The sequence below is a fragment of the Hyla sarda genome, chromosome 4, assembly GCF_029499605.1.
Source record: "Hyla sarda isolate aHylSar1 chromosome 4, aHylSar1.hap1, whole genome shotgun sequence".
Classification (NCBI taxonomy): Eukaryota; Metazoa; Chordata; class Amphibia; order Anura; family Hylidae; genus Hyla; species Hyla sarda.
Genome location: NC_079192.1, coordinates 57,531,558 through 57,603,646, shown reverse-complemented (window position 1 = coordinate 57,603,646; position 72,089 = coordinate 57,531,558). Strand labels below are relative to the sequence as shown.

At 44.0% G+C, this 72,089-nt stretch overlaps 1 protein-coding gene across 1 annotated transcript; it reads left to right on the top strand.

Moving 5' to 3' along the window:
• Positions 1–20,294: 20,294 nt before the first annotated feature.
• ATP6V1B2 (ATPase H+ transporting V1 subunit B2) lies at positions 20,295–58,736 on the top strand. Its single transcript, XM_056571115.1, has 14 exons — positions 20,295–20,523; positions 37,151–37,206; positions 37,830–37,928; positions 39,504–39,597; positions 39,695–39,772; positions 39,881–40,020; positions 40,488–40,589; positions 42,284–42,381; positions 43,239–43,362; positions 48,898–49,048; positions 49,129–49,211; positions 49,291–49,395; positions 54,392–54,521; positions 58,526–58,736. The coding sequence occupies exons 1-14, from the start codon at positions 20,394–20,396 to the stop codon at positions 58,666–58,668; spliced, it is 1,533 nt and encodes a 510-aa protein (XP_056427090.1). The 5' UTR covers positions 20,295–20,393; the 3' UTR covers positions 58,669–58,736.
• Positions 58,737–72,089: the final 13,353 nt, after the last annotated feature.

The following is a 72,089-nucleotide window of genomic DNA, read 5'->3' as shown; positions in this document are numbered from 1 at the left end:
TCTCTTGCATACGACGAACCAGAGGGCGACGGTTGTGCTGATCACACCTTGGTGGCCGACACAACCATGGTTCCCTCTTCTTTTGGGGATGATCGTGGATTATCCCCGGCTGTTACCCCAAGTTCCTCACCTTCTCACCAACCCGGCTGGGGGTCTCCATCCTCTGGTGATGGAGGGCAACCTGCCTCTCCTAGCGTGGTTGGTTTCGGGGTCTCGGACACGGATCAAGACCTTTCAAGATCAGCTAGGGATCTCCTCGCCCTGGCCTGGGCCCCCGGGACTAGATCGGCATATCGATCAGCCTGGAGACTCTGGGTTCGTTGGTGTGATCAACGGCAGGTTGATCCCGTACATGCACCTGTGTCTGTAGTAGTAAACTTCCTGGCAGATTGTTTTGAGTCTGGCAAATCCTATAGCTCCATTAATGTATACCGATCGGCAATTGCGGCTTACCACTGCCCTGTGGACTCTTTGCCGATTGGCAAACACCCACTAGTTTGTAGACTTTTACGCGGTATTAAACTTAAACGTCCCCCTCGGCCTAGGTATCAATCGACCTGGGATGTCTCCAGGTTGCTCGATATGTTTGCCTCATGGGTGGACAATGACGACCTTTCCCTGAAACTGTTGTCTTATAAACTGACGGTCCTTCTTTGTTTGGTATCCATCAAACGTGTCTCGGACGTGAAAGCTTTGGATATCTCTAGGCGACAATTTTCGCCTCAGGGAGTAAAATTCTCGGTGGTCCGTTGGACCAAGACGGGTATTCACTCGGTTTTTTACCCATTTTTTCCCGCGCATCCACGGCTTTGCGTGGTTCGTTGTTTACAGGCGTACGAATCACAGACGGCGGATCTGCGCTCTCCGGATTTCTCTCAGCTCCTGGTCATATATGTCAGACCACATCATCCAGTTACCTCCGCTACTCTAGCACGCTGGGTGCGTTCTGCCATGGAGATGGCAGGTATAGATGTATCTCTGTTTGGAGCTCACTCTTCCAGGGGTGCTATGGCTACGAAAATCGTCACATCAGGGGGCTCTCTCTGACATATTGATGTGGCCGATTGGTCTTCGGAGACCACCTTTCGCCATTTCTACTTCAGGCCGGAGGACCATGTGTCTATGTCGGTCTTATAATACTCTGGTTGTTATTGTTCTTACTGTCATCGCTGGTTGTTAGCTTTGAACTTGCATAAGATATGAGCCTCCTGTCTGATATATAAATCGAGATTTTCCTAGCTTGTGACGGAAAATATTAGTTATATGAAGACAGGAGGCGAGTATCTTCCCTCCCTACCCACCCTATTACGATTCTTTGTTCTCTTTGCAGGATATTGAAAGCAGAGGCGGTTTTCCTGAGTTCGGATGACCTGTTTGGTTCCTGCTGTTTGGTTCCTCTATAGTCCCCGTTGGGACGAAGCTGAACATCCCTTTGCTCCGGGTTTCTGCTGCTCCGGGCTGAAAGACCGAAGGTTGCTGTTCGTCGAGGATGCCTGTCTGGAGTTCTGCCTTCTGTGCGATTCTGGTTCGCATTAAGAAAGAGGAGGATCTATATGTGGGCAGTCCTTATATAGTGGCTACAGACGAGGAGTGGCTTCTGTGGTCCTAGGACTGCTGGGAGTTGAAGTTTTTTCTGTTTTTGAATTGATTACTGAATAGTTCTGCTATGGGCATTATTAACCCCTTAAGGACCAAGGACGTACCGGTACGTCCTTGGTCCTGCTCTTCTGATATAACGCGGGGTTACACAGTAACCCCGCGTCATATCATGGCGGGCCCGGCGTCATAGTGAAGCCGGGACCCGCCTCTAATAGCGCGCAGCGCCGATCGCGGCGCTGCGCGCTATTAACCCTTTAGCCGCGCGCTCAAAGCTGAGCCGCGCGGCTAAAAGTGAAAGTGAAAGTTCCCGGCTAGCTCAGTCGGGCTGTTCGGGATAGCCGCGGCTAATCGCGGCATCCCGAACAGCTGACAGGACAGCGGGAGGGCCCCTACCTGCCTCCTCGCTGTCCGATCGCCGAATGACTGCTCAGTGCCTGAGATCCAGGCATGAGCAGTCATCCGGCAGAATCGTTGATCACTGGTTTCTTATGAGAAACCAGTGATCAACATAGAAGATCAGTGTGTGCAGTGTTATAGGTCCCTTTGGGACCTATAACACTGCAAAAAAAAAGTGAAAAAAAAAAGTGAATAAAGATCATTTAACTCCTCCCCTATTAAAAGTTTGAATCACCCCCCTTTTCCAATAAAAAAAAAAACACAGTGTAAATAAAAATAAAAATAAACATATGTGGTATCACCGCGTGCGGAAATGTCCGAATTATAAAAATATATCATTAATTAAACCGCTCGGTCAATGGCGTGCGCGCAAAAAAATTCCAAAGTCCAAAATAGTGCATTTTTGGTCACTTTTTATATCATTTAAAAATGAATAAAAAGTGATCAATAAGTCCTATCAATGCAAAAATGGTACCGTTAAAAACTTCAGATCACGGCGCAAAAAATGAGCCCTCATACCGCCCCATACACGGAAAAATAAAAAAGTTATAGGGGTCAGAAGATGACAATTTTAAACGTATTAATTTTCCTGCATGTAGTTATGATTTTTTCCAGAAGTCCGACAAAATCAAACCTATATAAGTAGGGTATCATTTTAATCGTATGGACCTACAGAATACATATCAGGTGTCATTTTTACCGAAAAATGTACTACGTAGAAACGGAAGCCCCCAAAAGTTATAAAACAGCGTTTTTTTTTTCAATTTTGTCGCACAACGATTTTTTTTCCCGCTTCACCATAGATTTTTGGGCAAAATGACTGACGTCATTACAAAGTAGAATTGGTGGCGCAAAAAATAAGCCATCATATGGATTTTTAGGTGTAAATTTGAAAGAGTTATGATTTTTTAAAGGCAAGGAGCAAAAAACGAAAATGCAAAAACGGAAAAACCTCCGGTCCTTAAGGGGTTAAAGAAAGAATAATGCATAAGATACTCGCCTCCTGTCTTCATATAACTAATATTTTCCATCACAAGCTAGGAAAATCTCGATTTACATTGCGTTGTTTAAGTGTTCCCTTTATTTTTTTGAGCAGTGTATTTATATTTACCATCTGTATGCTTGATCTATTCTCGCCTGATCTCAAATCTTGCCTCTCGTTTTGACCCCTTATGATTTTGACCCCGTTTAGATCTAATAATGTAAAAACTAGTGTCAGGTGATCTGCTGACTGCTGGATCTCATGGCAGTTACTCTCAGTTGATCCCCCTGGATATCTCTGAAGCATTTGACAATATAGATCACCAACTCCTCCGGTATGCTCTGCCCAATTGGCCTTAAAAGGGTACTCTGCTGCCCCAGCGTTCGGAACATTTTGTTACGAATGCTTGTACCGGGCGGCGGGGGTTGTGGCGACACATCCCCTCCCTTAGACTTGCAATGAGGGGGCATGGCGTGATGTCACAACCCCCGCCGCACGCTCCAAGTGTTCTAAACGAATGCAGGGTGCTGCACAGAGATCACGGGGGTCCCAGCTGAAGGACCCCCATGAGCAGACATCTTATCCTTTGGATAGGGGCAGAGTACCCCTTTAAAGGGTTACTGTCATAAAAATAAACATTGTACTCATACAAACGTCAGGGTGTCAGTGCTGAGACCCCCAACGATCTCTAGATGATAAAGCTGAGACAAACGCGTGGCTGTATACTTCCCTACCCGGCTGGGTGTCTAATCTGTGTAATTTAAGGAGACCGGCTTTATTCAAAATGCCCTGTTATTTTAGAAAAACTTTTGACACCCCAAAAGTTTTGATCAGTCGGGGAATCAGTGCTTAGACACCCACAGATCAAGAGAAATAGCGGGGGCTTATAGGGGCACTCCACTGGAAAACATATTTTTTTTATCAACTGGTGCCAGAAAATTTAACAGATTTGTAAATTACTTCTATTAAAAAATCTTGATCCTTTCAGTACTTCAAAGATGCGGTATGATCCACAGATATTTCTTTTCTTTTTCAATTTCCTTTCTGCCTTACCACAGCGCTCTCTGCTGACACCTCTGTCCATTTTAGGAGCAAATCCCCATAGAAAATCTATTCTGCTCTGGACAGTTCCTAAAATGGACAGAGGTGCCAGCAGAGAGCACTGTGGTCAGGCTGAAAGGAAATTAAAAAAGAAAAAAAACTTCCTGTGGATCATAACAGCAGCTGATAAGTACTGGAAGGATTAAGAATTTTTATAGAAGTGATTTACAAATCTGTTTAACTTTCTGGCACCAGTTGATTTAATTTTTTTTTTTAATTGGAGAACCCCTTTAAGCGCTTCACTCCCTGGCTCACAGTGATCTCCATATGTGAGCCAGGGAGTGATACGCCAATATCACCTGTACCTCAAAAAACACCCCAAAAGCCCCTTGTTTCTTATTGTGAAAACAGCCAACATCTAACCAATAGGATTGCCAGAAAAATTAAATAAACAGTGGCACACCAGGTGTCAGCAAAAAAAAAAAAATGTGATTTATTCCAAAGACGTGTAGGCAACGTTTCAGCTGGCTCACCCAGCCATTTTCAAGCCAATAGGATTGCCACCTTTCTTGCAAAAAAATACCGGCCATGCTAATTTGCATAATTAAATATATACGTGTGACAGGATACACCTATGTGGGGAAAATTTTGTCCTATTCTGACCCCTATAACTTTATTATTTCTCCTTATACGGGCCTGTATGAGGGCTCTTTTTTTTGTGCCCCGTTCTGCAGTTTTTAACAGTACTATTTTTGCTTTGACCTTTTTGATCTTTTTTTTTTTTATTTATTAAATTCGGGAGTCGCAGTTAGTTACTAACTCAAACTCCCAGCATGCCCTGATACAGCCTGTGGCTCAGCAGCTGCCCCAAACTCCCAGCAAGTTGAACTATATACAAGTATATAGGGGGAAATTTCTCAAAACCTATGCAGAGGAAGAGTGGTGCAGTTGCCCATAGCAACCAATCAACTTTTGAAGAGACCTGTGAAAATGAAAGTAGTGATCTGATTGGTTGTCATGGGCAACTGCACCACTCTTCCTCTACACAAGTTTTGATAAATCTCCCCCATAGTATAGGTCAGTGTTTCCCAACCAGGGGTGCCTCCAGCTGTTGCAAAACTACAACTAACAGCATGCCCGGACAGCCGTTGGCTGACCCGGCATGCTGGAAGTTGTAGTTATGCAACAGCTGGAGGCGCTCTAGTTGGGAAAGCCTGGCATAGTATGAACTTTCCAGAGCAGCATATGTTTGCTATGGGGATTTTCTCCTGCTCTGGACAGTTCCTAAAATGGACAGCAGAGGTCAGCAGAGAGCACTGTGGTTGTGACAGAAGAGAAATCCAAAAAGAAAAGCCTTTCCTCTGTAGTACACAGCCCCTAAAAAGTGCTGGAAGGATTACGATTTTTTTTTAATAGAAGTAATTTACAAATCTGTTTAACTTACTGGCACCAGTTGATTTAAAAAATAAAGATTTTCACAGGAGTACCCCTTCAAGCTTTCCTTCAACCCTGATCAGTCTCGCTGTCCCAGCCCCTGAAAAACATGCTGCCACCACCATGTTTTACTGTAGGGATGGTATTGGGCAGGTGTAGGGCCAGATTAACCTCTTAAGGACCCAGCCATTTTACACCTTAGGACCCGGCCATTTTTTGAACATCTGACCACTGTCACTTTAAACATTAATAACTCTGGAATGCTTTTAGTTATCATTCTGATTCCAAGATTGTTTTTTCGTGACATATTCTACTTTAACATAGTGGTAAAAAAAAATTGTAACTTGCATCCTTTCTTGGTGAAAAATGTGAAAATTTTATGAAAAATTTGAAAATTTTGCATTTTTTTAACTTTGAAGCTCTCTGTTTGTAAGGAAAATGGATATTCAAAATATTTTAATTTTTTTTTTCACATATACAATATGTCTACTTTATGTTTGCATCATAAAATTGACAAGTTTTTACTTTTGGAAGACACCAGAGGGCTTCAAAGTTCAGCAGCAATTTTCCAATTTTTCACAAAATTTCCAAACTCACTATTTTTCAGGGACCAGTTCAGGTTTGAAGTGGATTTAAAGGGTCTTCATCTTAGAAATACCCCATAAATGACCCCATTATAAAAACTGCACCCCCTAAAGTATTCATAATGACATTCAGTCAGCATTTTAACCTTTTACGTATGTCACAGGAATAGCAGGAAAGTGAAGGAGAAAATTCACAATCTTCCTTTTTTACACTCGCATGTTCTTGTAGACCCAATTTTTTAATTTTTACGAGGGGTAAAAGGAGAAAATGTATACTTATATTTGTATCCCAATTTCTCTCGAGTAAGCACATACCTCATATGTCTATGTAAAGTGTTCGGTGGGCGCAATAGAGGGCTCAGAACCGAAGGCGTGACAAGGGGATTTTGGAGAGTACGTTTTTCTGAAATGGTTTTTGGGGGGCATGTTGCATTTAGGAAGCCCCTATGGTGCCAGAAAAGCAAAAAAAAAAACACATGCCATACCATTTTGGAAACAAGACCCCTTGAGGAACGTAACAAGGAATTAAGTGAGCCTTAATACCCCACATGTGTTTCACAACTTTTGCATATGTAAAAAAATTAAATAAAATTTCACTAAAATGTGTGTTTCCCCCCAAATTTCACATTTTTGCAAGGGTTAATAGCAGAAAATACCCCCTAAATTTGTAACCCCATCTCTTCTGAGTATGGAGGTACCCCATAAGTTGACCTGAAGTGCACTACGGGCGAACTACAATGCTCAGAAGTGAAGGAGTCATATTTGGCTTTTTGAGAGCAAATTTTGCTCGGGGGCATGTCCCATATAGGAAGCCCCTATGGTGCCAGGACAGCAAAAAATACCCACATGGCATACCATTTTGGAAACTAGACCCCTTGAGGAACGTACAAAGGAATAAAGTGAGCCTTAATACCCCACACGGGTTTCACGACTTTGCATATGTAAAAAAAAAAAAAATTTCATTAAAATGGGTGTTTCCCCCAAATGTCAAATTTTTGCAAGGGTTAATAGCAAAAAATACCCCCCAAAATTTGAAACCCCATCTCTTCTGAGTATGGAGGTACCCCATAAGTTGACCTGAAGTGCACTACAGGCGAACTACAATGCTCAGAAGAGAAGGAGTCATATTTGGCTTTTTGAGAGCAAATTTTGCTCGGGGGGGCATGTCGCATTTAGGAAGCCCCTATGGTGCCAGGACAGCAAAATAACCCCCACATGGCATACCATTTTGGAAACTAGACCCCTTGAGGAATGTAACAAGGGGTACAGTGAGCATTTACCCCCATTGGTGTCTGTCAGATCTTTGGAACAGTGGTCTGTACAACATTTTTAATTTGCACAGCCCACTTTTCCAAAGATCTGTCAGACACCAGTGGGGTGTAAATTCTCACTACACCCCTCATTACATTCCGTGAGGGGTGTAGTTTCCGAAATGGCGTCACATGTGGGGTTTAGTTTTTTTTGCGTTTGTCAAAACCGCTGTAACAATCAGCCACCCCTGTGCAAATCACCTCAAATGTACATGTGCACTCTCCCTTCTGGGCCTTGTTGTGCGCCCCCAGAGCACTTTGCGCCCACATATGGGGTATCTTCGTACTCGGGAGAAATTGCGTTACAAATTTTGGGGGGCTTTTTTCCCTTTTACCTCTTGTCAAAATGAAAAGTATAGGGCAACACCAGCATGTTAGTGTAAAAAAAATATTTTTTTACACTAACATGCTGGTGTAGACCCCAACTTCACATTTTCATAAGGTGTGAAAGGAGAAAAAGCCCCCCAAAATTTGTTAGGCAATTTCTCCCGAGTACGGCGATACCCCATATGTGACCCTAAACTGTTGCCCTGAAATACGACAGGGCTCCAAAGTGAGAGCGCCATGCGCATTTGAGGCCTAAGTTAGGGATTTGCATAGGGGTGGACATAGGGGTATTGTACGCCAGTGATTCCCAAACAGGGTGCCTCCAGCTGTTGCAAAACTCCCAGCATACTTGGACAGTCAACGGCTGTCCAGCAATACTGGGAGTTGTTGTTTTGCAACAGCTGGAGGCTCCATTTTGGAAACAGTGGTGTACCAGACGTTTTTCATTTTTATTGGGGAGGGGAGGGGGGCTGTGTAGGGGTATGTGTATATGTAGTGTTTTTTACTTTTTATTTTATGTTAGTGTAGTGTAGTGTTTTTAGGGTACAGTCACACGGGTGGGGGATTACAGCGATTTTCCCGCTGCGAGTTTGAGCTGCCACGCAAAATTTGCTGCATCGCAAACTTGCAGCCAGATACTCACTGTAAGCCCCCTGCCCATGTGAATGTACCCTGTACATTCACAGGGGGGACCTCCAGCTGTTGCAAAACTACAACTCCCAGCATGCACAGTCTATCGGGTTGGGAAACACTGAGTAAGGAAACAGACAATGTTTCCCAACCAGTGTGCCTCCAGTTGTTGCAAAACCACAACTCTCAGCATTCTCAAGCATGCTGGGAGTAGTAGCTCGGCAACATCTTTAGAGCCAGATGTTGCCAAACTACAACTACCAGCATGCTTGGAGTTGTAGCTTTGCAACATCTGGAGGACTAGTTTGTAGACCACTAATACAGTGGTTCCCAATCTGTGCCCTTCCAGATGTTGCAAAACTACAACTCCCAGTATGCCAAAACTGTCCAGGCATGCTGGGAGTTGTAGTTATGCAACATCTGAAGGGCCAGATGTTACAGAACTACAACTCCCAGCATACCTGGACAGTAAGGGCATGCTGAGGATGTGTAGTTTTGCAACATCTGGAAGGGCACAGTGGTCCCAAACTGTGGACCTCCAGATGTTGCAAAACTGCAACTCCCAGCATGCCCAGACGCCAAGGGCTGTCTGGGCATGCTGTGAGTTGTAGTTTACAGGGTCCCATTACAGCAATGCATGTCGCTTTACGGCGACGTGCATTGCTGTAAAGGGCCCGACCGCGGCTGAAGATCTACTCACCTGTCGCCGCCGCCGCCATCTTCCTCGCCAGGATCCGGGTCTTCAGGGACGAGGTAAGTACCGGTGCCGGTCCCCAGCACTCCCCCGTCCCCCGCCGCTTCCTACGGTCTTCCTCCCGTCCTCTCCGGACTTTCAGGGGCCGGGCAGGACGGGAGGAAGTAACCGCCCCCCTCCTGCGATTGGTCGGTTAACTAACCGACAGATCGCAGGGGGATTGGAGGAGGTGGCAGGCTTGCCACCTCGCTCCTAGGCTCCAGCATGGTCCTGGCTGTCTGTGACAGCCGGGATCATGCGAAATTACTGGGCGGTCGGGTCCCAGAGACCCGATCAGCCCGGTATCGCCGCAGATCGCAAGGGCGATTTCCCTTGCGATTTGCGTCGATCGCCGACATGGGGGGCCTACATGGCCCCCCTCGGCGTTTGCCCTGGATGCCTGCTGAAGGATTTCAGCAGGCATACAGTTCCGATCTCTGCCCGGCGCGCGGCAGAGACCGGAAAACGCCAGGGCGTATGGATACGCCCTGGGTCCTTAAGGCCCAGGGTGTGAGGGCGTATCCATACGCCCTGGGTCCTTAAGAGGTTAAGGCTGTCTGGAAGACGGAGCACTTCATTATGATAGGGCCCCCCCCCCCCGACAGTTCCCCCACAATAGGTGCAGTATAGTTCCCCCACATTAGGTTGTAGTTCCCCCAGATTAGGTGCAGTAGAAGTCCCCGCACATTAAGTTGGCAGTACAAGTCCCTGCACATTAGGTTGGCAGTACAAGTCCCCGCACATTAGGTTTGCAGTACAGTTCCCCCACATTAGGTGTGCAGTACAGTTCCCCCACTTAAGGTGTGCAGTACAGTTCCCCCACATTAGGTGCAGTACAGTTCCCCCACATTAGGTTGGCAGAACAGTTTCCCCACATTAGGTTGGCAGTATAGTTCCCCACATTAGGTGCAGTATAGCTCCCCCTTATTAGGTGCAGTATAGTCCCCCACATTAGGTTGGCAGTATAGTTCCCCACATTTGGTTGGCAGTATAGTCCCCCACATTAGTTTGGCAGTATAGTCCCCCCCATTAAGTGCAGTATAGTCCCCCACATTAGGTGCAGTATAGTTCCCCACATTAGGTGCAGTATAGTTCCCCACATTAGGTGCAGTATAGTTCACCACATTAGGTGCAGTATAGTCCCCACATTAGTTGCAGTATAGTTCCCCCACATTAGGTGCAGTATAGCTCCCCCACATTAGGTGCAGTATAGTTCCCCACATTAGGTGCAGTATAGTTCCCCCACATTAGGTGCAGTATAGTTCCCCCACATTAGGTGCAATATAGTTCCCCCACATTAGGTGCAGTATAGTTTCTCCACATTAGGTGCAGTATAGTTCCCCCACATTAGGTGCAGTATAGTCCCCCACATTAGGTCCAGTACAGTTCCTCCATAGACATACAGCCTTCAGCCATATACAGTGTATGGCTGGCGGCTATATGCCTATTTACTGCCCCACTTGAGTGTTCTGACCACTGCTCCGGGGTCACGATCCTATGGCCTATGGGCCATAGCAGTAGGTCCCAGGACCGGAGGTGGGGTGGTCGGAACACTGAAGATGACGTGCCGCTGGTCACTTACCATGAGCGCGCGTCCTCCTTACTGCTCCGCTCTGTTACTATGGGCACGAGCACGGGACGTCAGTGACGTCCCTGCGTGCGCTACCTCCCGGCGGCCACTGCATTTTTAAAGTTAACGCGGGGCCGCAGAGAGGTAACCTGGGCATCCTTGTGTCCTGAAAATGAGCGCCAATGATGATCCGGCCCTGGGCAGGTGTTAAGCAGTGCCTGGTTTCCTCTTCATATGATGCATAGAAGTGGTTAAATCCGGCCAGAGAATCTTGTTCCTCATCCTCTGAGAGTCCTTTAGATGCTTTCTCGCAAACTCCTGCCAGCTTTTCTATGTACTTTACTAAGAAGGCTTCTTCCTGGCCACTCTGGCAGAAAGCCCAGATTGGTGGGGTGCTGCAGTGATGGTTGACCTTCTGGAAGTTTCTGCCATTTGCACACAGAATGTTGGGGGTTCAGCCAAAATGATCATTGGATTCTTGGGTTCTCTTACCAAGTCCCTTCTCCACCCATTACTTAGGTTGGTGGGGCGGTCAGCTCTATTATAGGAGAACTCTAGCAAATACTAACCTATCATGTGGATGGTGCATAAGTAGCAGATTGCGGAGGGTCTGACCGCTCGAACACCCCGCGATCTCCAGAACGGGCTTTCTCAGTGGGGAGTGCGTGTTGTCTGATGATGCCCGGGTGCTGTACTCGGGTCTCTTCTGCCATTCGATAGAAGTAAAAGCGGAAAGAAATGCAGCAGTCGGCATGCACTCACTGAGACTCAGGGCCTGTTCAGGAGATCGTAGTCAGACCTGACTTGATCAGCTACTTATCCCCTGTGGATTTCTCCTTTAAAGGGGTACTCCGCTGCTCATCGTTTGGAACAAACTGTTCCGAACGCTGGAGCCGGCGCCGGGAGCTTGTGACATCATAACCCCGCCCCTCATGATGCCCCGCCCCTTCAATGCAGGTCTATGAGAGGGGAGCGTGAAATCATGAGGGGGCGGGGCCATGACGTCACGAGCTCCCGGCTCCAGCGTTCGGAACAGTTCCAAACGCTGAGCAGCAGAGTACCCCTTTGAGGCTATGTTCACCTGCCAGAATTTCTTCATGGAATTCTTCACGAAAATTCTGCATGAATTTATAGCTAGCACACTTCAATGGGATTTCCGCTGTCCCATTCACACAGCAGAATTTCTGCTTCAGTAATTCCATTGTGCCTTCACACAATCCTGTCTCTGAGCTCTACAGGCTGTTCTTTCCCACTCATGGCTTGGTTTTTGCTCTGATATACATTGTCAGCTGTGATCCCTTTAGGCTAGGTTTCCACACAGGCTTTTTTATGGCGTTTTTTTGGAAAACTGCTAAAGCAGTTCTTGAGCTAAAGTCTAAAGTGGATCCAGTAGGAAGGAGAAGTGTAAGTCCTTCCTTTATTTTTCCCATTCCTTATGAATTCACTTCTGGCTTTGGCTCAAAAACCGCACTGGCAGTATTCCAAAAAAATAAAAAAGCCAGGAAAAAAAAACTGTGTGGAAACCTAAAATATAGATGGGGCTGTGTCTTTTCAGGTCATGTCCGGTCCACTGAATTTTCCACAGGTGAATCCAAACAAGGTGCAAAAATGTCTAAATTTAAGTGTCATAGTAAAGGGTCTGAATACTTTAACATTTTTATTTTTTCCTTTTTTAAAAATGTGAAAAAAAAATTCTAAAATGTTGTTTTAACCTATAGGGTATTGAGTGCAGAGTGATGGGAGAAACCTATTTTTTATTTTAGTACAAGGCCACAACATAACAAAATATAAAAAAGGAAATGGTCTAAAAACTTTCTGAATGCATTGTATATGTTTACTATGTTGTAATATAATGGTCCTTTGAGAGATTTCTTTTGGTTGGTTGTTATTGACTTAAAGGGGTTATCCAGGAAAAATACTTTTTTTTTTTATATATCAACTGGCTCCAGAAAGTTAAACAGATTTGTAAATTACTTCTATTAAAAAATCTTAATCCTTTCAGTACTTATAAGCTTCGGAAGTTAAGGTTGTTCTTTTCTGTCTAAGTAATCTCTGATGACACGTGTCTCGGGAACCGCCCAGTTTAGAAGAGGTTTGCTATGGGAATTTGCTTCTAAACTGGGCGGTTCCTGAGACACGTGTCATCAGAGATTACTTAGACAGAAAAGAACAACCTTAACTTCAGAAGCTCATAAGTACTGAAAGGATTAAGATTTTTTAATAGAAGTAATTTACAAATCTGTTTAACTTTCTGGAACCAGTTGATATATAAAAAAAAAAGTTTTTTCCTGGAATACCCCTTTAATAATCTTATTTCTCAGCACTGAAGATACAGGTTTTTACCAGGCATGTCTGACATATTTTATGCAAAAACACACACCAGACTATACCTGCTTATCCTGTACAATCTATGTCCTGGTGACAATGTAAACTCTGCACAGGAGGACCTATTTGCTTACAACACAATCTTGGTGGAGTCTATACCTTTGTACCAATGTGCACTTAAAGGGGTATTCCGGTGGAAAACTTTTTTTTTTTTTTTTATCAACTGGTGCCAGAAACTTAAACAGATTTGCAGAGGAAATTATTTTCTTTTTGGAACACAGTGCTCTCTGTCCATTTTAGGAACAGTCCAGAGCAGGAGAAAATCCCCATAGCAAACATATGCTGCTCTGGGCAGTTCCTAAAATGGACAGAGATGTCAGCAGACAGCACTGTGTTCCAAAAAGAAAATAATTTCCTCTGTAGTATTCAGCAGCTAATAAGTACTGGAAGGATTAAGATTTTTTTAATAGAAGTAATTTGCAAATCTGTTTAAATTTCTGGCACCAGTTGATTAAAAAAAGTAAGTATTGTGATATTGCATGCAGAAAAGAATAGGACCCCAAATGGTTGTTTCATGTATGTGTTCTCAGAGATGAAACCTGAAGAATTCCCAATAGTTTATCATAACAGGGCATCCAGTAAAAAATATCATAGATGTTTGGGAGATCACATTGGTAAAGTCTGCGATCTCAGACCAGCGCTGATTTCCAGAGCAGAAATGCAGCTTTAGGGTCTATTCACATTTACAGTATCCTGCACATATTTTATGCACAGGATTTGAAGCTGCAGTGTAAACTAAATGACTGAACACAGCTTCAAATATGCGCAGGATACTGTACGTGTGAACACACACTTAAAGGACATCTGCAGCGTGATTAACACTTATCCCCTATCCACAGGATAGGGGATAAGCGTTTGATCGCGGGGGGTCCGACCGCTGGGACCCCCTGTGATCTCCTGTACGGGGCTGTCCCATGCAGGGGGCGTGCCAGCCGCAGCATGACGTTGCGGCCGGCACGCCTCCTCCATACATCTCTATGGGAGAGGCGGGGAAGCAGAGTTCATGCCTCCCCATCTCCCCCATAGAACTGTATGGGGACAGGGAGGAGACATGGCGTCACCGTCGACCTCTAGGTCGACACTACGTCACTATGAGCGCTAATGGCGGCGCCCTGTTAGGGAGATCGAGGGGGGTCCCAGCGGTCGGACCCTCCGCGATCAAACACTTATCCCCTATCTTGTAGATAGGGGATAAGTATATATTGCGCTGCAGTTGTCCTTTAATCCCTATGATGCTGCTCAAAAGCTTCTATTACAGAGAAAATGTTGTATTACACAGAGACCATTAAGATGAATAACTATCCATATAACACAAGGATGCTAGAGTGGGGTTCGCTTGTACACGGTGGTTTTCTATTTTGGCACATAGAGGAGAGTCAGGAATGTGAGACACCTCAACAAATGATGTCCATACGCACTAACAGGCCATATGGGCAGGGGTTGTCTTCATGCGACAACCTCTTTAAAGGGGTACTCCGGTATAAAACTATTTTTTTTTTTTAATCAATTGGTGCCAGAATGTTAAACAGATTTGTAAATGACTTCTATTAAAAAAATCTTAATCCTTCCAGTACTTATCAGCTGCTCTATGCTGCAGAGGAAGTTGGGTTGTCTTTTCTGTCTGACCACAGAAACCTCTGTTCATGTCAGGAACTTTCCAGAGCAGGAGAGGTTTTCTATGGGGATTTTCTCTTGCTCTGGACAATTCCTGTCATGGACAGAGGTGTCAGCAGAGAGCACTGTGGTCAGACAGAAAAGACAGCCCAACTTCCTCTGCAGCATACAGCAGCTGAAAAGTACTGGAAGAATTAAGATTTTTCAATAGTAATGTACAAATCTGTTTATCTTTTTGGAGCCAGTTGATATGAAAAAAATTGTTTTCCACTGGAGTACCCCTTAAAAACAAAGCAAACCATAATATATTGTACAAATATGTTACTATGCAGCACAGTATTAAAGGGGTATTCCAGCAATACTATTTTTGTATGTTTTGCTCAGGGTGCTTTAAAAAAAATAAACAAACAAACAAAAAAAAAACGGAAACATCCATACTCACCTGCCTTGATCCCTTGCCACTGACATTTTAATAGCTCCCTATGACATGTTGTCCCTGCAGAAACTGCCTGCTTAGCCAAGGGGTGGGAAAAAGCAGAGAGCATCAGGGACCAGGAGCGGTCTAATGGCAGCGGTGGGGAATCACAGCACGTGAACATGGTAGCTTGTTTTTTTTAAGCACCCTGAGCCAACTATATAAAAATGTAGATTGCCAGAATAACCCTTTAAACTGGTTCTCCACTATTGCACCACATTCGTTTATAGGTCCAGCCCATGTATACAGGCAGCTCTCCACTGGATCCATCTTTTCTAGTTATGTTTGTCCCTTAATATAGGGACAGGGTGGAAATATTGAAGTGGCTATTTTCACAGGGTATCCTGAAACCCAAATGCTTATTTCAGTCATGTTTTCCTTAAAGGCTTAGAATCTGTCACATATACATAGCTGACAATTATCCTTAATTTGCAATAATTGATCCAAAACAAGCAAAGAAAAAAAACTTGCGACACTCACCACGGTGAAATAAAATAGGAATCTTTATTTGGTGCACTTGGTCTGGGATGCATAGTTCTTTTCTTTCTTTGGATCCATTTTTATGCTGCACAACTTGGGCTGTTACTTGCTAAGTGCCACAATGCAGATATAGGGTTAATTTTGTTGCATACCTGGTGCACTCAGATATGGGAGTGTGAAAAGGATAACCTTTATTTGCAGAACTGTCACTACTATTAAAAGACAATCCTAGCAAATATGTATCTGGTTGCCGGTCCGACAAACACAGGGCAACATTGGGTAATGAAAAAATGTGAAATACTTACTGTTTCTTGTTCCCATTTCCCCCTCTGCAAACCTGGCTTCTCTTTGGTACATGACACATGCGGTGGCATCTAGCCAAAAGAGGAGCCTCAGCCTAGTCTGCAGGATAGGAGCCCAGGCAATAAAGAGTGAGAAAACATAGGTTATGATATTGGGTCTGAAATTTGGGATCTGAGGGTCTGAATTATGGAGTACTGTCTTGAATCTGAATTATAGGGTCCAGTCTGGGAGTTGAATACTGGAGTCTAAATTATGGGATCTGGGGTCTGAATTTTGGGGTCTGGTCTGAATTTTTTTCAATTTGGCCAATTAGCGGCCACAGACGTGTCCCACCTTAGTTTCTGATTGGCTGAGTGGGCAATGCATGTTTTGACTCCAAACAGAAGTGTTATGCAACAGTACTGACTCTGGGAGGACAGCAGTGGGAGAATGAAAGGTAAGTATAAGGTTTTTTTTTAACGTTTTTCCCCAAGCTGAGCAATTTTTAGAAACAAAATTCAAGTCAGAATATCCTTTGGGGAAGGGTCACACATAGCGTTCAAGAAATCCACTGAGCAGCATTAAATTGACTGCACATTTTGCTATGAGCAAACAGGACTTCAACGCATCAGTCACTGTGGCTCGTTCAAAATATGCTGCATATGCACTATATGTGACTCTACTATTAGGGTGTATTCTTACGTACAGTATCCTGTGCATATTTGATGCTGCAGATTTCAATGTAAACTAAATGAATGAACAAAGCATCAAATATGCGCAGGATACTGTATGTGTGAATAAACCCTTAGGCAAACCTAGGCCAAAAACAGGCCTATCACACCAACCCCCCCCCCCCCCCCCCCTCCACAAGCCACACCCCTAATATTATGATTTTTTTTTTATAGTGTCCTTGGTTGCAGGGCACTATACATATATTAAGGGTTAAAATACATAACACAAATACATTGGACATAAAGCAGTAAATGATAGGCTGATATAAAGGGAGGGAGGGCCCTGCTTGCGAGGGCTTACAATCTACATGGGGAGGGAAACAGTAGGTGAGGGGGGCAGCTGGTCATCTGTGAGCAGGTAGGGAAGTAGCCATTTCCAGTGCAATGGCAGCAGTGTTAATTTGGGTCATATGTTGCTCTAAAGAGATGGGTCTTCTGGTTGCTCTTGAAGTCTTGATGGTGGGTGAAAGCCGGATGTGTCGGGGTAGTAAGTTCCAATGTATGGGGGGAGCTCAGGAGATGTCCTGGAAATGGCTCTGTTAGGTGCAGACGAGTAGAGAGTATCAGTGGAGGTCTTGTGAGGATTGGAGATTACGTGACGGGAGGTATCGGGGATCAGGTCAGAGGTGTATGGGGGGGGGGGGACAGGTGGTGAACACTCTATACTGAATTGTATATTGATCAACAGGTAACCAGAGAGGGGATTGGCACAGGGAACAGGCAGAGGAGAAACAAGAGTTGAATTAGTCGAGCAGCAGAGTTGAGAATGGATGGGGGGGGGGGGGGGGGGGGGAGTATTTGATGGACGGCCACAGAGTATTACAGTAGCCCAAGCGGGAGATGATGAGGGCATGTACCAGCAGTTCTGTACAGTCAAAGTTGAGAAATGAGTGGATTCGAGAAATGTTTAAGAGTTGGAGTTGGTAAGAGCATGGATGTGTGGTTGTAAGGACAGAGGAGAATTGAAGATGACCCCATGGCAGCGGACTTGTGGGACTCAGGAGAGACGGTAGGTCAGGTGGGGAAAGATAATGAATTGTGTTTTCTCTATGCTGAGCTTTAAAAGAATGGAGATAAAGGGAAATATAGCTGAAAGATACTCAAGGACCATGGATAGCAGAGAGTGACATTTGAACCAGGAAGGTAGACTTGAGTGTCATTGGCATAGAGGTGGTACTTAAAGCAATGTGATACTATGATATGTCCCAGGCAAATGGTACAAACAAAAAAGCGGAGCCTTTGTACAGAAAAATACAAACAATATTTTATTTAATAAGCAAAAATACAACAATACAGGACTCCAACCCAAGGGGATGGAAAACAGCAAAGGTGACCCCTCAGGTCACACAGAAGAGCTAGAGCAAGAAAAAACATACATATAATAAAGTGTGCAAAAACGGCACTACAATAAAGCAGTGTCCAAAAAAGGACTACAAGGAACAGCAAGTCATGATACAATAAGAAAGCATACTTAGACAAAAAATGCTTCAATGTGATCTGAGGGGGCACCTGTTTGGGGTGGTGTCCCCTCAGGTCCCGTTGGAGCATTTTTTTTATGGGTTATGGGAGCTGTTTAGTTATGGGAGCTGTTCAGCTTTATTTTGATATATGGGTGGGTTATTAATAGTGAGGAGTTTATATCCCACATCGAATACCCTTTATTTCTTTTTACCCCCCACCTTTTAGTATCTGTGTTATTTCTATGTCCCAGGCAAAGGGTATAGATCCTAGGTAGAGATGAGCAAATCGAATCGGACAAAGTCAAATTCATTCCGAATTTCATGAAAAATTCGATCCAGACCGAATCTGGACTTCGACTCGATTCGAACCAACGAATTTCTTTATTTGCGACACACGATGCAATCATCTTGTATAATGTATAGATGCAGGCGTCCGGCCGCTCTTCTCTCCCACTGTAGTATGAGTATATGCCGTATATATATATATATACCTATTATTCATATTTCCCGCAGAGAGCTGTGATTGGCCAGATGGTTCCAGCCACACACAGCTCTCTGCCGGAAATATGACTAATAGGTATATATATATATATATATATATATATATATATATATAGTCCCAAAATAATGCAGCACTACTTATCCAGTCCAGCAAACAATGGTGGTGCCAGCGTCCAAAAAAAGACTCGATCAAAGTCCTCCATAGACAGAAACCAAAAACAGGCGCAGCACTCCAAAAAATAGTGTGATTTAATATCTCATGTCAGCATTACAACGTTTCAACTCCTCCTGGAGCCATTTTCAAGCATGATGCTTGAAAATGGCTCCAGGAGGAGTTGAAACGTTGTAATGCTGACATGAGATATTAAATCACACTATTTTTTGGAGTGCTGCGCCTGTTTTTGGTTTCTATATATATATATATATACGGCATATACTCATACTACACTGGGAGAGAAGAGCGGCCAGACGCCTGCATCTATACATTATACAGGACGATCGCAACCTGCTGCGATCTGTCTATTAATGCAGGTACTACAGCTCCCAGTATGGAGCAGAGTGTGCTCCATGTTGGGAGCAGTAGTACCTGCAGTTGAGGACAGATCACAACAGGTGTCACTCCTGACACCCGTTGCGATCGTCCTATCTAGATCCGAGAAAGCAGCCGGCATCTGTACAGTATACAGGACAATCGCATAGAATGTCAGAAGTGACACCCGCTGTGATCTTTCCTTACCTGCCGGTACTACAGCTCCCAGCATGGAGCAGAGTGTGCTCCATGTTGCGAGCAGTAGTACCTGCAGTTGAGGACAGATCACAGCTGGTGTCACTCCTGACACCCGATGCGATCGTCCTATCTAGATGTGAGAAAGCCGCCCGCATCTATACCTTATACAGGACGATCGCTGCGGGTGTCAGGAGTGACACCCGGGGCGATCTATTAGTACAGGTACTACTACTCCCATCATGGAACTGTCTGTTCCATGCTGGGAGTAGTAGTACTACCTAAAACATTTAAAAGAAAAGAGAAAAAAAAGTGAAACACACACACACACACACTTTATTAAACACATTATTAAAATACATTACTAATAAAAATTTGCCGAGAATTTATTCGAATTAATTCTTTTTGAAAAATTCAAACTGGCCAAATAGAATTTTTTAAAATTTGCTCATCTCTAATCCTAGGTCAACGGCTGTCCGGGCATGCTGGAAGTTGTAGTTTTGCCACCGCTGGAGGTCCACTTGTATAGAGAAGAGAATTAACCGCCTCCTGTGAAAGCTGAGGGATCCTTAGGAAATAAATTTCAAATGTTACCAGCTATGCAGTAATATATATATATATATATATATATATATCATATATATCATATATATATATATATATATATATAACAGACGTATAGAATGTATCATAATAAATCTGTATGTACATGTTTTATGCACCTTTGCCCTCATTTCCCATCTACAAAAAATAGAAAATTCAGCACCAAGGACAAGACCCCAAACCGGAAGTCAGCCATCTTGCTACACCCTTCAGTCATGAAGCCACCGGAACCTACGTCATTGTACACCCATTCACATCTTTTTTAGCCCCTCTTGTCACCATTCCACCTTTTTCTTTTTTTTTTTTTTATCACTATCTTCCTTATTTTCTCCCATCGCCTTCTTCTTCTCGCCCTTCTAGTCTCTGCCCCACCGCCTCCATTTTTAGCTGTAGGAGCCCGTAGCTCCGCCCCCATGATCCGGGACTGAGTCTGACAGGAACGACGTGTGTACGTGCTGACGTCACGGAGGTATTAAGGGGCTGTGGTGACGCGCTTCCCCGGGCGAGTGTGTACGGCTACACTGCGGAGAAGATGGCGGTGAGAGTGATGCGCGGAGGAGACACCGGGAACCGGGGAGGACTAGGGGGGAACCCTGCAGTGCCGGCGGCCCGGGAGCACGTCCAGGCGGTCAGCAGGGATTACCTGTCCCAGCCCAGGCTCAGTGAGTAATGACCTGTCATGTGACTAGGATATATGTATGTGTCATGTATGTATATGGAATATCTATCTATATATATATATATATATATATGTATATATGTTGGATATGTGTGTCTTGTGACTAGACTATATATGTGTGATATAGGTTTGTGTGTGTAAATATGTATATAAATGTCTGTCTGTGACTAGAATGTGTAATGTGACTAGGAGACACACACACAGTAGTCCCTCAAGTTACAGTATTAATTGGTTCCAGGACGACCATTGTATGTTGAAACCATTGTATGTTGAGACCAGAACTCTATGGAAACCTGGTAATTGGTTCTGAAGCCACCAAAATGTCATCCAAAAATAGGAAAAAGTGAGGATTAAAGAAAAATAAGTTGATAAATAATACAGATAAAGCAAATCCTTACATATAAAAGTAAGAAAGATCTGCTGGGAGCTGTAATCACTGTCTATGTCAGTGTTTCCCAACCAGGGTGCCTCCAGCTGTTGCAAAACTACAACTCCCAGCATGCCCGGACAGCCGTTGGCTGTCCGGGCATGCTGGGAGTTGTAGTTTTGCAACAGCTGGTGGCACCCTGGTTGGGAAACAATGGTTTATGTAGAGGACAGGAGCTTAGTCAGGGTCCTGTACAGTACACACAGTGTCCCAAATGGAGCCACCCTTACTTTGTGTCCAAAGGAGCAGCTAACCCTGGCACAGGTAAGGAGTAGTACAGAACTTGTAATACCTCCCTGTACTGTAGGGGGCGCTACCAGACACCAGTCAGTGCATGTACTTCAGTAATACAGGTGATTTACCAGTAAAATGCCCATTCTGATTGGTCATTTCCTCCAGTTGTGACACGTTTCACAGATCTGGACTGTCTGTACATTGTATGCTGAGTCTGGTTTCAAGTTATAATGGTCCAGAATTTTTTTTTTGTATGTTTAAACTATTGTTTGTTGAGGCCATTGTAAGTTGAGGGATCACTATATACACACACACACTGCTCAAAAAAAATAAAGGGAACGCTAAGATAACACATCCTAGATCTGAATGAATGAACTAATTGTATGAAATACTTTCGTCTTTACATAGTTGAATGCGCTGACAACAAAATCACACAAAAAATATCAATGGAAATCAAATTTATCAACCCATGGAGGTCTGGATATGGAGTCACACTCAAAATCAAAGTGGAAAACCACACTACAGGCTGATCATGGCTTTCGTGACACGATGGGAGTTGTAGTTCTACAACAGCTGGAGAGGGAACACTGCTGTAGCCAAAGCATCTGATCACTTGGGGGACTAGTAATAGTGACTGGCCACACCCCCTCTATTATAAAAGATTACGGGGTCCAAGATCATCCCAGCATAGTCAGTAGTGTCCGGATGTGGTTTGTGGAGCTGGGACAGAACCTATATTAGAAAATTGCTTTATTATCATTGCCATTATCTGTAATGCCTGGGCTGCCCCCCACTATTGTGATCTCAGACCCCACGGTCACTCATTGTCTCCCTGCAGCTATTGCTAGAACTACAACTCCCAGCATGCTCTGATGTGGATGCAAAATTAGATACAATGATTAGAACATCAGATCGTTTGTATCCGGGCATGTTATGGGTATAAACAGCGCTGTGATAAGATGTGCCCTCAGGTGACCAGATTGTTGCAGTATTTTTAGTAACAACACAAAGACAGCGGCGTGTTGTGTGTGTATACAAGGTAGAGGAGTATACAGCAGATCCTATACACAGCACTGGTAGAGGAGTATACAGCAGATCCTATACACAGCACTGGTAGAGGAGTATACAGCAGATACTATACACAGCACTGGTAGAGGAGTATACGGCACTGGTAGAGGAGTATACGGCACTGGTAGAGGAGTATACGGCACTGGTAGAGGAGTATACAGCAGATCCTATACACAGCACTGGTAGAGGAGTATACGGCATATCCTATACACAGCACTGGTAGAGGAGTATACGGCAGATCCTATACACAGCACTGGTAGAGGAGTATACGGCAGATCCTATACACAGCACTGGTAGAGGAGTATACGGCAGATCCTATACACAGCACTGGTAGAGGAGTATACAGCACTGGTAAAGGAGTATACGGCAGATCCTATACACAGCACTGGTAAAGGAGTATACGGCAGATCCTATATACAGCACTGGTAGAGGAGTATACGGCAGACCCTATACACAGCACTGGTAGAGGAGTATACGGCAGATCCTATACACAGCACTGGTAGAGGACTATACAGCACTGGTAAAGGAGTATACGGCAGATCCTATACACAGCACTGGTAAAGGAGTATACGGCAGATCCTATATACAGCACTGGTAAAGGAGTATACGGCAGATCCTATATACAGCACTGGTAGAGGAGTATACGGCAGATCCTATACACAGCACTGGTAAAGGAGTATACGGCACTGGTAGGGGAGTATAGAGCAGATCCTATACACGGCACTGGTAGAGGAGTATACGGCACTGGTAGAGGAGTATACGGCACTGGTAGAGGAGTATACGGCACTGGTAGAGGAGTATACGGCACTGGTAGAGGAGTATACGGCACTGGTAGAGGAGTATACAGCAGATCCTATACAAGGCACTGGTAGAGGAGTATACGGCACTGGTAGAGGAGTATACGGCACTGGTAGAGGAGTATACGGCACTGCAGGCTCCGTAGAATGTATGAAGTCTCTGGCTGAATGAGACAATTCATTGTCATGTGATATCCTGCATCACATGTCTTCCCATCATGTGACCTGCAGGCTCCCCCTCCCCCATTCTTCGTGCTCCTTCCTGCACAGCGATGCTGAACAATCCTTCTTAATACCAGTATGTTCCTCCAATGTCACCCAGCTTTCCTAGGCTCCTCAATAGCAAATATGCTACTTTTTGCCTTGAGTTTTTTTTTTTTTTCTCAAATAAACATTCCTGCTGTTTCTAGACGATAATCACTTGCATTGTCCTCCAGGGCAGCCATCCAGCTTTTCCAGCTTCAGGGTACATTCACACCTACAGGATCCGCTGCAGATAGCAAAATGATTAAACACAACATCAAATCTGCAGCAGAAATTGTGACACTCTTTCCCAACCAGGGTGCCTCCAACTGTTGCAAAACTACAACTCCCAGCATGCCCGGACAGCCGAAGGCTGTCCGGGCATCCTGGGAGTTGTAGTTTTGCAACAGCTGGAGGCACCCTGGTTGGGAAACACTGGGATAGAACAACCTAGTGCAAACGTGTGTATACAGGGCTCTGCCCGGCATCTTATCTCGGGTCTATCCTCCTCATGATGTGTAAACGGCTGAAAGTTACATTTCTGCATTTTTGTCACTTTTCGTGGCCGGACTAAGTCGTGTTGGGCTGGATACAATGTTTACAGTCATCACAGTTTACAATCACTACATGTTGACAGTCATTACCATTGTGAACATGACCGCGTCCGCTCAGATGGCCGCCCGGATCCTCATACGCAACTGGGAGACAGTTGTCCTCCATTTTTTTGGGGATTGGTGGGGACCCCTTCCCGATCATCAGATAGTTATGTAGTCATAATAATAAAGTTATGACTGACAAAATAAGGCAAAAAATGAAATTCTTAAAAATGTAACTTCTTGTAGGTCCTTTCGTGAAAATGGGCCTGGTCTTAGGGTGGGGTCACACCACGATTTTGCTATACGGTTTCGGCATACGGTTTCATAAAAAAAAAAACTATGCAACCTTACAGAAAACCGTGCCCATAGACTTCCCATACAAAACCCTATGCACCATATTGTATACGGTTGTCTCCGTATTTCATACCACACGTTTTTTTTAAATTTTTTTTTCCGGACAGAAAATCGTGGCCTAACACTGTTTTTGGTCTGGGTGAAAAACCGTATTAAACCGTATACGTTTATTTTTTACATGGGAGTCAATGGGAACCGTACAGAACTGTTTGTGCTTACAGTACCATCCGGTTTTCACCATCCGGTTTTTGACTATGCAGGTTTTTTTTTTTCTTGGAATTTCAATCAAACAAGTGAAACTTTATTCATAATGTAGTGAAAAGTTAAAAACGTATACTTTTATTTTTTCTTAAAAACCGGATGCAACCGGACATCATTTTTCAAACCGTATACGGTTTTCAACCATATACAGTAACCCTCCGACATGCAATGGCCCCGACATATGATGAAATCGACATACGATGCTTTTATATGTCGGGGCCATCGCATTAACTTCTATCCGACAGCGCAAAATGCTTAAGCTGCTGTCGGATAGCAGTTTAAGCATCCCGGACAGGTTCACTTACCTATTCCCGCTGCTCCGGGTCCACTTCGCGATCCTCCGGTGTCTTCTGCATCTTCTCCAGGGTCCGGGCCTCGCTTTCCGGCGTCGTTATTAGGTCACCACGCACGGCGCGCCGGCGCAGCAGCGTAATAACGTCACCAGAAAGCGAGGCCCGGACCCTGCAGAAGATGCGGAAGAAGCCGGAGGATCGCAAAGAAGACACCGGAGCAGCGGGACAGCATCGGGAGCCTCTGGGACAGCATCGGGAGCGGTGAGGACCTGGTCCGGAGCGGCGGGGACAGGTGAGTACAGCTTCCTATACTTTACATTGCACGGATCCCTCAACATACGATGGATTCGACAAACGATGGGTCGTTTGGAACGAGTTACCATCGTATGTTGAGGGACCACTGTACAGATAAAAATTTGTACACATGTTTTGATACAGTTTAGTCAGGTTTTGAGGAATCAGTTTTTTTTTAATCAAAAACCTGATACGGGAACTGTATTGCAAAAATGTGGTGTGAACCCGGCCTTAGTGGTGTTTATGGAGATGCCAAAGTTGCACATGAAAAATCCACAGAAGATTGCAGCACAATGGGGGAGATTCATTAAAACCTGTGCAGAGTTGAAGTTGCTGAGTTGCCCATAGCAACCAATCAGATCGCTTCTTTCATTTTAAAAGAGACCTGTGAAAAATGAAAGAAGCAAACTGATTGGTTGCTATGGGTAACTGGGCATTTTATCCTCTGCACAGGTTTTGATAAATCTTCCCCATTGTATGTGTGAGGTCCATTTTTGGGCACAGTTTTTTTTGTGGATTTTCCCTATTTAGTTCAGTAGTGGAGAAGAAGAAATCTGAAATGTAATTCTTTTTGTTGTGGATATACTTCTGTGTAAATGATTTCCTGGATCCCCCGCTGGTCTCTGCTCGCTGTATATATGACTTGTTGTATGGGGATACGTGACTGCTGCCATTGTCCCATTTATAGTCACATTTTTTACTGTAAGTCATGTATATGGGAACAGAGAATCATTGCAAAGGGAGCTCCAGGTAGGGAAATATAGTGTCTTTGGGGGAGTTTTATCAAAACCTGTGTAAGGCTGGGTTCACACCACGTTTTGTTAATTACGGTTACCGTATACGGCTGGGAGGAGGGGGGGGGCTTAATCACGGCACCCGCACTCAGCCGTATTCGGGAACCATATTTAATGCATGTCTGAGCCGACCGGAGTGAACCGCAGCCTCCGGTCGGCTTAGTTTTTGGCCGTATGTGGTTTCCCGACCGTAGGAAAAAAACACGGTCGACCACGTTTTTGCCTGCGGTCGGGAAACAGCATACGGCCGAAAACGAAGCCGACTGGAGGCTGCGGTTCACTCCGGTCGGCTCATAGACATGCATTAAATACGGTTCCCGAATACGGCTGAGTGCGGGTGCCACGGTTAAGCCCCGCCCCCTCCTCCCAGCCGTATACGGGAACCGTATTTAACAAAACGTGGTGTGAACCCAGCCTAAGAGAGTGGTCCAGTTACCCATAGCAACCAATGAGATCGCTTTAATTTTTCAAAGGTCTTTTTAAAAATGAAAGAAGCGATCTGATTGGTTGCTATTAGCAACGGCACCACTCTTCCTCAACACAGATTTTGATAAATCTCCCCATTTATGTTTGACGCTGCTTTTTTTTTTGCACAAACATCCACACCATTTTTCAGGAGTTTTTGTTACTATTGTTTGTATCGATTCTGTCCTGTGTGGACATACCCATATACCTGCAGTTGAGATATAATATACAGTGACCCCTCGACCTACGATGGCCCCGACATACGATAATTTCAACATGTGATGGCTTCTGAGGCCATCGCATGTTGAAGGCAGCATCAACATACGATGCTTTTGTATGTCGGGGCCATCGCATAAACGGTTATCCGGCAGCGCAGACTGTTTCAGCTGCCACCAGATAGCCGTTTACGGTGCCCCGTGTGCTCCGCTGACGATCACTTACCTGTCCTCGGGCTCCAGCGCGTCCTCTTCGGGATCCTATGCATCGTCAGCACTCTCCATCGTCGTCATCACGTCGCTGCGCACGCCGTCCCGTCATCCAATAGGAGCGGCGTGCAAAGCGTCGTGATGACGGGCGACGGAGAGTGCGGATGCCGGGGAAGCAGAGGCCTTGTCGGAGCGTCGGGGACGCGGCGGCAGCGATGGACGGCGACATCCCGGGCAGCGGTGGCGAGCGGTGACGGTCCGGAGCGGCGGGGACAGGTGAGTTCAACTTCCTCTAACAGTGGTCTACAACCTGCGGACCTCCAGATGTTGCAAAACTACAACACCCAGCATGCCCGGACAGCCAACGGCTGTCCGGGCATGCTGGGTGTTGTAGTTTTGCAACATCTGGAGGTCCGCAGGTTGGAGACCACTGTCCTATACTTTACATTGCACGGATCCCTCAACATGCGATGGTTTCAACAAACGATGGTCAATTTGGCACGGATTACCATCATATGTTGAGGGACCACTGTATATCCAGACAAGAAACCAGCAGCGCACAGGCCTTGGTGCAAAAACTGGTGAAGGTTTATTGCATCATATCATTGTACATAGAAGCGACGTTTCTGCGACCTCTCGTCACCGTCTTCAAGCTGGAGATTGAAAACGGCGTCGAGAGGTCGCAGAAACGTCGCTTCTATGTACAATGATATGATGCAATAAACCTTCACCAGTTTTTGCACCAAGGCCTGTGCGCTGCTGGTTTCTTGTCTGGATATGAAGTTGCCAGCCATTTACAAAGGTCTACAACCAGTGTGCACCGCTTTACTTTTTTGCTTTGGAAGTTGTGCTGCTCTTCTCGAACATATATTTATATATATCTCCTATTGATATAAGTATCTGGTAACACCCTGTGGCTACATCTGTGTTGGTTGTTGTTATCCTACTACCGTGTTTCTCAAGCAGTGTGCCTCCAGCTGTTGCAAAACTAGCTGTTTGGTCATGCTGGGAGTTGTAGTTTTGCAACAGCTGAAGGCACCCTGCCCTGATATATATTAGGTAAGTAAGAAATAACCCAAAAAATTATGCAGAAAGGATTTTATTTAGGTTATAATTTCCTGACTGTAGTCTCCACTTTCCTTGAGGAAAGAGAGGATGACCAAGGCTTCTAGAATCCTCTTCATCAGATCATCTACGTTTTCCTAGGTGGACTGTACCTTAAAGGGGTACTCCGGTGAAAACCTTTTTTCTTTTAAATCAACTGGTGGCAGAAATTTAAACATATTTGTAAATTACTTCTATTAAAAAGTCTTAATCCTTCCAGTACTTATTAGCTGCTGAATGCTACAGAGGAAATTCCTTTCTTTTTGGAACACTGATGACATCACGAGCACAGTGCTCTCTGCTTTCATCTCTGTCCATTTTAGCAACCATGCATAGCAGATGTTAGGAAGGGCAGCATGGCGGCTCAGTGGTTAGCACTGCTGCCTTGCAGTGCTGGGGACTTGGGTTCAAATCCCACTAAGGACAACAATAAATAAAGCGTTATTATTATTATAATGTCAGCAGAGAGAACTGTGCTCGTGATGTCATCAGAGAGCATTCCAAAAAGAAAATAATTTCCTCTGTAGTATTCAGCAGCTAATAAGTACAGGAAGGATTAAGACTTTTTAATAGAAGTAATTTACAAATATGTTTAACTTTCTGCCACCAGTTGATTTAAGAGAAAAAAGGTTTTCACTGGAGTACCCCTTTAAAGCCAGTGTTTTCCAATCTGCAGCTGCAAAACTACAACTTCTATTGTGGCCTTGAGAGCCACAGGTTGTGGAACACTATTAAAGGGGTTGTCCAGTATTAGAAATTACAGTCCACAGGTTCTGTCTGGCATCGTAGCTCAGCCTTATTAAAGTGAGCTGCAGTATTACACACAACCTGGGGACAGGAGTGGTGCTGTTTTTGCAAGTAAAGAAGCAGCGTTTTTCTTAATACAGGACAACCCTTTAGCCTTATTCTGATTTTGGAGTCCTGAAGTCATAGATTTCTGTACAGTTCACAGCCGTGGAAGATCTGCTAGATATGGTGGAACATCGTTGACAGGACACTCTTTATTCTAAAAGGATTTGTTGTGTCACAGTCCTGTGACCAGGTTCCTGGAAATAGGAGGATTTCATGTAGAAGAGGAAGAAACATCTTCTGCAGGGGAGAGGATGAGTGTTCATGTTGTGGAGGAAATCTGCACCATAAAACAGCTGCCATATGGAAAGCAGAACCTCCACCACATATGGCTCCTTCCCTTTTCTGAGGTTCTTTCTTACAAAACCATAAATGTATAAAGGGAATCAACATAGTAAAGGAGGAGAGGAAATTTAAAAGTGGACATAGCTTTATATTAGAGGAGCAAAGGTTTCTGCAGTAATGTCAGGAAGTATTACTTTACTGAGAGAGTAGTGGATGTGTGGAATAGCCTTCCTGCAGAAGTGGGAACTGCAGATACAGTGAAAGGGTTTAAGCATGCATGGAGTAGGCATAAGGCTATCCTTCATATAAGATAGAGATAGGTATAAGGCTATCCTTCATATAAGATAGAGATATGTATAAGGCTATCCTTCATATAAGATAGAGCTAGGTATAAGGCTATCCTTCATATAAGATAGGGATAGGCATAAGGCTATCCTTCATATAAGATAGAGATAGGTATAAGGCTATCCTTCATATAAGATAGAGATAGGTATAAGGCTCTCCATCATATAAGATAGAGATAGGTATAAGGCTCTCCATCATATAAGATATAGATAGGTATAAGGCTATCCTTCATATAAGATAGAGATAGGTATAAGGCTATCCTTCATATAAGATAGAGATAGGTATAAGGCTATCCTTCATATAAGATAGAGATAGGTATAAGGCTCTCCATCATATAAGATAGAGATAGGTATAAGGCTCTCCATCATATAAGATATAGATAGGTATAAGGCTATCCTTCATATAAGATAGAGATAGGTATAAGGCTATCCTTCATATAAGATATAGAAAGGTATAGGGCTATCCTTCATATAAGATAGAGATAGGTATAAGGCTATCCTTCATATAAGATAGGCATAAGACTATCCTTCATATAAGATAGAGATAGGTATAAGGCTATCCTTCATATAAGATAGAGATAGGTATAAGGCTATCCTTCATATAAGATAGGGATTGGTATAAGGCTATCCTTCATATAAAATAGAGATAGGTATAAGGTTATCCTTCATATAAGATAGAGATAGGTATAAGGCTATCCTTCATGTAAGATAGTGATAGGCATAAGACTATCCTTCATATAAGATAGAGATAGGTATAAGGCTATCCTTCATATAAGATAGAGATAGGTATAAGGCTATCCTTCATATAAGATAGAGATAGGTATAAGGCTATCCTTCATATAAGATAGAGATAGGTATAAGGCTATCCTTCATATAAGATAGGGATAGGGATAGGTATAAGGCTATCCTTCATATAAGATAGAGATAGGTATAAGGCTATCCTTCATATAAGATAGAGATAGGTATAAGGCTATCCTTCATATAAGATAGGGATAGGTATAAGGCTATCCTTCATATAAGATAGGGATAGGTATAAGGTTATCCTTCATATAAGATAGAGATAGGTATAAGGCTATTCTTCATATAAGATAGAGATAGGTATAAGGCTATTCTTCATATAAGATAGAGATAGGTATAAGGCTATTCTTCATATAAGATAGAGATAGGTATAAGGCTATCCTTCATATAAGATAGAGATAGGCATAAGGCTATCCTTCATATAAGATAGGGATAGATATAAGGCTATCCTTCATATAAGATAGGGATAGGTATAAGGCTATCCTTCATATAAGATAGGGATAGACATAAGGCTATCCTTCATATAAGATAGGGATAGATATAAGGCTATCCTTCATATAAGATAGAGATAGGTATAAGGCTATCCTTCGTATAAGATATAAATACAGTGGGGATCAAAAGTAAAAATTTGTATTAATGTGCATAAAGAAGACAAGGAAAGATGGAAAAATCTCCAAAAGGCATCAAATTACAGATTAGACATTCTTATAATATGTCAACAAAAGTTAGATTTTATTTCCATCATTTACACTTGCAAAATAACAGAAAACAAAAAAATGGCGTTTGCAAAAGTTTGGGCACCCTGCAGAGTTAATATCTTGTACTGCCCCCTTTGTCAAGTATCACAGCTTGTAAACGCTTTTTGTAGCCAGCCAAGAGTCTTTCAATTCTTGTTTGAGGTATCTTTGCCCATTCTTCCTTACAAAAGTCTTCCAGTTCTTTGAGATTTCTGGGCTGTCTGTCACGCACTGCTCTTTTAAGATCTATGTATAGTTTTTCAATTATGTTGAGGTCAGGAGATTGTGATGGCCATGGCAAAACCTTCAGTTTACGCCTCTTGATGTAATTCCCCATGGATTTCGAGGTGTGTTTAGGATCATTATCCATTTGTAGAAGCCATCCTCTCTTTCACTTCAGCTTTTTCACAGATCCCCGGAGCTCCGGTTCACGTGGAAAAAGGTGTGTTCGAGCGCTCACTCCTGTAGAATAGCTTGGCTGGGATCGTGGCAGTATAGAAGTAGCCGGACACGGTTAAGTTAAAGATATAATAACCGTATTTTATTTGAATAGATCACAGAATGCGTTTTTTGCATAAATTAGTGGCCTCCCACATCTGCCACATCATTGATCTGACGAAGAGGGGGTCCCACCCCTCGAAACGTGTTATCTATTCAAATAAAATCCGGTTATTATATCTTTAACTTAACCGTGTCCGGCTACTTCTATACTGCCACGATCCCAGCCAAGCTATTCTACAGGAGTGAGCGCTCGAACACACCTTTTTCCACGTGAACCGGAGCTCCGGGGATCTTCACCTCTTGCATTCTCCAGACGTCCAGGAATCCCAGGACGCCACGGTGTGAGCTGCACCCCCTGACCTCACTATTCCCTTTGCAACGGGATACAAGCGCGATATGGTGTTGTGCCCACTGCACAACACCAGAAGGTGAGCAAGTTTATTTCACCTCTTTGTCTTCGTTATATCTGAAAACTTTTACGGCACATTGTTGCGCTTCCCTTTTGTGTTTCCAATTTTTTCTGCATATCGAGCAGCTTTTTCACAGATGGCATCAAGTTAGCATCCAAAATTTGCTAACATTTTATTGAATCAATTTTCCTTCTACTCGTGAGATGATGTTCCCTGTGCCACTGGCTGCAATACAACCCCAAAGCATGATTGATCCACCCCCATGCTTAACAGTTGGACAGAGGTTCTTTTCATTAAATTCTGTTCCCCTTCTTCTCCAAACGTACCTCTGTTCATTCCGGCCAAAAAGTTCAATTGTAACCTCATCAGTCCACAGAACTTGTTTCCAAAATGCATCAGGCTTGTCTATATGTTCATTTGCAAAGTTCAAACGCTGATTTTTGTGGTGAGGACATAGAAGAGGTTTTCTTCTGATGACTCTTCCATGAAGACCATATTTGCACAAGTATCTCTTTATAGTGGAATAGTGTACCACAACTCCAGTGTCTGCCAGATCTTTCTGGAGGGATTGTGCAGTCAAACGTGGGTTTTGAATTGTTTTTCTCACAATCCTGCAAGCTGTTCTGTCTGATATTTTTCTTGGTCTTCCAGATCTTGCTTTAACTTCCACTGTTCCTGATGACTGCCATTTCTTAATTACATTCCGAACAGAGGATATTGACATCTGAAAACGTTTTGCTATCTTCTTATAGCTTTCTCCAGCTTTTTGAGTTATTATCCAGCTTTTTCAGTTTCAGATTTCTAGACAGCTGCTTAGAAGAACCCATGGTGCTGATTGTTGAGGCAAGGTCAGATGAGTCTGGGCATTTAAAACCTTTGAGATTGACATCACCTGGTCTTCCCAAATGATGACTGAGAACAATCCATGACAATGGCAGGTCTCAGCAAAGGGGGCAGTGCATGCTATAAATTCTGCATGGTGCTCAAACTTTTGCAGACGCCATTTTTTTGTTTTCTGTTATTTTGAAAGTGTAAATGATGGAAATAAAATCTAACTTTTGTTGACATATTATAAGAATGTCTAATCTGTAATTTGATGCCTTTTGGAGATTTTTCCATCTTTCCTTTATGCACATTAATACAAAGTTTTACCTGGAGTGCCCAAACTTTTGATCCCCACTGTATGTATAAGGTTATCCTTCATATAAGATAGATAGGTATAAGGTTATCCTTCATATAAGATAGAGATAGGTATAATGCTATCCTTTATATAAGATAGGGATAGGTATAAGGCTATCCTTCATATAAGATAGGGATAGGTATAAGGCTATCCTTCATATAAGATAGGGATAGGTATAAGGTTATCCTTCATATAAGATAGAGATAGGTATAAGGCTATCCTTCATATGAGATAGGGATAGGTATAAGGCTATCCTTCATATAACATAGGGATAGGTATAAGGCTATCCTTCATATGAGATAGGGATAGGTATAAGGCTATCCTTCATATAAGATAGGGATAGGTATAAGGTTATCCTTCATATAAGATAGGGATAGGTATAAGGTTATCCTTCATATAAGATAGGGATAGGTATAAGGTTATCCTTCATATAAGATAGAGATAGGTATAAGGTTATCCTTCATATAAGATAGAGATGGGTATAAGGCTATCCTTCATATAAGATAGGGATAGGTATAAGGATATCCTTCATATAAGATAGAGATAGGTATAAGGATATCCTTCATATAAGATAGAGATAGGTATAAGGCTATCCTTCATATAAGATAGGGATAGGTATAAGGCTATCCTTCATATAAGATAGGGATAGGTATAAGGCTATCCTTCATATAAGATAGAGATAGGTATAAGGCTATCCTTCATATAAGATAGGGATAGGTATAAGGCTATCCTTCATATAAGATAGAGATAGGTATAAGGCTATCCTTCATATAAGATAGGGATAGGTATAAGGCTATCCTTCATATAAGATAGGGTCAGGGACTGTTTATAGTATACAGAATTTTGGGCAGACTGAATGCTTACACAAGTAGCACCCAGAAAGAAAATACTAATGGTGCACTGTGGAGGAAGGGGTGGGTTGGGTGGGGGGGTCTTGGGTTCTCGGAAACACTCCCGGCTGCTCCTCACGTATGACCTGTGTTATTATAGGATTGTCAGGCAATGTGCTCTGGATACTGGGTACAGGTCACATTTGAGTGCAAAATTCCTGACACACCTAGTATACAGATCACTGCTTCACTCTCTTAGGCTGGGTTTACATTACCATTCAAGCCTCTGAGGCACAAATACATTGGCAGAATTTCCAAATTGGCTACCATTGTGTGTGCATGGATCAGCACAGGCCCCACTCAATCCAATGACCTAGTGACGACATTCAGGTCATTTACCGAGCATGTCTAAGTTTTGGCTTGGACTTTAAGCAAGGTTTGCGGCTCTTTTCGGTTTGATACGCTCAGATAATTACCTGAATGTAGTCACTAGGTGACTACATTCAGGTCACTGAATGGAATGGGGCCTGTGGTGATCCAAGCACAGATACGTGGGCAGCCTACTTTGAGATTCTGCTGCTCGGAGGCTTTCTGGGTCTAGGGAAATGTATATGGCCGGCTCAACCAGGTGGAATAGAAATACATGCTCTTATCATACATCTTTCTAAAACAGTGTTTCCGAAGTAGGGTGCCTCCAGCTGTTGCAAAACTACAACTCCCTGCATGGCCAGAGAGCCTATGGCTGTCCGGGCATGCTGGGAGTTGTAGTTTTGCAACAGCTGGAGGCACCCTGGTTGGGAAAGGCAACACTGTTTCTGATATTTTGCTTTTCTTTAATTTATTTTTTATTTTTAATAAACCGCATCAAGGACACCTGTACATATGAACACAGCCGTAAAAGATAGACATGAATGTCTATGGGACACCAGATGACCGGGGTGCCCGGAGGAGATATATACTATACTCGTCTGTTTTATCATTACTGTGCCCATCACTCGCTTTATTTCAATGGTGGACAGGAATAAGCTGCTGCCAGACTCCTTTTCCAGTGCTCACTGCCTAAGGCTGGGTTCACACTACGATTTCGCTATATGGGATCCGGCCCGTATCTCATTCCTTTTAAAGGGGTACTCCGGTGAAAACCTTTTTTCTTTTAAATCAACTGGTGGTAGAAAGTTAAACATATTTGTAAATTACTTCTATTAAAAAATCTTAATCCTTCCCGTACTTATTAGCTGCTGAATACTACAGAGGAAATTCTTCTCTTTTTGGAATGCTCTCTGATGACATCACAAGCACAATTCTCTCTGCTGACGTCATTATAATAATAACACTTTATTGATTGCTGTCCTTAGTGGGATTTGAACCCAAGTCCCCAGCACTGCAAGGCAGCAGTGCTAACCACTGAGCCACCATGCTGCCCTTAGCATACATCTGCTATGCATGGTTGCTAAAATGGACAGAGATGTCAGCAGAGAGCACTGTGCTCGTGATGTCATCAGTGTTCCAAAAAGAAAGGAATTTCCTCTGTAGTATTCAGCAGCTAATAAGTACTGGAAGGATTAAGATTTTTTAATAGAAGTAATTTACAAATATGTTTAACTTTCTGGCACCGGTTGATTTAAAAGAAAAAAGGTTTTCACCGGAGTACCCCTTTAATGACCCGACCGGAGTCAGATAGTTACTCTGGTCGGCTCATTTTTGCCCCGTATCCGGTTTTGTGACCGGACCTAAAATCGTAGTATACCACGGTTTCAGGTCCAGTCACAAAACTGGATACGGGGCAAAAATGACCCGTCCGGAGTCATTATCTGACTCTGGTCGGCTCATTCAAATGAATGAGATACGGACCGTACAGTGAAAACATAGTGTGAACCCAACCTAAGCAGCTTTTCCTCACTGTGATGTGTATGGTCAGGCTCAGTTCTACTTTTTGGCCTCTAGGGGTCACTGTTACCTAATAATCGGTGAGGACTGTGCTGTGTGACACTGATGTACAGAGTGCTACTTACCTCCCACCATGTGTCTGGAAAATGATGGGGGACTATGTGAATAAATCCAGTGTCAATCAGTATCCGAGGGGGGGGGGGGGAGAGAGATCAGGCCAGGCCTTACTGTATAATTTCTTCATCTGAGCAATTACAGCTCTGTATCCCTCCATTAGATGTTCTCTGGGACAATGCTGCATATTGTGATACTCGATGGTTATGTAGTGACTACCCGCACGATCCTTGTACACAGCCAAGACTGACCTCATTTGGCTGGAGCGTGAACCCTTAAAAGTGAGAGTGACCCATTATTAATGAGATGGCATGTGATGTAAGCAGTCTTCTTACCCCATAAGACAGACTGTGAGTTTACCACTGTGTTTGGGGTGACATGAGTAGGACTACATTGTCTTGGATTCTATTAAAGGTTATAGGCAACATCTGAATTCTATGAGAAATGATCTAAGTGTCCTTCATGGGACTGACAAAGGCCAGACGCAGTACGGCTTCATTCACACGGGACATGGGGACTAACATGTTAGATGTTTGTCGGGTTTAGACAGTATTCATCAAATGTCTATGGCCAACTTAAATCATGTGGTCGTCATGCAGTGTTTTTAGTAGGCGTATGACCATAGCTTTTTTTACCTGTTAAACCAAGCAATACACATTTAGGGGCTATTCCAGTGTCTCCCAACCAGGGCGCCTCCAGCTGTTTCAAAACTACAACTCCCAGCATGCCCGGACAGCCGAAGGCTGTCCGGGCATGCTGGGAGTTGTAGTTTTGCAACAGCTGGAGGCGCCCTGGTTGGGAGACACTGGTCTATTCACACGTACAGTGTCCTGTGCATATTTGATGCGCAGGATTTGCAGCTGTGTTCAGTCATTTACTTTACGTTGAAAAATGCAGCATAAAATCTGCATATTCAAATCCTGTGTATCAAGTGTGTGCAGGATACTGTACATGTGAATACATTTTTATAGGCCTAAATGAAAGTTAGGTGTCGGTAACCTATATAAAGGCGCATTGGCTACATGGCCCATGACCCATAACGCCAAAACTGTCAGAAACTTCATCAAAAACATTTACTACAAGATGTGGCCAGGAGAGGGCAGAGTCCTTCTTTAGATTCCTGCAATATGGTCCACGTTTCTTCATTGCTGTTGCCTTCTTAATCCAGTGACATATTGGACATGATGCCCATTGCACAGACAGGGCCCTTCTTATTGATAAAACATAAGCAATGTCTGGTGTACTGCATTGTGTCTTTGTTACTAACATATACTCACATTTTTGCTCTCTGCTTTAACTTGCCTGTCATTTTTTTTGCAGCTTATCGGACAGTATCTGGAGTCAATGGACCTCTGGTAATCCTGGACAATGTTAAGGTAAGCAGATCTGTGGCTTATTTATTGCCTTTTTGGCTTGAATGGCCATAACCCCCCTCCCCCCCCCCCCCCCCCCATAAACACGAATTGCGGTGACGTGATGTCACGTCTCCGGCTGCTAAAATCCAGCATTTTAAACATACGGTTTAGAATGCCGGGTGAGGCACGGATATCGCAGGGGGTCCCAGTGGAGGGACCCCCGCCGCCAGACATCTTATCCCCTTTCCTTTGGATAGGAGATAAGATGGCGGTGGGCGGAGTACCCCTTTAACATCTACTTAGTTTAAACCAACGTTCCTTCATCCAAACACAATGGAATGAATCAGGTGCTGAGACCAAGTAAAGGGTAAGTGAGGGTTACCTTTTACTAGCCACTTCTGCCTGAATAAGCTGCTAGTCCGCAAAACGCGTTGCATTGTGAGTAATAAACCTCACTTACCTTTTACTTGGTCTTAGCGCCTGATTCATCCCGCTGTTGTACTTGGTCTATAGTACAACTGTCCGCGGTAAGCGCAGTTCTCATATAGCGTTACCACTGTGCTGAGGGTATTACACCACGGAGCGCATCCTGTTTGGCTGACGTTAGTCTTCTGTCTTTTTTTTATTTATTTTTTTTATCTCAGTTCCCCAGGTATTCAGAAATTGTATATCTGACTCTACCTGATGGCGTCAAAAGAAGTGGGCAGGTGCTGGAGGTCAGCGGGTCCAAGGCGGTGGTACAGGTAAGACCAGAAGAAATGACCAAGAAAGCCTTAACCCTTTGAGAGGGTTATCCCAAGATTATAACTTATCACCTATCCTGATTGGTGAGGGTCTGACTGTTGGGACTCTCATTGGTAATGAATACGGGCTTAGAGCTGTGGGCGAGCGTGTATGCTGCTGCACCATTCAGTCGCTATGGGTATTCTAAAGCTTGGCTACAGTGCTTGACTGTCTTTGGTCATCCCACTACAAGTGAATAGTAGGGGTGTGAATCGCCAAGAATTTGGCGATTCGATTCGAATCGCGATACCAGTGTGGCGATTCGATATATCGCGATATATCGCGATACCGTCTAGGTGACGATACATCGCGATATATCGCCCACCTGGGAGCATTCATAGATCCCAATAGACGCCGCTGTCAGCTTTGACAGCGGCGATCTAGTACTCCGGTGCTCACTTTTTTTTATGTTATCCCGTCCGGGCTGCAAAATAAAATAAAACGCACTTTATCTTACCTGCCAACGAGCCCGCGGAGCTCCGGTACAGTCCGGTACAGGTGTTCGGTCCCCGGGCTGTATTCTTCTTACTTCCTGTTAGTCCGGCACGTCACATGGAGCTTCAGCCTATCACCAGCGGAGGCGGGACATCGCTGCGGCTGGTGATAGGCTGAAGCTCCATGTGACGTGCCGGACTAACAGGAAGTAAGAAGAATACAGCCCGGGGACCGAACACCTTTACCGGAGCTCCGCGGGCTCGTTGGCAGGTAAGAAAAGTGCGTTTTATTAAAAATTCCACATCCCTAAAAGAATCGATTCAAAAATATTTTGAATCGATTCTGTATCGGCAAATGAAAAATCGCGATTATCGCGAGAATCGATTTTTTCTTACATCCCTAGTGAATAGATCTGCAGCACACATTATTAATCACTTCTTAATTCATACTGAGGAACAGTGGACCTCTGCTATTTTGATTCGTTGAGGTCCTAGCGATTGTGATACTTATTACCTGTTTAGGTAAGTTATAATCTTGGGATAACCACTTTTAAAAGGGTTGTGCAGAGAAAATCCACAGGATAGAGGAGAAGTAGCTGATCGCATCGAAATCCTTCTCTGCGCTCTGCTTCTGCCCCTGAACTGAACAGGGGCCGGCACGTGCCCTCCATTCATCTTTATGGGAGAGCCGGAGATACAAGAGTACAGTGCTCGTGTATATCTGACTTTGCCATAGAGATGAATGGAGGTGGCGTGCCGCACTCCACTCCATGCATGGGGACAGCTGTAGTGCTGCGTAGGAAATTGCAGAGGGTCCCAGCAGTCGGACCCCCCATGATCAGCTACTTATCCCCTATCCTGTGGATAGGGGATAAGTAAGTTTACGCTGCACAACCCCTTTAAAGTGGTACTACGGTGCTGAGCGTTCAGAACAAATAGGCCCCACCCCCATGTGGTGTCACGCCATGCCCCCTCAATGTAAGTCTATGGAACGCTCAGCATCGGAGTACCCCTTTAACCTGCAAATGTGAGGTGTACACATCTTGTACCATTTCTTTTCCTCAGTCCCCTAATATCTGTTACATTGTTTTCCGCCTGCAGGTATTTGAGGGAACTTCGGGTATTGATGCTAAGAAAACCTCTTGTGAATTTTCTGGAGATATCCTGAGGACCCCCGTATCTGAGGATATGCTGGGTATGTGGGCACCTTGTTTCCTTTGCATCATCTGTCCATTCTAAAAGGTGCTGAGAACATAATCTGCAGATCTGCTCAATTTATCATATTTTTTCAGGCCGAGTATTTAACGGCTCAGGAAAGCCCATTGACCGCGGGCCCACTGTCCTTGCTGAAGATTACTTGGACATCATGGGTGAGATGGAAGAGCCTAAACAATTTATAACCAGTGTTTTTTACCCTGAATGCATAGATAGGCTATCTAACTAAACATGTTACGTTTTTGCTTGCATGTTCCCTGCAGGGCAGCCCATTAATCCTCAGTGCAGAATTTACCCTGAGGAGATGATCCAGACGGGTATATCTGCCATTGATGGCATGAACAGTATTGCCCGTGGGCAGAAAATCCCCATCTTCTCTGCTGCTGGTCTCCCCCATAATGAGGTGAGCTGAACACTTGGGTCATAGGCAGTTGTAGGACTTATATAGTTTGTTGGGATGGTATGGCATGTTATGTGGGCATGCAAAATTCTAATTCAGCTTGTGAAATCTCTTATAGCAGTGGTCTCCAAACTGTGTCCCTCCAGATGCAAAACTATAACTCCCAGCATGCCCAGACAGCCAACAGATGTTGCAAAACTACAACTCCCAGCATGCATGGACAGCCAACGGCTGTCCATGCATGCTGGGAGTTTTAGTTTTACAACATCTGGAAGGGCACAGTTTGGAGACCACTGCCCTATATTATAGAGAAATCACAAAGTACTGGAAATTTCCTGAACTGCATCTGTAGTGACTTAAGAGGAGTGTATTGTGATGTAGATATAGGATATATATGTATATATATATATATATGTGTAGAGCTGTCATATACTATAGTCTTATTTATAACTGGACTTGTATCCTTTCAGATTGCAGCCCAGATCTGTCGTCAGGCCGGTCTAGTAAAGAAATCCAAAGACGTGATGGATTACAGTGAAGACAACTTTGCCATTGTGTTCGCTGCTATGGGGGTGAGTGGGTAAAGATGGGAGTGTAATGTGGCACACTGTGAAGGGAATTTCCATTAGTTGTCAAGTTTTTAAATGTATTTTCCTCTTATGGACAATCTTGTTACATGCGCATTTAACATCTTACAGGGGTACTTCACCTCTTAACATCTTATCCCCCACCCAAAGGATAGGGGATAACATGTCTGATCGTGGGGGGTCCGGCTGCTCGGAACCCCTGTGATCCCTGGGCCGGCACTGCAGACGTACTGAACCCGGAAGCTTGGGGACTTTCATGTTTGTGACATCATGCAACACCCCCCCCCCCCCCCCCCATTCAGGTCTATGGGAGGGGGCATGACAGCTGTGTACTAGCCATCACGTCCCCTCCTATAGACATGAATGGAGGGGGCATGGTGGCTGTGGCCGCCAGTCATCCAGCACGGAGCGGAGTTTGCTTTGTGCACCAGATGACTAGGGTACCGCAGTGGAGATCGTGGAGGTCCCCAGCGACTGGACCCCCGCAAGCAGATACTTATCCCTTATCCTTTTTATAGGGGATAAGATGCTTAGGGGTGGAGTACCCCTTTAAGGACAAAGCCAATTTTCATTTTTTTTTTTTTTTTAACATCTTACAAGCTTTCATTTGCTTAACTGTTCAGTGCTATGCCATAGCACTGTTCAGTACTATTAGCACTCTGCTAGTACAGTATTGTAAGAGTGCCTACGACCAGCACGGAGATAAGCAGGAAACCTCTGGCCGCCATCTTAAAGCGTTACTCTCATTAGTAAGAAACTTAAAAAAAAAAAAAAAAAGGCTTAAGTCAGTGTGTTAATGTGCCCTAAAACCTGTATGCATAATATGCATGTGTTACTATGTAAAATAGCTTTTTGATCTATGTAATACTGTGCTCAGGTTTTTCTCCATTTCTCTGGCAGGCTGGGGGCATTTCTCCAGGAGCATGATGAGTTCCTTTCCTCCCCCTTCCTCCTCCTTTCCCCTCCCCCTCCCCTGTCATGAGGTCTGCACAAACCTTTTTACATTTACAAAGCTTCGTGCCTAAAGTGCATGCTGTATAGAACTTTAATGCAGCCATGTGAAACTAATATGGTGCCAAATACACAATAAAAACCTTCAAATAAACTGCATGCTTTTTTATAACCCTAAAGCAGCCATGTGGAACCTATATGGTGCAAATACACAATAAAGAAGTTCATAAAATGGCCAAAGAGAAATCATTTTGCATATAAATTATAAGTTAGCACCTTGTATCGCTTGTCAGTGTGCATGGAAATGATCCTCTTCTGAAAAGGCTGCAAGCTGTCTGGCTCTCACAGGTGTCCAGCTCATACTGGTGAAAGCTGGATTATACACTGTACTGAGGCATAGCAGAGCGATTACCACACCGCCCATCCTAAATATATATTTTTAATGGACCAAAAAGGCTTGACTTCCAGGGTGTGTTTGCAAAACTAGACAGAGACCCCTATTGGCCTTTTTTTTTTTTTTTTTTTTTTTTTTAAACCATTTCTTTCACATTTTTTGCAATACCTTTTTTTAAGAAGTCTTTAACTAAGAACGCTTTAACTCATCAGACCCTACGATAGGACTTGGGGGAGGGGTTAGCGCTGAGAGTCCCGGCCCCTGTCATTTGAGCTTTTCAGCGCTGTAATCTGCTTTTTTCCCTTGCTCATGTGCATGTTCCTGTTTTTTTAAGGTGAACATGGAGACAGCTAGGTTCTTCAAGTCAGATTTTGAAGAGAATGGTTCTATGGACAATGTGTGTCTCTTCTTGAACTTGGCCAATGACCCCACGTAAGTAAAGTCAGTCCTCTAGTATGTTGTCTGCTATTTCTCCCATTGGTTATAATGTGCCTTCAGTACAGTGGTCCCTCAAGTTACAATATTAATTGGTTCCAGGACGACCATTGTATGTTGAAACTATTGTATGTTGAGACCATAACTATGGAAACCTGGTAATTGGTTCTGAAGCCACCAAAATGTCATCCAAAAATAGGAAAAAGTGAGGATTAAAGAAAAATAAGTAGATAACTAAAACAGATAAAGCAAATCCTTACATATACAAGTAAGAAAGATCTGCTGGGAGCTGTAAATCACTGTCTGTCAGTGTTTCCCAACCAGGGTGCCTTCAGCTGTTGCAAAATTACAACTTCCAGCATGCCCGGACAGCCAACGGCTGTCCGGGCATGCTGGAAGTTGTAGTTTTGCAACAGCTGGAGACACCCTGGTTGGGAAACAATGGTTTATGTAGAGGACAGGAGCTTCTTCAGGGTCCTATACAGAACACACTGTCCCAAATGGAGCCACCCTTACTTGGTGTCCAAAGGAGCAGCTAACCCTGGCACAGGTAAGGAGTAGTACAGAACTTGTAGTTCCTCCCTGTACTGTAGGGGGCGCTACCAGACAGCCAGTCAGTGCTTGTACTTCAGTAATAGAGGTGATTTACCAGTAAAATGCCCATTCTGATAGGTCAGTTCCTCCAGCTGTGACACGTTTCACAGATCTGGACTGTCTGTACATTGTATGTTGAGTCTGGTTTCAAGTTACGATGGTCCAGAAAAAAACATTGTATGTTGAAATTATTGTATGTTGATGCCATTGTAAGTTGAGGGATCACTGTATCTGACTGGAGATGCTTTGTCCTCCCACAGCATTGAACGTATCATCACTCCTCGTCTCGCCCTCACCACTGCAGAATTCCTAGCCTATCAGTGTGAGAAGCATGTGCTGGTCATCCTGACTGACATGAGCTCCTATGCTGAAGCCTTGAGAGAGGTAAGATTGGAAGAACAAACCAATGATGTCTTGAACTTGCCTGAAGGAAGGGGCGGTGTGGGTAACTGACCGGATGATGCTGTAATCTCTGCACGGGAGGAGGACCTGGGCCTCCACAGGTTATATTAGAGGGCTCTGCATAAGAGGTGGACCTGCACTGGTTGTAGAAGTCCCTGCAGTGAAGGAGGACTGCCAAAAATTATAGCAGTTCTTCCCAACCACGGTGCCTCCAGCTGTTGCAAAACTACAACTCCCAGCATGCCCGGACAGCCGTTGGCTGTCCGGGCATGCTGAGAGTTGTAGTTTTGCAACAGCTGGAGGCACCTTGGTTGGGAAACACTGGATTATAGAATTAGGTCCAGTTTAGTGTTACTTTTCCGGTTTAGAAGAGATGTGTCCCTTCACACACTGTCCAGCCAGTGGGATTTGAATACAAGTATTTGCTATACCGGGAGCTTAAAGGACATCTGTACTAGATGAATTTGACATATTCCTGTGCCCGGGCTGCAAAAATAAACAAACTAAACTTTAACTCACCTTCCTACGTTCCCCCGTTGCTTCGGTATCGGTCCTACGGTCCTCCGCTGTCTTACGGTCCTCCGCTGCAATCCTCTTGCTGCTTCCTGGAGTCAGCGTATCACCGACTGCAGCGATGTCCCGTCTCGGCCGGTGATAGGCTGAGCACACTGTCATGTAAGGAGCTCTGGTTGGCTCCTTACATGAGTGCGCTCAGCCGATGCGGGACATGGCTGCGGCCGGTGATACGCTGACGGCTCTGTGACGTTCCTGTCTCCAGGAAGCAGCAAGAGGATTGCAGCGGAGGACCGTGAAGCTAATCCCGGGGGAACGTAGGAAGGGGAGTTAAAGTTTAGTTTATTTTTGCAGCCCGGGCACAGGAATATGTCAAATTCATGCAGTACAGATGTCCTTTAATGGCTTATTTGAAAAGATTGTCAAGAAAGATAACATTTTTCTAGCAAATTACAGGTAAGCGGATTCTTGGTGACTTTGCATATCTGTGAATTAGGTAGTTTGCCCTTCAGCCAACACCTCTTGTGTTGACTGAAGGCCAAAATGCCCAAGTATTTCAGTTATGCAAATACACAGATCACATAAGTATTGTTGGAATGGATTGCTAAACACTAGATAATCATCAATCCATTTTACAGAATATTGCAAAATTCGAAAGTACAGTCAGGTCCATAAATATTGGGACATCGACACAATTCTAACATTTTTGGCTCTATGCACCACCACAATGGATTTGAAATGAAACTAACAAGATGTCCTTTAACTGCAGATTGTCAGCTTTAATTTGAGGGTACAGTGGTCCCTCAACATACGATGGTAATCCGTTCCAAATGGACCATCGTTTGTTGAAACCATCGTATGTTGAGGGATCCGTGCAATGTAAAGTATAGGACAGTGGTCTACAACCTGCGGACCTCCAGATGTTGCAAAACTACAACACTCAGCATGCCCGGACAGCCGTTGGCTGTCCGGGCATGCTGGGAGTTGTAGTTTTGCAACATCTGGAGGTCCGCAGGTTGAAGACCACTGGTATAGGAAGTTGTACTCACCTGTCCCCGCCGCTCCGGACCGCCACCGCTCATCACTGCTGCTTGGTATGTCGTTGTCCATCACTGTCACCGCGTCCCCGAGGTGTCCCCGACGCTCCGGCAATGCCTCTGTTTCCCCAGCATCCGCGCTCTCAGTCGCCGCCATCACGTCGCTACACACGCCGCTCCTATTGGATGACGGAACGGCGTGCGCAGCGACGTGATGACAATGATGGAGAGCGCCGACGATGCAGGGGATCCTGAAGAGGTTGCGCTGGAGCCCGAGGACAGGTAAGTGATAGTCAGCGGACCACACGGGGCACCGTAAACGGCTATCCGGCGGCAGCTGAAGCAGTCTGCGCTGCCGGATAGCCGTTTATGCGATGGCCCCGACATACAAAAGCATCGTATGTTGATGCTGCCTTCAACATGCGATGGCCTCTGAGAGGCCATCGTATGTTGAAATTATCTTATGTCAGGGCCATCGTAGGTCGAGGGGTCACTGTACTTACATCCAGGTCTGGTGAATGGTATAGGAATTAAACAGTTTGCATATGTGCCTCCCACTTGTTAAGGAACCAAAAGTAAAGGGACAGAATAATATAAGTCAAACTTTCACATTTTAATACTTGGTTGCAAATCCTTTGCAGTCAATTACAGCCAGAAGTCTGGAACGCATAGACATCTGCAGACATTGCTGGGTTTCATCCCTGGTGATGCTCTGCTGCCTCTACTGTAACCGTCTTCAGTTCTTGCTTGTTCTTGGGGCATTTTCCCTTCAGTTTTGTCTTCAGCAAGTGAAATGCTCAATCGGATTAAGGTCAGGTGACTGACTTGGCCATTGCATGACATTCCACTTCTTTCCCTTAATAAACTCTTTGGTTGCTTTTGCAGTTTGCTTTGGGTCATTGTCCATCTGCACTGTGAAGCGCCGTCCAATGAGTTCTGAAGCATTTTGCTGAATATGAGCAGATAATATAATCCGAAACACTTCAGAATTCATCCTGCTGCTTTTGTCAGTAGTCACATCATCAATAAATACAAGAGAAGCAGTTCCATTGGCACCATACATGCCCACTATGCCATGACACTCCCACCACCATGTTCACTGATGAGGTGTATGCTTAGGATCATGTTCCTTTCCTTCTCCAGACTCTTCTCTTCCCTCTGGTACAGGTTGATCTTGGTCTCATCTGTCCATAGGATGTTGTTCCAGAACTGTGAAGGCTTTTTTAGATGTCGTTTGGTAAACTCTAATTTGGCCTTGGTGTTTTTGGGGCTCACCAATGGTTTCCATCGTGTGGTGAATGCTCTGTATTCCCTCTGGTGAAGTCTTCTCTTGATTGTTGACTTACACATACACCTACCTCCTGGAGAGTGTTCTTCATCTGGACAACTGTTGTGAAGTGGATTTTCTTCACCAGGGAAAGACTTCTTTGCTCATCCTCCACAGTGGTCTTCCGGGTCTTTTGGTGTTGCTGAGCTCACCGGTGCATTCCTTTTTTTTTTTTTTTTTTAAAGAATGTTCCAAACAGTTGTTTTGGCCACGCCTAATGTTTTGTCTCTCTCTCTGATGGTTTTTTTTTTGTTTTTTTTTTAGCCTAATGATGGCTTGCTTCAATGATAGTGCCAGCTCTTTAGATCTCATCCTGAGAGTTGACAGCAACAGATTCCAAATGCAAATAGCACACTTGAAATGAACTCTGGACCTTTTATCTGCTCATTGTAATTGGGAAAATGAGGGAATAACACACACCTGGCCATGGAACAGCTGAGAAGCCAATTGTCCCAATACTTTCGGTCCCTTAACAAGTGCGAGGCACACATGCAAACTGTTGTAATTCCTACACCGTTCACCTGATTTGAATGTAAATACCCTCAAATTAAAGGGGTACTCCGGCGCTTAGACATCTTATCCCCCTATTCAAAGGATAGGGGATAAGATGCCTGATTGCGGGGGTCCCGCCGCTGGGGACCCCCGTGATCTTGCACGCAGCACCCCAGTTAAAATCAGCCTCCGAAGCATGTTCGCTCCAGGTCTGATTACCGGCGACCACGGGGCCAGCAGCATGTGACATCACGCCTCCGCCCCCCGTGTGACGTCAAGCTCCGCCCCTCAATCCGGAGCCTTGACGTCACAACGCTCCGGCCCCGTGATCTACAGTAATCAGAGCCGGAGCGAACATGCTCCGGGGACTTAATTTAACTGTGGTGCTGCGTTCAAGATCACGGGGGTCCCCAGCGGCATAGGGGAGAAGATGTCTAAGCGCCGGAGTACCCCTTTTAAAGCTGACAGTCTGGAGTTAAAGTACATCTTGTTCATTTAATTTCAAATCTATTGTGGTGGTGTATAGAGCCACAAATGTTAGAATTGTCGATGTCCCAATATTTATGGACCTGACTGTATATGGAAATATGTGCTCACTGCAAATTGCTGGTTGTTCACATATTGACCCCGGTCATAATAAGAGGGTGCACGGCAATCTGTAGGCTCTACCAGGAGACAGATCGAGGAACAAAGAGATAATTTGACTCTTTCCTCTTTATCTTATTCCATTTGGGAAAGATAAAGTTGCAGGCTGCAGAAGAGGAACATAGAAACATTCTGGCAGGGATTATTCAGGATTTAAGATTTCTTTCAAAAACAGCACCACATTTGTCCTCAGGTTGTGTGTGGTATTTCAATTCCATTGCCATGTCTTCTAGAAGTCCACTTTCACACTGACCACTGCAACTCTGACCCCCTGTTATTGCTGTAGTTATCAATGTTCAGCTTAGTGAATATGAATGATGTGTTGTGTCACATAGTGGCTTCTACAGGAACATTTTTCATTTAATTTTTTTCTTTAAAATAAACAAAAAAAAAAAAGAGAATAGGTCATTGTGTGTTGTATTGTAGCTCAGTTGCATTGACATTAATTGAGCCAAGTTGTATTACCACACTCAACTTGAGGAATGGTGTGGAACTTTTTGGAAGACATTTGCTCTGTTTCTATTCCTGGACAACCCCTTTTTAATTTCCTTCTAGTCATATCCATGATCTCTTTTTGTAGACATTAGAGGGGGGAGGCTCCTGCTGCAGCTTGTGTTACAGCCAGACAGAATTGACAGAATTGAGGAAAAGTGGGGACATGTCTGATTTCCTGAAACACAAACGGGGAGATTTATCAAAATCTGTCCAGATGAAAAGTTGCTGAGTTGTCCATTGCAACAAATCAGATCGCTTCAGGATCAGTGCAGAGAAACACTTTCTGAGTTTGGTCTCCTGCCAGGCCGGGAGGAGACCAAACTCACTATTAATAGTGGCAGGGAACAGAACAGAGCCGCCTAGTGTCTGTTTTTTTCTATTAAATTTTAAACACATTTAAGAGTCAAACAAAGATGCTTTATTGATAGGCTTACAGATTACATGCAAGGAAAAGCATTAAAATAATTAAAAGGAACCAACGGCCCAACTAGGCCATAACCAAAGTAACAATTGGTACAAGTGATGCATCAGATATTAACGACACATTAATAATTGGCACAAAATCATAGTGGCAGAAAAAAGGTATACGGTGTTTGACGGCTGGTCATCCCCGACAGTGCACAATAGAGTCCCTCCCTCCCCTCAACACGGAGATCAATAAAGCGAGAAACTGTAACAGACGTTAGGACAATGGGCAGAAGATAACCACGATTCCCACAAACGATCAAAGGAGGACACAGCATCATCTCTAAAAGCAGATAACTTTTCCTTGAGCATAATGAGGTTAACTCTGTCCACCACCCTTTCAAAATCTAAGGAGGGTTTCTTTTAAACATATTTAAACAGATACCTTTTCAAACTTTTCCTCTGGACAGGTTTTGATTCTCCCCCAAAGAATTCTTTATATACTTCTTAGTTTTCCACAGATGTATGAAGGATTTGCTGGGATTTTTGAGTGTACTTTTTCACTGCCTTGTGAATTTCCTAAACACCCTATTTGTCCACCAGGTGTCAGCCGCTCGAGAGGAGGTGCCTGGTAGAAGAGGCTTCCCAGGTTACATGTACACGGATTTGGCCACCATATATGAGCGGGCCGGCAGAGTAGAGGGGAGGAACGGCTCCATCACACAAATCCCTATTCTCACTATGCCCAATGATGGTGAGTGCTAGGCTGTATACCATTCACCTGCCTATAGAAACTCATGGAATACATCTTGTTGATTCTTTTTTTTTTTTCAGACATCACCCATCCCATCCCTGACTTGACGGGATACATCACAGAGGGACAGATCTATGTAGACAGACAGCTACATAACAGACAGGTAAGTGATGGACCTAGAAGCAGCAGTCCAGGTTATAGCACTGATCTCATGAAATGAATACATATGTCTGTCTCCACAGATCTATCCTCCTATTAATGTGCTGCCCTCACTGTCCCGTCTGATGAAATCTGCCATTGGTGAAGGGATGACTAGGAAGGATCACTCTGATGTGTCTAACCAGCTGGTAAGTGCTCGGTTTAGTAGGTATGGCATAGCAGTTCCACTGTTCCTTTAACTATTGAAATACACTTTAAGGACTATTTACACTCGTAGGTTTCTTTATTTTTTCATTTATTTTTCATAATTTGGTGCAAAAAGCCACAATAATCGTATAAGAATGATGTATTCTTAGAACATTTCACTTCTCTGTACAAGGTGTCTCCAGTGCTCAGCTGTTCCTATGTTAGGCCTCTGATTACATGTTTCTCCTGTAGCGTCCCCTGATGGTGAAATGTGAGCATTTAAATGTGTTGGCACCATGTAATACATTGATGCCAAGCCCTCCAAAGCATAATGTTGCTATGTTCTTTTGAAACAGGAGCTTTGACAGGGCCGTAGGCAAGCTTCTTTACCATAGGACACCATGACCATAGTTGTTTTAACATTACCAATCTGAATGCTATGTACACATAAAATGGTATTGCCTACAAGCATATAGACTGGTAGGATGAGGGTCTGTTTTAAAGGGGTTATCCAAGAATAGAAGAACAGAGCGAATTTCTTCCAAAAACAGCACAACACCTTTCCTCAGGTTGTGTGTGTGGTACTACAATATGTCTCCATTCAATGGAACTGAGCTACGATTAGCTCTGGTCTAATCCAGTATAACACCTTTAACCGGTTGCCATCTCAGTGTGTGGACTCAAGCCCACTCCATACCGGCGGGCACCCAGCTGATTCATGTAGCTGAGGGCCACTTTTAATAGCCGACACGTGGCAATTACTGCAGCTGGCTATTAACCCTTTAGATCGCCTTTCCAAATAAAAATAAACATGTGGTATTGCCGCGCGCGCAAATGTCCGAACTATAAAAATATAATGTTAAACCGCATGGTCAATGGCCTTTTACATAAAAAATTACCAAAGTCCAAAATTGCATATTTTTGGTCACTTTGTATACCCTAAATAATTTATAAAAACCAATCAAAAAGTCTGATCAAAACAAAAATTGTACCGATAATAACTTCAGATCACAGCACAAAAAAATGAGCCTTCATACCGCCCTGTATGCAGAAAAATAAAGTTATAGGGGTAAGAAGATGACAATTTTAAATATACTAATTTTGGTGCATGTAGTTATTTGTTTTAGGTAGTAAAAAAAAAATAAAACCTGGATACCTAATTTATATAAATTAGGTATCCTTGTAACCGTATGGACCTACAGAGTAAAGATAAGGTGTCATTTTTACCGAAAAGTGCGCAGAATCGGAAGCCCTCTAAAACTACAAAATGGCATGTTTTTAAATTTGTCCCACAAATTTTTTTTTTCTGGTTTCGCTGTAGATTTTGTGGTGAAATGATTGATGTCATTACAAAGCAAAACTTGGTGGCACAAAAAACAAGCCCTTATATGGGTCTGTAGGTGGAAAATGTAAAGCGTGTTGATTTTCAGGTGAGGAGGAGGTCCTTAACCCCTTAAGGACTCGGCCCATTTGGACCTTAAGGATTAAGACAATTTTATTTTTATGTTTTCGTTTTTTCCTCCTCCCCTTCAAAAAATCATAACTCTTTTTTTTTATATTTTCATCCACAGACTAGTATGAGGGCTTGTTTTTTGCGCGACCAGTTGTCCGTTGTAATGCCATCACTCACTTTACCATAAAATGTATGGAGCAACCAAAAAAATACTATTTGTGTGGGGAAATTAAAAAGAAAACCGCAATTTTGCAAATTTTGGAAGGTTTTGTTTTCACGCCGTACAATTTATGGTAAAAATGACATGTGTTCTTTATTCTGTGGGTCAATACGATTAAAATGATACCCATGATTATACACTTTTCTATTACTGTTGCGCTTAAAAAAAAAAAAAAAGCAAACTTTTTAACCAAATTAGTACGTTTAAAATCCCCCTATTTTGAAGACCTATAACTTTTTCATTTTTCCGTATAAGCGGTGGTATGAGGGCTCATTTTTTGCGCCGTGATCTGTACTTTTTATTAATACCATATTTGCTTATACAAAACTTTTATTATATTTTGTATTGATTTTTTTGGGAATAAAATGTTATAAAAAAAAAAAGCAGCTATTTTGGACTTTTTTTTTTCTTTTTTTCTTTCATGCCGTTCACCGTACGGGATCATTTACATTTTATTTTAATAGTTCGGATATTTACGCACGCGGCGATTCCAAATATGTATATAAAATACATTTTTTTACACTTTTTGGGGGTAAAATAGGGAAAATGGGACAATTTACGTTTTTATTGGGGCAGGGGGTTTTTCACATTTTTTTACTTTATTCTTTTAACTTTTTTTACTTTTATTTTTACACTCTTATAGTCCCCATAGGGAACTATTTAAAGCAATCACTCGATTGCTAATCCTGTTCAGCGCTATGTATAGGACATAGCACTGATCAGGGTTATCGGTCATCTTCTGCTCTGGTCTGCGGGAAGGCGGATCAGAGCAGAAGACTCCCGGAAGACAACGGAGGCAGGTGAGGGGAACTGTCTGCCGCGCAGGATGATCGGATCACCGCGGCAGCGTTGCGGGCGATCCGATCATCCTAAGTGACCGCGATGCCGCAGATGCCGTGATCTGTATTGATCACGGCATCTGAGGGGTTAATGGCGGACATCCGTGGGATCGCGGGTGTCCGCCATTACCGGCGGGTCCCTGGCTGCGATCCACAGCCGGGACCTTCCGCGCATGATGCTGGCATCGCTTCGATGCCCGCGGTTATGCTCAGGACATAAATGTACGCCCTGGTGCGTTAAGTACCACATCACCAGGACGTACATTTACGTCCTGCGTCGTTAAGGGGATAAATTTGCGCTGGGCAGTTTTGGTGCAGTCTTTACATTTTTTTTTTTTTTTTAAACCTGAAGTGGATCCTAACTCTCCTTCTTGTGCCTATTCCATGCTTTTACATAGAGCTTATGGGGTGACACATGCTAGTGAACTTTTCGCGGCAGATACATTAAATGGACATTGACATGATGTGAACAGCGCCTTACATTCTCTTTGTAACTCATGTACTTTGGCTGCATTTTTTTTTCTTTTTAAAGTCCATTGGACGCTTAAAAAGTACCTGTCACCAAATAAATATTTCTAAACGAACTCAGGCTATGTTTCCTAACACCCCTCCCACCCTTAAAAAATTCAGAGCTTTAAAAAGCTGTGTATCTTGCCTTTATTCTTGCTCACATAGTGGAATTTCCCAGCAGGAGAAAGTGGGCATTTCACAGCAGGCAGGACATCACTGAAGCCTGCTGGGGGACCACTTCCACCCTCCCATGGTTGCAGCGCTGTTGTAATAGAAGACCTCAGGCTCTGTGCAGCGAAACACTTCCTGAGTGTGGTCTCCTGCCAGGCTGGGAGGAGACCAAACTCACTGTAATAATTGTGGCAAGGAACAGAACAGAGCCACCTAGTGGCTGTTTTTTCTATTACATTTTAAACATATTTATATTGATCATTTTAAAAGCAAGTGAATGGGAAAGTGTCTGCTAATTACACCAAGGAACACTATATTAAAAGTTTTATTTGGTTACAGGGACTCTTTAAAGGGGTACTCCACTGAAAAACATTTTCTTTAAATCAACTGGTGTCAGAAAGTTAAACAGATTTGCAAATTACTTCTATTAAAAAATCCCAATCCTTCCAGTACTTATCAGCTGCTGTATAATACACAGGAAGTTATTTTCTTTTTGAATTTCCTTTCCAGTCTGACGTGCTCTCTGCTGACACCTCTGTTCACGTCAGGAACTGTCCAGAGCAAAAGAGGTTTGCTATGGGGATTTGCTCCTGCTCTGGACAGTTCCTGACATGGACTGAGGTGTCAGCAGAGAGCACTTATGGTCAAGCAGAAAGGAAATTCAAAAAGAAACTAGGGACACTTTAACAGTTTTTATTGGTCTGGATCTGAGTGTTCAGACCCTATCCAATGACAAGAACGAGCATGGATGCATGCAGCAACACACTTCTCTTCCTGCTCTGTTTGAGACCTGTATGGCCCCATAGACGGACATGGAGTCCAACCAGGTCACATGACAGTCGGGAAAGAAAGTCTACTGGCTTATTCTTGTGTTGGAGTCTTGAACACTCAGACTCCGACCGCTTACCGTGTTATATTCGGGTATTAGCCGTTCCGCATATAAGCCGAGGCCCCTAATTTCACCCCAAAAACCTAGGAAAAGTTATTGATTCGACTATAAGCCTAGGGTGGGAAATAAATCATTGCACCCCCCATGTCATCATCCAGACCCCCGTCATTAACACCCCCATCATCATCACACCGTCATTATCACCCTCATCATCATCCCCCCCCTCGTCATCACCCACCCCACTCCCTGTTCATCATCACCGCCTGTCAATCCCTTCGTCATCATCCAGACTCACCTCCCCAGTTGTTGCTTTCTCGGTGGAAAGGAAGGGTGAGCTGGTCCGGGCCGTCCATCTTCAGCCATCTATGCTGCAGGGACCGTCTGGTGGGGGGGGGGGGGGGGGGGGCAGTGTTAGTCGTTCCGGGCTGTCCATCTTCACCGGGAGGCCCTCTTCTCCGCTCCGGGCCGGCCCCAAACTAGTGATGCTGCATTGACGCCACCGCGCAAGGAAGTATGTGCGCAGCAGACGTCCGTGACATCCCTGCGCATGAACGTCCCTGTGCGGTGGTGTCAATGCAGCGTCACTAGTTCGGGGCCGGCCTGGAGCGGAGAAGAGTGCCTCCTCGTGAAGATGGACAGCCCGGAACGATTAACCCTCCTCACTGGACGGTCCCTGTAGCATAGATGGCCGAAGATGGACGACTTGGCCCATCCCCTCACAACTAAGCCAAAAGCGTTTTTTGGTCACTCGAGTATAAGCAGAGGGGGGCGTTTTCAGCACGAAAAATTGTGCTGAAAAACTCTGCTTATACTTGAGTATATACGGTAAATCTTTTTTAATATGTGAATTTATACGAGAATTTTTTCAAGATTGTGCCCATTATATTCATTTATAACCTCTTGCTGTTCCCCGCAGTATGCCTGTTACGCTATTGGAAAAGATGTCCAAGCCATGAAAGCTGTGGTGGGTGAAGAAGCTCTGACATCTGATGATCTTCTTTACTTGGAGTTCCTGCAGAAGTTTGAGAAGAATTTCATTGCCCAAGGTGAGTAGTTATATTAGGCTGAATTCTCATTAGATATAGGGAGAGTCTATGGTGCGGTTGCTATTCTTAATTCGATCACCAGATGGCACTAGACCTTACTATCTTTTCACTGATAAGTTGAGTTTTGTTTTCTCCTATTCATCTGTCTATAAATAAACGGCAGTCAGATTAAAAAAAAATATTTTTGCCCTTACGTAAATGAAGTGAAGACAATAGTTGACTGTGCCAAACATGTCACATGTACGGTCCTTGACAAAATAATATAATATATTATTATTTCTATAGCGCCAACAGATTCCGCAGCACTTTACAATTTTGGGGTTACAAATAAAGACAAGTATCATACATTACAGTATTACACACTAAATATTCAAACAGGAGTGAGGACCCTGCTCACGAGAGCTTACAGTCTGAGGAATGGAGATGAGAAGAAGGCACAAAGTGCTTTATTGATGCAATGGTCCATCTATGTAGCAGAGGGGAGTTTGTCCTCTAGTTTAATGTTGCATAAAGTCATAGCTGGTTATGTACTGTTTCTTCTCACTGACCATCTTAAAGGGAGCCTGTTGCCAATTTTGAGCCATTAAAGGGGTACTCCGCTGCTCAGTGTTTGGATCAAACTGTTTCGAACACTGGAGCCGGCGCCGGGAGCTCGTGATGTTATAGCCCCACCCCCTCATGATGTCATAGCCTTGCCCCCTCATGATGTCATGTCCCGCTCCCTCAATGCAAGTCTATGGGAGGGGGCGTGACGGCTGTCACGCCACCTCCCATAGACTTACATTGAGGGGACGGGGTGTGATGGCATGAGGGGGCAGGGCTATGACGTCACGAGCTCCCGGCTCCAGCGTTGGGAACAGTTTATTCCAAACGCTGAGCAGCGGAGTACCCCTTTTAAACTGCTGACAGCTAAGTATGGAGGGAAAGAAGTGCAGGGAGTGCAAAAGCCTGTCCGGGCATGCTGGGAATTTTTTTTTGCAACAGCTGGAGACACACTATTAGTGGTAGCATGAGACGGAGTCTACAACCCACACAAGTGGCTCAGGTAGTGCAGCTCATCCAGGATGGCACATCAATGCGGGCTGTGGCCAGAAGGTTTAAGTGTAGTGTCCAGAGCATGGAGGCGCTACCAGGAGACAGGCCAGTATATCAGGAGACGTGGAGGAGGCCGTAGGAGGGAAACAACCCAGAAGCAGGACCGCTACCTCCACCTTTATGCAAGGAGGAGCAGGAGGAGCACTGCAAAATGACCTCCAGCAGGCCACAAATGTGCATGTGTCCACTCAAACGGTCAGAAACAGACTCCATGAGGGTGGTATGAGGGCCCGACGTCCACAGGTGGGGGTTGTGCTTACAGCCCAACACCGTGCAGGGCGTTTGGCATTTACCAGAGAACACCAAGATTGGCAAACTTGCCACTGGCGCCCTGTGCTCTTCACAGATGAAAGCAGGTTCACACTGAGCACATGTGACAGACATGACAGAAATAAAATATTCACAGTCCTCAGTGTTCTACCCACCAGGGGTATATGATGGAAATCAATGCAAGTATGCAAGATATAAAAAGAGGAAATTTTTATTTCTCTCCTAAAATGACAATTTAATCATATAGGTACATATGAAATATTAAAATATTTTTCGCAGGGCCCTTGCGTTATTAAATGATATAAAACCCAAAACACAATCATACATAAATCATAAAATAACCATGCAATATCAATAATTTTCAATAGTGCGGGTTGTTCACCTGTAAGAACAATACATATATATATATATATATATATATATATATATATATATATATATATATAAATGGTGTCCGCCTGAAATAAAAACGTCCTCCTAAAAGGTGATCAGGATGCACAGCTCCATAAGATGGCAATAGAAAATGTGTACATGAGCAATTCCCACTGGTTTCCTCAATTCCACTCGCTAGTTAGATGGATAAGAACAAGTCTGTAACGGAAAGTACTAACAACCTGGTTTGGTGCCACTCACCGCTCCATGCCGGGGCTGCAGGTCCGTCACCGGAGCTCTAACCAGCAGTAGTAGATGTCACCATGCAGCCGTGCGCCTGCCGGCGTCCCGGAAGTTCCTCGTGGCTGTACGCTGGTGAGCTTCCGGTATCGGCGGTCAGCTGACCGAAGCTGGCCGTTCCATCAGATGGAAATGACGGTGATGGTCTCCGATGACAACGGACCTTAGTAGTGGGAAAGTGTTGCTTTGTTGAGACCAGTGACAAAGGTGGTTAACCCTTTTGCATCCAAGGTAGGCGTCCTGGAGTGATATCGCACAGTGTGAACAACAGTAGATGCAGCAGTCTCTTTTTCACCAAACGCGTTTTGGGGTATTGGGAATAGAATCAGAACCCCTTCCTCAGTGGTACACCACGCAGGGCTCTTTTCGGTAATGACACATTATCTTTATTCTGTAGGTCCATACGGTTACAAGGATACCTAATTTATATAGGTTTTATTTTACTACTTGAAAAAAAAATATTCAAATTGTCATTTTCTGACCCCTATAACTTTTTTTAATTTTTCCATATATAGCATTGATTTAATGGTGCTCGATTGCTCCAGGCTGCTGAGACTGCCTGGAGCAAGCTAGCAATGACTGGACGGCAAGGAGGCAGGTAAGGGCCCACCCGCTGATCGGGACCACAGTGGTCCTGATCAGCTCCGCTGAGCTGCCGGGATACATTTTTTCTATAGAAGGGGTTAATGCCGGGCATCACAGCGATCGGTGATGTCTGGTATTAGCCATGGGTCCCGTCCCGGCTGCTGATTGCTGTAAGGACCACCCCGCTATGACATGGGTCAGGCCAGGACCCCGCGTCATAGAGCCACTGGGCTCTTAACCACAGGGAAGGACTGCTCCCTTGTATCTTTTCACAGAACTTTATCCTCCTATTGGTCCTCTGCCATCTTCAGGGTAACAAGCCAATGGGTTTGTGTGTATGGAGGTTAACCCTTCAGTGTGGGGGTTAACCCTTCAGTGCAGGCGGCTAAACTTTAATTGTGTCGAAAAGCTTAGGATTACATTTATGACTTTCTCATACATTTACTAGCTTAAAAAACCTGCAGGCTCTATATGGGAGCAGCTTGTAGGCATGGGAATTATAGGTGCAGACTTGCATGTTCTATTAAAGGGGTACTCTGCCCCAAGACATCTTATCCCAGGCTTATCATCTTATCCCCAGTGCCAGAGGCTTGTGATGTCACGACCACAGACACATCTCAGTGCACAACCCCCCCCCGGGTGACGTCACTACCTCCCTCTTAATGCAAGTCAATGGGAGGGGGCGATTTGTGGCCGTGATGTTACGAGCCACCGGCAGGGAGATCGCAGGGGGTCCCAGCAGCCGGACATCTTAACCCCCATCCTTTGGACAGGTGATAAGATGTCTAGGGTTGGAGTAATTCTTTAGATGCACAACCTATTCTGATGCCAGCTGTAGTGGCACTACAAGTCTCATCTTTCTGAATGGTGCCTTCTTGATGTATTCTGTCTGTGTCTGACAATGATTGACACGATCATCAATGACTGGCACTTGCTATTAAAATTTAAGTGTGATTTGATACAGCAGAGAAAGAGTTAAGAGGAGTTTGGCAGCAGGGTGTCTCCGGGTGGTTTTAAGCCGTCACCCGTTATCAGTATGGATCCCGCTGTTCAGCCCTCCTTTAAATAGCTTGCAAATGCCTGTCACATGGGGGATGTGTATGTGTGTGTGGGCGGCAGTCAGTTACCGTAGCAACTAGTGGCTCGTTAAGGGATAATAGCAGCTTTCAGTACACATGGATGGGGAGCAGCAAGGGTATCAGGGGGGGTCTGACGTGGCCCAGAGTTAACCCTGCACATACCAGGTGAGAGAGAGCATGGTCTGCAAGAAAAGCAACAAACCTGTGAGTATCATGCAGTTCTTACTAGTAACCACATGGTGGCAGTGCACAGGCCTATACTGCTCCCCATTACGCCTCCTAACACTCTTCTCCTCCCTTTAGGTCCATATGATAACCGGACAGTGTTTGAGACCTTGGATATCGGCTGGCAACTACTCCGAATCTTCCCCAAGGAGATGCTGAAGAGAATCCCAGCGAGCACCCTGGCAGAGTTCTACCCTCGAGACTCCTCGGCGAAGCACTGAGCTCCTCCTTCATTCCTCAGCTCCACTTCCCTCAGTCTGTCAGGGACACCTGGAAAGGAGCAGGGCAGAAGTCGTTATATGGGGAAGAGTCGCTTAATGTGAAATGAGGTGTTAAAAAAAAAAAAAAAAAGATATATATTCCCCCCCCCCCCCCCCCCCCCAAATGTAATACAATTGCACTACATCCTAAATTTACCAGGATCAAAGGGGTAATCCGCGGGGCAAACTTGATTCGCCTCTGGTTTTATTAAAAGTTGTAAAATCACTGCTTCATTCATGGCCCTCAGTCACATGACATTTCTGTCACATGACCTCTCCCCTTTGTTAGTGTTGGCACCAATCACATGACAAAGGTGGTTTAACAGTGCAAGATTGCCAACCCTATGTGGGTGACTTAAAAGGGGTACTCCGATGGAAAACTTTTTTTTTTTTAAATCTTTTCCCTTCCAGTACTTTTTAGCAGCTGTGTGCTACAGAGGAAATTCTTTTTGACTTTCTTTTTTGTCCTGTCCACATTGCTCTCTGCTGACACCTCTGTCTGTGTCAGGAACTGTCCAGAGCAGAATAGGTTTGCAATGGGGATTTTCTCCTGCTCTGGACAGTTCCTAACACGGATAGAGGTGTCAGCAGAGAGCACTGTGGACAAGACAAAAAAAAAATTCAAAAAGAAAAGAATTTCCTCTGTAGCATACAGCTGCTAATAAGTACTGGAAGGGTAAATATTTTTTTAATAGAAGTAATTTACAAATCTGTTTTAATTTTCTGGCATCAGTTTATTTAAAAAAAAAAAAAAATTACTTTTCCACCGGAGTACCCCTTTTAAACAGGTGATGTCTCAACACCAACACGAGGCAGTGTACTGGCTTCTGGCAATGGGCTGAGGTACATGAGGTGCAGGGTAGTCTCTTTAGTACCCTACTGAAAGACTAAATCCCACATTGATACCTGATGTAAGAACAGGGATACAACTTTGAACCAATAAGCTTTTTTGCCGCCAGATCACCCCTTTAACCCCCACCTATCGTATGTCAGGTGACATCACAGCACTGAGTGTTGTCAGAGCAGGCGCATCATCTGTGTAGTTGCAATATTCCCCTATAAGACAATCTTACCGTTCTAAGCTAGTCATCATACATGCTACACGTGGTGAAGCAGCCATCGGGGTCAGACACGCTTGTGGCATGTGTGTATTTATTGTGCAGTGATGTGTGAGGCTCTACATGTGCTAAGAGCAGTGCTTCCCAACCAGGGTGCCTATGGTTGTTGCAAAACTACAACTCCCAGCATGCCCGGACAGCCGAAGGCTGTCCGGGCATGCTGGGAGTTGTAGTTTTGCAAAAACCATAGGCACCCTGGTTGGAAAACACAAGCTTAGATACTAGTTTAGGTTAAAGGGGTACTCCGGTGGAATTTTATTTATTTATTTTTTTTAAATCAACTTGTGCCAGAAAGTTAAACAGATTTGTAAATTATTTCTATTCAAAAAAAAATCTTACTCCTTCCAGTACTTATTAGCTGCTGAATACTACAGAGGAAATTCTTTTCATTTTGGAACACTGATCTCTCTGCTCGTGATGAGCACAGTGCTCTCTGCTGACACCTCTGTCCATTTTCGGAACTGTCCGGAGCAGCATATGTTTTCTACGGGGATTTTCTCCTACTCTGGACAGTTCTTAAAATGGACAGAGGTTTCAGCAGAGAGCACTGTGGTCATGATGTCAGCAGAGAGCTCTGTGCACATGTCAGCAGAGAGCTCTGTGTTCCAAAAAAAAGAGAAGGATTTCCTCTGTAGTATTCAGCAGCTAAGAAGTACTGGAAGGATTAAGATTTTTTTTTAATGGAAGTCATTTACAAATCTGTTTAACTTTCTGGCACCAGTTGATTTATTTAAAAAAAAAAAAATATATATATATATATAAAAGTTTTCCACCGGAGTACCACTTTAATGCAGTGCTTTTTCCTAGACAACATGCAGCTGCCGGTCAGAACTATAACTCCCAACGTGTCATGCTCGCAGGACATACCTCAGCTTGCAGTTGCATGACAGCTGGACAGCCACCTGTTGCCTACCTCTGTATTAGTCTATGCAGGTACTAGTCTGTCCTGGTCTTCATCAGGGTGCCCGGCACTACCAGGTGGGTGTATCTCAGAACTAGAGAGGAGTGAATTTACAGTAAATTCCATTCGTCACGAACTTCTCGGCTCGGCGGTTGCTGACTTTAGCATGCATAAATGAGTTCAGCCTTCAGGTGCTCCGGTGGGCTGGAAAAGGTGGATACAGTCCTAGGAAAGAGTCTCCTAGGACTGTATCCACCTTTTCCAGCCCATGGGAGCACCTGAAAGCTGAACTCATTTATGCAGGAAAAGTCATCAACTGCCGAGCCGAGAAGTTTGTGACGAATCGAATTTACTGTAAGTTCGCTCATCTCTACTCAGAACCATACGTCCTCCGGCCCTGTGTGGACTATTGTTCCCCCCCACGTCATGACTCCCTGTATGTATTTATCTTCTGTTTTTATTTCCAGCCCTCCCCTCTGCAGGTTAAAGGTTGTTTACTATGGGGCTTACGTGATGTATGTGAAATATTGGTGCAATAGTTTGCTCTGTGGTCCATTCCATCTGTAGCTGGTGTATACATTTTGTTGAAGAGCATCATATCTGAATAAATATAAGTGTAATGTTAGAAGTTTCGCGCCTCTCTCTTACGTTCCGTGCAGCTTGTGGAAAATGCCTCATGTGGCCGCCCGGCAAGGTATTGTGCACATTGTCAATCGAGCAGCTGGAGTCTGCGCTGGTTTTTATGGCTTAAGCTGGCAGGGAATTGTGCTGCGAGGGGGCACTGGTTGTGGAGGCAGCGGGATGTTTCCTACTCACAGCGGCAAAGCCATTGACGTTAGTTCTGTGCCATTAACTGTACGAGCGCTGCCATTGGGTTAATACATGACAGGAATAAATCCTGCACTGTTATGGGAAATATCCATTATGGCAGCGATACCGTCAGTGCATTAAAGTGGTACTCCGGTGGAAAACATTATTATTATTTTATTTATTTTTTTTAAATCAACTGGTGCCAGAAAGTGAAACAGATTTGTAAATTGCGTCTATTAAAAAATCTTTACCCTTCCAGTACTTTTTAGCAGCTGTATGCTACAGAGGAAAGTCTTTTCATTTTGAATGTCTTTTTTGTCTTGTCCACAGTGCTCTCTGCTGACACCTCTGTCCGTATCAGGAACTGTCCAGAGCAGGAGAAAATACCCATTGCAAACCTATGCTACTCTGGATAGTTCCTGATACGGACAGAGGTGTCAGCAGAGAGCACTGTGGACAAGATAAAAAAGAAATTCTAAGAGAAGTATTTCCTCTGTAGCATACAGCTGCTGAAAAATACTAAAAAGGTAAAGATTTTTTTTAATAGAAGTAATTTACAAATCTGTTTAACTTTTCCTTTCCTAGGACTGTATCCACCTTTTTTCCAGCCCACTGGAGCACCTGAAAGCTGAACTCATTTATGCAGGATAAGTCATCAACTGCCGAGCCGAGAAGTTTGTGACGAATCAAATTTACTGTAAGTTCGCTCATCTCTAGAAGTGATCTGAAGGAGCTTTAGAACTAGAGATGAGTGAACTTACAGTAAATTCGATTCGTCACGAACTTCTCGACTTGGGAGTTGATGACTTTTCCTGCATAAATTAGTTCAGCCTTCAGGTGCTCCGGTGGGCTGGAAAAGGTGGATACACTCCTAGGAAAGATCCTCCTAGGACTGTATCCACCTTTTCCAGCCCACGGGAGCACTTGAAAGCAGAACTAATTTATGCAGGATAAGTCATCAACTGCCGAGCTGAGAAGTTCGTGACTAATCGAATTTACTGTAAGTTCGCTCATCTCTATTTGGAACAACTGCAAAAGGCAAAACTGCTGCACACCAGACATTCACTGCTCAAAAAAAATAAAATAAAATGGAAGGGAAGGTCCAGCTCTCATGTGGATTGCTGTTAAAACATAGGAGTTTTCCATGTTTTTAATATAATACAGTAAAAGCTGAGTATCAATTATTATGAAACCTCTTCCATTGAAACGCCCACCCCTGCAGCAACTGATCTGCAATCCACGACAAGGGTAACTGCCGCACAGACATACCGTATATACTCGAGTATAAGCCGAGTTTTTCAGCACGATTTTTCGTGCTGAAAACACCCCCCTCGGCTTATACTCGAGTGAACTCTCCACCCGCAGTGGTCTTCAACCTGCGGACCTCCAGAGGTTTCAAAACTACAACTCCCAGCAAGCCCGGGCAGCCATCGGCTGTCCGGGCTTGCTGGGAGTTGTAGTTTTGAAACCTCTGGAGGTCCGCAGGTTGAAGACCACTGCGGCCTTCGACATCATCCAGCCCCCTCTCACCCCCTTTAGTTCTGTACAGTACTCGCCTCTGCTCGGCGCTGGTCTGGTGCTGCAGGACTGTCCGGTGAGGAGGTGGTCCGGTGGCATAGTGGTTCCGGGCTGCTATCTTCACCGGGGAGGCCTCTTCTAAGCGCTTCGGGCCCGGCCCCAGAATAGTCACGTTGCCTTGACAACGACGCAGAGGTACGTTCATTACCAACGTCCTTCTGCATCATCGTCAAGGCAACGCCTCTATTCTGGGCCCGAAGCGCGGAGAAGAGGCCTCCCCGGTGAAGATAGCAGCCCGAAACCACTATCCCACCGGACGACCTCCCCACCGGACAGCCCTGCAGCACCGGACCAGCGCCGAGCGGAGGCGAGTACTGTACAGAACTAAAGGGGGTGAGAGGAGGCTGGATGATGTCGAAGGCCGCAGTGGTCTTCAACCTGCGGGCCTCCAGAGGTTTCAAAACTACAACTCCCAGCAAGCCCGGACAGCCGATGGCTGCCCGGGCATGCTGGGAGTTGTAGTTTTGAAACCTCTGGAGGTCCGCAGGTTGAAGACCACTGAGGGCGGATAGTTCACAAGGGGATGATGAAGGGGGGGTGTGGGATGATGACAAGGGGATGATGAAGGGGGGGTGTGGGATGATGACAAGGGGATGATGACAGGGTGATAATGATGAGGATGTTAATGACGGGGGTCTGGATGATGACAGGGGGGGAATGATGTATTTCCCACCCTAGGCTTATACTCGAGTCAATAACTTTTCCTGGGATTTTGGGGTGAAATTAGGGGCCTCGGCTTATACTCGAGTATATACGGTACATACACTTGGATATTCTGGTGTGCCCTCGTGTGGCTGCTATGTTAAAGGGGTACTCCCGTGGAAAACTTTTTTTTTTTTCTTTAATCAACTGGTGCCAGAAACTTTGTAAATCACTTCTATTAAAAAAATCTTAATCCTTCCAGTACTTTTTAAGGGCTGTATACTAAAGAGAAATCCAAAAAGAAATGCATTTCCTCTGATGTCATGACCACAGTGCTCTCTGCTGTCCGTTTTAGGAACTGTCCAGAGCAGAAGAAAATCTCCATAGCAAACATGCTGCTCTGGACAGTTCCTAAAATGCTCAGAGATGTCAGCAGAGAGCACTGTGGTCATGACATCAGAGGAAATGCATTTCTTTTTTGGATTTCTCTTTAGTATACAGCCCCTAAAAAGTACTGGAAGGATTAAGATTTTTTAAAAGGAAGTGATTTACAAATCTGTTTAAGGTTCTGGCACCAGTTGATTTAAAAAAAAAATAATAATTTCCACGTGAGTACCCCTTTAATGTCAAAGGTTTAAATATGGACATTAAACGCCGACTCCTATTTAAAGAACCGAAGACGCAAGGGGTGGATATTGCTTTCATACAAGAGACACCATGAAACTGCTAATTCCTTCAACTTTGCATTACGACACTATCCACACATATATACAGCCAATCAGGACAGGAAAAGAGGAGCTGCGATCATCATATCCCATAATTGCCCCCTTTCCGGGTAGACTCAACACCCTGACCCAAATGGTAGATATGTCATTCTGTTTGGCCACTTATCTAATATGCCCATGATACTATGTTATTTGTATGCCCCAAATACCATTCCTTACCAGAATTTTAACTAAAATGCCACCTGCAGCTTTGATAATAGGCGGGGATTTTAACCTCACTTTCTCTAACGGTTGATAGGACTTCAGTAAATCACCCTCTGTAACCCGTACTTCCTTATTGTTTCTCAAAAAAAATTGATCAGGAAACACCACATATGACCTCTATAGAATCCTCAATCCTAATTGTAGGGAATACACATTTTACTCATTCAAGAATAGACATGTTTTATTGTCCAACATTCTTCCAATCATTTGGTCGGACCAAGCACCGATCATATAGCAGACCCTTCCATACCTCGCAGCATCTGCCATTGGAGATTGAATGAGACTTTACTGAAGAAGGAGGCCAATAGGAACCGTTTAGGGGGTTGTCTCAAATTATTTTTTACTCAAAACATGGGGTTGTGTCCTCATATCCTATGGGAAGCCCATAAAACTGTAATAGGTCATTGCAATGGCCTCTCAAAAAAAAAAAACTTGCTACAAAACTCCAAAGATTTGGAAATGAAGCTAAAGTCCTTGGAGGATAAGATGCAGGCCCACCCCACGGTTTTGCTTTTACGCCAGATTACTAGTATACACAACAAACAAAGATTTAGAAGTAACTGTGGCAGAAAAACTAGCCTTGTACCCTAGGCATAAATATTATGCCAAAGCTAACAAACCCCATGCCCTATTGGCATCTCAACTCTGTCATCCCAGACTAATCCCTTCCCTATCAAAAATAATGAAGGCCATCTTATATACGACCCTGACCAAGTTATTCCAGGTATTTTACTCTCCACTTTAATTTACCTTCCTTGTCACCTTCCAATATTCTGAAAAGGGACACTATTATCCGGGACTACTTGGACTATTGCGGTCTCCCCTTAATTTCAGACACTGATTTACAATCCCTCAATACCCCAATCACTTTAGAGGAACTCCATGATATGACTAGACAATTACCAAATGGTCTGACGTATCTTTATTACAAAACCTATTTAGACATTCTATCCCCATATATGTTAAAGGGGTACTCCGGTGAAAACTTTTTTTCTTTTAAATCAACTGGTGGCAGAAAGTTAAACATATTTGTAAATTACTCCTATTAAAAAATCTTAATCCTTCCAGTACTTATTAGCTGCTGAATGCTACAGAGGAAATTCCTTTCTTTTTGGAACACTGATGACATCACGAGCACAGTGCTCTCTGCTGACATCTCTGTCCATTTTAGCAACCATGCATAGCAGATGTATGCTAAGGGTAGCATGGTGGCTCAGTGGTTAGCACTGCTGCCTTGCTAGTGCTGGGGACTTGGGTTCAAATCCACCTAAGGACAACAATAAACAAAGCGTTATTATTATAATAACGTCAGCAGAGAGAACTGTGCTCGTGATGTCATCAGAGAGCATTCCAAAAAGAAAATTTCCTCTGTAGTATTCAGCAGCTAATAAGTACAGGAAGGATTAAGATTTTTTAATAGAAGTAATTTACAAATATGTTTAACTTTCTGCCACCAGTTGATTTAAAAGAAAAAAGGTTGTCACCGGAGTACACCTTTAATCTGGTTTAACTCTTTTACGTCGGACACACCGATACCGCACTCCATGCTTAGCTCGTTCATTACTGTTATACCGAAGCCCGACAAAGATCCTACAGAATGCTATAGACCAATATCCTTATTAAAATCAGATTTGAAAATATTTACCAAATTATTAGCAAATAGGTTGAGCAACACCCTCCCCTCTTTAATCCACACAGACCAGGTAGGGTTTATCCATTGTAGACAGGCTGGAGACAGCACGAGAAGAAATATTGACATTGAATAAAACTGAGACCCCAGGAATCTTGATCAGCCTTGATGCTGAAAAAGCCTTTGACAGACTAAGGCTGGGTTCACACTACGTTTTGTCCCATACGGGAGCGCATACGGCAGGGGGGAGCTAAAAGCTTGCGCTCCCGTATGTCACCGTATGCGCTCCCGTATGTCATTCATTTCAATGAGCCGACCGGAGTGAAACGTTCGGTCGGCTCATTTTTGCGCCGTATGCGCTTTTACAACCGGACCTAAAACCGTGGTTGACCACAGTTTTAGGTCCGGTTGTAAAAGCGCATACGGCGCAAAAATGAGCCGACCGAACGTTTCACTCCGGTCAGCTCATTGAAATGAATGACATACGGGAGCGCATACGGTGACATACGGGAGCGCAAGCTTTTAGCTCCCCCTGCCGTATGCGCTCCCGTATGGGAGAAAACGTAGTGTGAACCCAGCCTAAGCTGGCCTTTCCTTATGTCTACCCTCCAATCATATGGAATTAAGGGCTCGTCTGTCTCCAATCTCTACACCACCCCGTCTACCCAAGTCTGCCTTAAACATGCCACCTCATCTGGCTTCCGAATCTCAAATGGAACGAGACAAGGATGTCCCCTATCCCCCTTACTATTAGTCCTTAGTATAGAACCCCTGGCAGAGTGTATCCGCAGTCATCCTGACATCTCTGGAGTCACTGTGGGTTTCAGAGAATTCAAGGTGTCTCTATTTGCGGACAATGTGCTCTTAACACTGCCTATCCCACATATATCTATACCCAATCTTCTTGGGGTACTTCGATCCTTCTCCGAAGTCTCGGGGTAAAAAATCAATTCTGATAAAACAGAAATATTGCCCGTTCGTATCCCTTCCAGTGAATTGGATAATCTTAAATTAAACTCCTAATTTCACCTCTCTTTTTAAACACAATTTCCCCCCTCTTGTCCAAAACATTAAAAATTTACTCTCTAAATGGCTGCCGCTGCCTTTGTCCCTTTTAGGGAGGATTGCGGCCATAAAGATGACCATATTACCTAAGATACTACAGGGTGGGCCATTTATATGGATACACCTTAATAAAATGGGAATGGTTGGTGATATTAACTTCCTGTTTGTGGCACATTAGTATATGTGAGGGGGGAAACTTCAAGATGGGTGGTGACCATGGCGGCCATTTTGAATCCAACTTTTGTTTTTTCAATAGGAAGAGGGTCATGTGACACATCAAACTTATTGGGAATTCCAGATGAAAAACAATAATGTGCTTGGTTTTAACGTAACTTTATTCTTTCATGAGTTATTTACAAGTTTCTGACCACTTATAAAATGTGTTCAATGTGCTGCCCATTGTGTTGGATTGACAATGCAACCCTCTTCTCCCACTCTTCACACACTGATAGCAACACTGCAGGAGAAATGCTAGCACAGGCTTCCAGTATCCGTATACACTGCTATATACTACTATATACACCGCAGGAGAAATGCTAGCACAGGCTTCCAGTATCCGTAGTTTCAGGTGCTGCACATCTCGTATCTTCACAGCATAGACAATTGCCTTCAGATGACCCCAAAGATAAAAATCTAAGGGGGTCAGATCGGGAGACCTTGGGGGCCATTCAACTGGCCCACGACGACCAATCCACTTTGATGTGTTTCCCACTTTATGCACTGAAGCTGGCACGTTCCCTGAGTTTTTCAAGCAAGATGGTGACCACCACATTATGGGTGTCAGGTCCGAGCATTCCTAGATGAACAGTTTCCTGGAAAGTAGATTGGTCCACCTCTATATTGGATTACGCTGTGGGGGGGGGGGGGGATCCACCCCACTAGCCCACCAGGGAGCATTCACAAGTCTCTTTAGATGCCGCTGTCAGCTTTGACAGCAGCGATCTAAAGGGTTACTAGCCAGCCACGGCGATCGCCTCATGCTGGCTATTAGCGGTGGCCCCTGGCTACTGAGAACAGCTGGGGGCTGCAGAGTACGGAGCGGGCACGAGACAGGAGCCCGCTCCATACTCCCCTGTGAGTGCCGCTGTGAGGTGCACCGCCATGCTTATCGGGGGCTTTCAGGTCTGGCCCTGCTTGCCCGAAGCAGGGCTATGGACCTGAAAAATTCACCTGCCTGGTGCCAGGAACTGCATGTCCCGGGTGTCGGGCGATAGGAATTCCACATCCCTGAAACCTATTATAGATCGAGAACAAAAGAAAAATGCACAACTAGAGGTCAATATTGACTCCATTAAGGAATCCTTGCAACAGTACAACAATGTATCGGAATTAACAGAGTTACAGGAGAAAATGAATAATAATTCGACCAAATTAGAGGAATCCAAAACGATGCTAAAACAATCCAAATTCACCACGGATGTGAAGGATTACTCAAATAACGTTGTCTACATATGGTATAAATGAAAGGAACATACCTCCCGATCCATCCTGAAAAATAAGCCATACAGGGCCAATGCTCATAGCAACAAAAAGAATGTTCGCCTAAGTTCAACAGAATATGAATCAACTGATTACGGCACAGACAACTCCGACATTGAGGACAATTGCAATCTCCAAGGTTCTATCTCAGCTCACCGCCCACATAACTATCAACAACAACAAAACAAACATCAGCAGGATTTTTTACAGACGGGCACCAGAAAAAAGAAGGCCAAAACCTAAACAGGAGAGCAGGACGCAAACACAAGCACAAGAAATACAACATACCGGACAAAACTAACATAGTTAACTCTCCAGAGGAGGAATTTTCAGTAGTGAACCTGTCTGTTCTTGCTAAGGGACTCAATTTTGTCACAACTCAGAGAGCAGATTTATACCAAACAATAAAATATGTCAATAAGTTTATTGGAGGGCTGTTACAGTAAAGAAATTTTTTTTTTAACTGATATCCCTAAACAGGAAACAGAAGAATTTACTAGTCATACTCCAACAAATCACTTACCGAAATTGAACAAAAAAGGAGAAAACGGTCTGCCATTACATTCATCCTTTTAGGATCAGACTACTGTACTTACCCTTATAGATCTGCAACAACAGATGAACGAAAAATGAAGAATGAAATAACACTGTGGATACATTTTCCACAACCAACTCGTCATTCTATCCCATTGATTCTAGGTGTGATCTAATGGATGTATTTCAGCTCAGGGTCGAACGTGACCTAAAAGAACTAATCAACAATGATGCAACTATAACGCACAATCTGAACAGAGCCCAATGTCAAGCATTAAGAGATCTATTTAAAAATACACACATAACCAAGCGGACAAAGGGGGGGTCAGTAGTTGTACTCGACAGTAAACTATATGAGAACCTGATTTATGGAACGATTTAATGACATGTCCACCTACCAACCCCTTTTTGCCAACCCTATGAAACAGGTAATCAATCAATTCGATCTCCTTTTACAAGATGGTGTTGCACTCGGAGTAATAATCAAAGACAAATAGAGTACCTTTTACCCCACTCACCGAAGTGTGCAATTTTTCATGGTCTCCCGAAAACCCACAAAAACACTTTTCCTTCGCCCTATAGTGGCAGGCATTGACTATGGGCTACATACAGGATGCCAAGACCCTATTACAGGCTGTAGAATCTATGTCATGGAAAAATGAAAATACATGGATGTCTTGTGATGTTGATCTTCAGTGGGGTGGTACGGCCGTTATATTGACGACCTCCTCAGCGTGTGACGACAGATCCGGTCATTCCTAGCTGCAACACATACAAAAGCTGGTGTGGATATTAGTGCCGCAGCAAGGTAGACAGGGCTGCAGTAGCCCGTAGCAACATTGCATGAGGACATGACATGGGCAGTTGAAAAAGTGATGAGTCCTAACAGTCCGTGTACACATGCTCGCATTGAGGCGGACATTCGTATGGACACGGAGTGAACAAAGGTATATAGGCTAGTGTAGATAGTCAGCGTCCGGACTATTTAGCAATCGCTGCACATGTATATGGTATGATCCCTTCTGCACCAGGTGTTCAGCTTGAATATATAATATAAAAGAGCATTTTTAAGTTGATCACAGAAGGTTATTGTGTATACACATACTTTAAATACCTATGAGTTTTAGCTATCACCTGTGTATCAACATATACACTAAATAAGGTGGTACACGTACTAACCAAGTGAACAGAAAGGCTAGAGTGTCGAACAATATATTTTTTTGGGCGAGTTGTTGACAAGAAATATTCCAACGTTTAAGCACATGCCATTGCCACTGGGAGGTCTACCTCTATGCGGCCGTCAATCCCCACCGATTTCTGGTGGGGTGGTACGGCTGTTTTATTGACGACCTCCTCCTGGTGTGGATGGGGACACAAGAGCAAGCGGTTTTGTTTTTTGAATATCTGAATCAACGATTTTAATTTGAAGTTTATCTGTAATTGGAAAATAACAATCAATTTTTGGGACGTTACTTTGAAAACTATGTTTACAGACTACCATGTACTGTAAGCCAACTTCGGGCAACACAGTTCTCCATGCGAAAAGCTGTCACCCATGTCACACAGTGAGGAACCTACCTATAGGAGAATACGTGAGGGCAAAGAGAGCATTATCAACAATGGCAATATATCACAATACAGGCCCTCATTTACTATTGCAATCCCGACATGTTTTGTTGGGTCATGCGTCACATTCTGGCGCATTGCGCCAGAAATTCTGTCTGCGCCAGAATTGAAAAACCCAGACTAACTCCATTTTGCTAAGAAAACCCGGAAAAGGGGCATGGCATTTGGGAAAAGGGGGAGTGGTCACCAAAAAGGATGTGTTCCCAACATTTTCACAAAATCCCAACATATTTACTAAGGTTTCCACAGAAAATGTGGTGGATTTCAGCTGAGAAAAACCCTACAGATCAGAACAGGTGTAAAAAAAAAAAAAGCAAAATGTAGGGAAAGTGGAAAATGTAGGGCAACCTTAGTAAATACCATGGAAAATAAATTGTAGGGAATTAAAACCCACAAAGAAACCTACACTCCACTCTTAGTAAATGAGGGCCACTGTGCGTGACATCAGCAAATGCTTACAAGCCTGTGGATATCAACCTATAGTACTACACAGAGCTAAAGCCAAAACCAGAGCCCAATACTTACAAAGTCAATCTAAAAACCCGAAACAATGCTCAGAACAGTCCCAGTCAAAATTAACCTTCTCAACACCATACTCCGTGGACTTTGATAACATCATATCATACAAAAACATCTGCCCGTTTTACATCCGGACTCTACCACTGCAAGTATTCTACAAACTGGAGTCAGGTTTGTGGCCAGACGAGCCCGATCTCTACGGGACAAATTGTCACCTAGCGAGTACCAGGAAACAATGGACAAAAATACCTGGCTATCTACCACTGGATCCTATAAATGTAACCAGTAACGCTGTTCCACCTGTAAATTTATCACAAATACCAAAACTTTCACATCTTCTACCACTAAATGCATTTATCCGATCAAAGGACTTATCAATGTAACATCAACCAGGTCATATATCCTGTCACTTGTAAAGATTGTGCAAAAAATGGCAGGCAACTAACCAGTAACACCAACAATGGCAGGAAACTAACCAGTAACACCAACAA

Coding starts and splice junctions, on each gene's coding strand:
- ATP6V1B2 (XM_056571115.1), top strand. CDS start 20,394: ATGGCGGTGAGAGTGATGCGCGGAGGAGACACCGGGAACCGGGGAGGA. Junction 37,929..39,503: donor GGTCCAAGGCGGTGGTACAG/GTAAGACCAGAA, acceptor TTCCGCCTGCAG/GTATTTGAGGGAACTTCGGG. Junction 43,363..48,897: donor ATGCTGAAGCCTTGAGAGAG/GTAAGATTGGAA, acceptor TTTGTCCACCAG/GTGTCAGCCGCTCGAGAGGA.